The sequence below is a fragment of the Acipenser ruthenus genome, chromosome 20 (assembly GCF_902713425.1).
Source record: "Acipenser ruthenus chromosome 20, fAciRut3.2 maternal haplotype, whole genome shotgun sequence".
Lineage (NCBI taxonomy): Eukaryota > Metazoa > Chordata > Actinopteri > Acipenseriformes > Acipenseridae > Acipenser > Acipenser ruthenus.
The window spans coordinates 19,142,665-19,214,753 of NC_081208.1; the positions used below are offsets into that span (position 1 = coordinate 19,142,665).

The following is a 72,089-nucleotide window of genomic DNA, read 5'->3' on the forward strand; positions in this document are numbered from 1 at the left end:
TATAAAAGTTTCATCACAATTTAATATGTGGTTATCCAGATATATGGACAAATTTATACAGTGTTGCATGACCACCTCCATTACATCACCATGGCAGAGGGTAAATAAAGGGCACTGGTCATATAAGCAGGGGGGCACACACACACACTGCACTCATTAACTGCTTGGCAGCCCTCACACAATACAAGCTCAATTATTATGTTCTGTAAGCAACATCCGTACTTACCTGTGACGTAGTAATTTTTTTTTTTTATGATCGTCATTTGAAAGCCCATGTAATTGCAAATGCAGAAAAAAATATTTACATTTCGTAATTACTTAAAGATCCAGGCATAAAATGATGACTAAATAAAAGCATTTTTGGATTAAGGTGTGGTATTAGTCATACACCTCAATACTGTATGTGAAACACCTGGGTGATGCAACTGTAGCATGTAAATACTGCATGTAAATACTGGTTTTAGACAAAATATGAAATATGCATTATTCTAATTATTAGAATTTGAGCTTTCAAGCTCGAATGAATGCAGCATGAATTGTAAATACAGGGTTCAAAGTGAAGTTTGAGGTACTGCCATAATATTTTCCACCTGCATGACCATATGAGTGAAATGATCTTCAGCCTTTCAATGCTTCTCCCCTGTCATCAACCAACCATGAAGACCTAGGAAGTGTAACAGACATTACCTAACAGTATAGAGAATTAAACAGTACTTCACATTGACTTCAAACCAGTACATATTACATTAAGGGCTAGTTTCCCACACCCTGATTAGCACATTAAAAAACATTAAGTAGTCCAAGATTAAGGCCGTAAAACCAATTGCAGCACAATGCCCATCTTTGCGGCAGTTCAATAATGGACTGGAATGCCGCTGTGTCAGCCAAAGCAAACCACAGATAAATGAAGCTGCTCAATGCTTATAGTTTATGGATTTTCTAAACATTTATTAGTAGTAAACTAAACAGAGTTTACACTTTTAAAAAAGTGGCAGGATGTTGCCTTCATACAGATACTGATATTCTCAAGGTCTTTGGCAAGTTTCATCACAAGTGTTTTTTTTTTACGGGAACCACACCTATTTTTTTTTTCTTAAGTGTATAATTACATGTTAGGAAATACAAATAGAGGCCTGCACGTGCAGGGTTTTATTGTATAGCTGGTCTGAGACACAGAAACCAATAGACCTTTCAACCCACTTCCGTTTTTCATTTCCCCATTGGCATGTCGACAACACTTTCTCTCAATCAAATTTTAGGTCAGAATTAAAATACTGTACTAGTTACTCATGCACTTTATAATTATATCTAATAATTATAGTAGGTGCTCCCTTAAGCTAATTACAACTTCCTAACAATATTAATAGAAATGTATAATAAAAACAATCTATTTTGCATTTTTAATTTGCCTCCAAGAACTCTCTAGTATTAGATGTTAGCCAAAAAGGTTGGGCTTACTGATTTGTTTCCAGGAAACAAAGTAAAATCAAATGATGACTTTCAGCCTAGAGTATCTGCATGTTTGAAACTATTGTTCCTTCCTCAATACATTCCAGGTGTGACAGGATATGCATGGTAGAGTCCTTTTGTACCACCCACACATTTATACGGTCAAAAAATGTCCTTACCAAGTTTCATCCTAATTGGGGAATCTGACTTTGGCATCTAGAGAACATCTAGAAAACTTAGTGTGGCATAAGACTGTACTTACAGCACAGACACACTGTTACAAAATTAACAGTATTTAAGTCCTTATTATATTATTATATCACCTACATCCTGGCTACTCCTAAATGCAGTTGTAAAAACTACTGAAGACAATTCATTGAAAGGTTGTATGAGCATGGATGTGTTTGTTAAGCTAGTTGAAAACTAAAGGGTGCCTAATTTAACCCAGATTCTATTAGAAATAGTATAAAGGGGCAGGTGCAAGTTTAAATCTTAGCTTCAATATACTTTCTCTTCTCTGGATAAAATGCTTTTACCCATTCTGTTGGGTTGACATTTTCATAATAGAATGGGCAAACGTTTTGTATTACTCTATGGAATTAACTAATTTTGCTTCATAAAGTCGAATGGCACCTGCTGAATAATGTTACGTTAACATATTAAATTACATACAGCTTTGTAATTTTCCATATACTTAAACTGACAAATAGAAAAATGTGACATTTCGAAATCTAACATGAAATATTGTACTATTATGGCTTGGCTTTTGCAATATTATTTTGTAGTTTCTTTGATTGCATAATGTTAAATAAAACATCAAAATTTATATATATACAGTGCCTTGCAAAAGTATTCAGCCCCCTGACCAATTCTCTCATATTACTGAATTACAAATGGTACATTGAAATTTCGTTCTGTTTGATATTTTATTTTAAAACACTGAAACTCAAAATCAATTATTGTAAGGTGACATTGGTTTTATGTTGGGAAATATTTTTAAGAAAAATAAAAAACTGAAATATCTTGCTTGTGTAAGTATTCAACCCCCACACATTAATATTTGGTAGAGCCACCTTTCGCTGCAATAACAGCTTTGGCATCAACTGGTCAGGGGTCTGAATACTTTTGCAAGGCAATATATATATAATATATATATATATATATATTTTTTTATTGTCTAATTCTAGGTGATGTAAAACTTTTGGCCATAGCTGTAGAAACACCTTAATCAGGCTATTAAATATCAATAAAAAACTAATTTGAGAAACAGCACATCAGTTTTGGTGTCACAGACAATAATAACAAAATGATAGATCCGTCCAGGGAACACAGAAAGAAATGAACATCTCTTTATCAAAATAGTTTATTTTTTGCCAGGAAACCAAGATGCAGTCCTTCTCCTATTAGGCCGACATCCCAAGAACAACCAGGTACACTATCTGTATTAACTAAAAATACGGGACAATTAAAATAAAAGAATGATTATTTTATTTAGGAAGAAGAAATAAACTTTTGCCAGATTAAAAACAAAGTATGGCAAGTACTTCACATCACAGTCATTTCTTTCTATAATTGTACATTGTAAGAAACTGAAGTATACAATGTTGAAAACACTAACTGCACAGAATAACTAGAATACAGATCATTGGTTAAGAAAGTCCCTACATTTTGAATGAGGGCTGATATTCTGGTCTCTTGAAATATTACATACCAAACTGTTACTGGTCGTGAAAGTTGTTCACCAACTTTTTTTTTTTTTTCCCGGTGCAGTATGAGCAGGGGTCTAATAGTCAGTCCACAGCAAAGCATCTCTTCTGAAGTTTTCCGCTCCACCTCTGCTTTGATGTTTTGTTGTCTTTTTTTTTTTTTTTTTTTTTTACAATTTTTTTAATATAAAATCTTGATGCCTATCTCTGCACTGTTTTGTTGACTATACTTTCCCAGGGATTTTTGCTCGTTTGCGTGCAATGGCATCTTCCACAGCTTTCAGTTGCTTCAGGAGTTCCTCGCGCCGTGACAGTGTGCTGGCTTTGCTTGATTTGGCAGAAGGAGCCGATCCGGCCGTCTGGGGCTTGCCTGACACACTTGGGGTTTTGCTTGAAGCTTTAGGTTGAGGAGATAGGGGACGTTTCCTGAAAAACAAAATGTTATTTCTCATATGAAAACCTAGCATGTAAAATCGGATGAAAACAGTGATTAGTTGTACTAAAAAGAAAAGAAAAATAAAAGAAGTTAATGAGAATTTGAAACATTGAAAGTTTCATTTCTAATTTTACTACTTAAATTGGAAATTAAACTTTTCTTTTTTAATGCAATATATATATATATATATATACACACACACGCACACACACACACACACGTATAACCACGCATAGGCACGTAATATTAAATAATATCGCCGTTAACAGAGAAGGATAGAGAAACATGTTGGATCACACTGAAGGGGAACATTGATCGATTTTGCCAGAAAATGCCACGACAAAGGTCCCAAGTTGCAAATATATCAACAAAAGAGAGAGTAAAAGATGTTCTTTGCATTGCTTTGTACACTGTGAGGGTGGCACCCGATGTGATCCAGAGCGCTCTACCGCCAGGGGAAATTAACATTGACTTGTTTTGGTCATCGACAGCTGACCGTCTTCCTAATTTGAAAACATTCGCTTTGCGATATGCAGGAACACATACATCTGATGCTCAGCGCAGCAACTCGCTGTATAATCTTAACCTGTCCAATTGGAGGCGTTTTCTTTCGGAAGACAAACTGAAAGAGCTGGTGTTCCTTTATTTCAATCTTGGAATTTAGAATTCTGCTGTTTTCTATTTATTTTTTATTTATTTTTTTAAACTTAATCTAGAATTTTGATATCCAGTATGAGAGGAGAACCCAATACAACTGCACAATACTTTTGTTACTTTGCACATACTTGTACAGAGATACTGCTTCATTTAGATTTTTTCTGTGCATAATTCCCATGGGGTGTAATTATATTTATTTATTTATTTCTTAGCAGACACCCTTATCCAGGGCGATTATATATATATATATATATATTAATAAAAGCTTAGTTTACCAATTAGAAAACTGATTACGTGGTAGCAGTTTTTTCTCTGATAATTGTTTTTTTTTTATTATTAACAAGTGCTAGCAATTTAAGCAGTCAAGCCCATATTAAATCTACACTGAATCAGTTACAGTAAACAGGTTGTCCAACAGCTAGTAAATCACTTAAAAGACCTACAGACTACAGAGCAGGTTTTGTGGTGGCGTATACACTGACCTCTCCATTTGCGCTGGCGGTGGTCGCTGGTTCTGCCCTCTTGGACGCTCTAGTCTGGGTGAAAGTGGCCGTCCAGGCAATCTTCTGTCACGACCTGTTTATAAAGAACAGCAAAAAAACTTTCGAAAATGTTTGCTTTAACCATGTATCAGTCAATAGTTTTCCAGCATGTGGTGTCATTCTTATAGTACCCAAATAGAACACAAATGCCTTAATTCTCATTGGTCAACACTTATGTTCTGATATAAAACTATTAGAAAACAGGACCAGTTTTATTGCAAGTCAAGTAAAGGTAAGTTTCAGTTACTGCCTTCCTCAGAGTTGAAGACAGCAAAATATAATTTTCAATAGATAGACAAATGCAGTAAGCTCTCAGTGCCTTAATCTACATTTCATTTTGCGCTGGACAAATCTGTCACTTTAGGCTTGAAAGGGGTTAAATAAAAAATTCACAATATTTGTGTGGAATCGTGAACTATGGTCGGAACTCCTTCAAAACCTTTTTAAATACATACTGTCTCAAAATAAAATAACAATATTGCTGTCCTGTATCAGTAGCCAAAAGTCTCTGCCAAGGTATGATGTAACATCATGAGAAAAACAAATTGTATTTCCCCCTTCCTTAAAAAAAAAAAATACAATCTCTCTTAATTGTGTCACCTTTTAAAATGAGGAAAGCATGCATAGCATTATTATTGAATAGTAAATTAGTAGCCTGAAGAAACAACCCCTAGCAAAAACATGGAAGTGCCTAACCCTAAAACTGTCATACCTGCCCAACAATATTTACATTGCTTAACATTGGAATTTAAACACATTACCATATTTAAGGTGATATAGGTAATCAGCTAAAGATTATTACTGTACACTGGGTATTAATGCTAGACTGTCTTATCTCAAAGATAATTTTATAGTTTAATAGTTTATTCTACTGAAAGACTATTCAACATTCGATTACTAAATGATACCTCCACCTCCAGCGATCATTTCTCCAAACTAAAATTACCATAAAATGGTTTGGGTTTTTTACTACTACTAACAAATCTATGTATTGAAGACACTGGTTAGCGTGTAGCAAAAAATGGACAGTAGCTTATACATTAATTCTACACTAATTCACAATTTTATGTCCAGATGTTTTCTTTAACCCTTTGTGGTCCTATGTCAGACCTGGTCCGACATTGCAATTTCCCCTTTCCGGTCCAATGTCGGACCCTGTCCGACATCATCAAAAAGATGTAAAAAACAGGTCTCTAGTCGTTTTTTCTCCGGAAAAAGCCGAGAAAACCATTCAATGGCCGAGTGAGACTGATAGGAGCCGAGAAAAAAAAAAAAAGGGGCGTATCTCATCAATACAGATAGCCCCGGCACCACATAGATAACACGGACATAAACAAACAAGATAACTGCTTCTGCATCCAGCGCTCAAGAGAATATCACAGACATTTGCAGTGCTTTTATTAGATGTTATATTAATAAAATAATGACTTGGATCACATTCTTGAGGAGTTTGGTGATAAAATGAGTGATCAGGAGATGATTTATCGGTATGCACTACTATGAAGAGGTATGTGAAAAATACAGCGAACAAGGGGTGGGGCGGGGCTGGAGATGCAGTACTGAGTGTCCTGTTGATATGCAGTGCCTTTTAAACCTGTTTTACTGTGAAAAAAAAAATACTTTTAAAACAGCGCGTCTAAAATAAACTGCGCGTGTGAAAATAAATTGGACCTGACGCGCCTGAGACGCGCTGAATAAATGGACCGCTAAGGGTTAACCCGTGTGTTCCATCCACCCTACCTCTCTCAGGTGACATGGCTATGCGTTTGCTCAGTGGAGGCGATGGCCTCTCTTTATCTGATGGTTGGTATCTCTTCCTGTTTCCCCTCTCAGCTTGCTGGACAGAAGGAAATTGGACAGATTAAAAACACAGCTTAATATTTTACAGGAATCAGCCAGTTTGGGACAGTACACTGTGGGTAGGAAAGAAATGTATAATGTTTAGGCTTCATTTTCTTATTTTATATTGGGGTCATGAAAGCAGCTGAAGGGCAATATTTGCAGAATTAAAGACTATTGCGTTAAGAAAATAAAGATTGAGTTAACATAACAATGTAGTTAAAGAGAAAATTAAAACAGGTAGATGCCAGTTAAAAATGCTCCCAAAAATGTGAAAGTAGCCTGTCCTCAAAGGAGGACAGTGGCACTCAATGGGTGAATAAACACATGTGCAGCTAAGCCAGCTAGTTACCTTGTTGAGCAGCGTTAGTTTGATATCCTTGTGCGAGCCGTACCCGGACTGCGCTTGTGACTGCGGTGGAGGCGGCTGGTGCTGGGGGTGGTGGTGATGGTGTGAAGGGTACTGGGAGATTTTACTGCTCCCTGATTTCTGACCAGAGGAGGGTTTGGAGGGCTCTGCAGGGGACTCCTGTTTCCTCCTCTCCTCTTTGACTGGGTCTTCCTTTTTAGGCTTTCCTAGGAGATCATTAAAGACAGAAATGGTTTACAGTAAAGCTTTCAATGGGGGGGGGGGGGGGGGGGTGATATATATATAGTTTTGTATCACTGCATTTAAGAAGCTGCTTTTAGCATGCAAATTAAACTTTTTTTTTTTTTTTCTAAAACACAAACTTTCTCCTTTTACTTTTAAATATTTAAAAGATGTTTTTTTTTAAATTTTTTAACACTCTTTAATATCATATAACTAATTACAGGAAAAAAAATCCCAGGACTAAAATAAACTGTGCACATCATGATACAACATATTAAAGAAAGGAGAGGAACACTCTTCCTTTGCATCTGGTAAATGAACAAACAACATACACAAACCCCCACCCCCCCACCGGATACACTAAATACCCGGGGGTCACCTTTCTCCTTTTTGGGCTGCGCTGGGGTTGGTGATCGCGAGCTGGCAGAGGACACTGGGCTGGCCAGGTCTGCATACATGTCTTCAGAGTCTGCACTGTGTATAGAACTGCTGCTTGAAGAGGCGCTGGATACAGACGACACGCTGCTCACACTCAGACCCCTGTGATTCATGAGCAACAGGATAGATATCAGAGCGCATACAAATCACTGCAGACTGAAAATCGACAACAAGAAAGCAAAACTGATCGATGAACTTCTGACTGGATCTCAAGGATTTGTTAAGTTTTAATAATGACTGGTCATTCTAGATTTGAAGAAAACAAAGCTTACCTGGATTTTCTGTGTAGTCAGTAATTGAAAAGGGGTGGTTGGGGTGGGGGTGGGGGGGTAGAGAGAAATAATTACATTATGAGCAAAGACATCCTTAAAATGTAATTCTTGAGCATATTTGCTGACAGAATTGGCTGTCATAGAAGACTATCTGACCAATTTATATATTCATATCAAAAGTCTATCTTAATTCCTACATGTCATTTGCTGCTGCTTAGCCAGTGAATATCCTTTTAACAACCAATCACAAATATGACCACTTTCCTTATATAATTGTTAATTACCAATAAGAACACAAAAGCTTACAATTTAATTTAAACCCTTTTTAAAAGCAGTGATGTAAGAATGTATTCATATATATGGAGGGAAAACAAATATTCAAAATCAAAACTGAAACAAAGAAACATGACGATTTTCCCCTTGTGAAGGCTGAAAGCTGTTACCTCAACAAACATTCCAGCTAATGACTTCATCAGGGGCTGAAATGTTTGTTTACTTAGCATGGGAGTTGATTTGATCAACCTATACTCCACCGGAGTAAACCACAGACGGGTTTTAGAATATTTTACAGCACTGAGGAATCGCCTACATTGCATCAACCACCTATGTGTGGTTATCCCAGGATTACTCCAGAGCTGTAAAATGCTAAAACAAAACAAACAAACAAAAAAATATATATATATATATATATAAACAGTGGTGGGGGTTGCTCCAAATAACTTCTTAGTTTCTAGAAGCTTTAATGTTGATCTGAATGCTCACAAACCTGGATTTCCTGGATCCGGAGGGGGAGTTGGAGTGGGAGACTGAGGAGGAGCGAGACCTGGACAGGGAGGGGGAACGGGAGTGGGAGCTGGAGCCGGAGAAGCTACTGGCACTGCCGCTGATACTGCCACTCTCTGTTCGCCTGTACAGGAGAGAGTTCCAATCAAACAAACAACTAGGAATCACCGAAAGGGCCATTTTGAATACTAAATACTGTAAAACCTTTAAGGTCATCTCAGTAAAAACAAACAAACAAACAAACAAAGGCACCTCCCAATTAAGGCCACTTTTTAACAATTCGATCAAAACATCAATATCAAAAGTCATCTTTAATAATGAGGCTGCCCTTTATTAATCATTACCACCACCAGTCCTAAATGTGTCAAGCCACTGTTACATTACTTCTAATAATGCTGAAACTTGGATGGGACTTATTTGCACCTAAGTAAAATTCTTTAAGAAATATTTCAATATACCTTCAGTAGTAAGACCACCCCTTATTAAGAACACGTGTTGGTCCCTTTGACCTTTAGAGGTTTCACCTTAAGTATACCGGAATCGGTTATCATATCCACTTCAAAATTAGGCCAGATAAGCAAGTATATATTAATATTTAATGGTGTGTTTAGGCTTTACTGTATTAAGTGGAGAATAGAAATGTTATTGCTGTTCATTTAAAATGAACAGAATAAATAAAATAAAAATTGCAAGCATAATGTAGATAAAGAAAGCTATGCTAATGCAAAAAAACAATGATTGTGAAAACACAGAAAAAAAGAATGAAGTCTTCTATCAAGTCCCCCTTTAATGGTTTTGTATTCATTTACTCTGGATTTCCCCATATTAAAAAGCATACTCACATAACAAGGTCCTTTTAAGAACCATTTTGTAAACACTGAACCACAAAATATAAAAAAAAAAAACAAAAAAAAAACACACACATGTAAATCTTTTTACAGGTAGGATATTACAAAGTCAGGGATTCCACCTTTTCAGGTGGGACTCCAGCCACAAGCATCTAAATTAAACAACAGCACAAACATGTGTTTGAAGGGGCAGGATTGGTATTTGGAAAGAGTGCTGTTGAGGTTAGCCTTATTTGTAAATATACAAATGAAGCATTACCTTAGATGCCATCACAACCACACCATCCTACAAATTCAAATCCTGCCCAATGAATTCAGATGATTCAATACGGAAATGGTTTACAAAACAATATGCTCACTGTTACACTACCAGCGACACAGCTACCTAGATGCAACCACTGCACATAGAAAAACAAATAAATAATCTCATACAAACTCCCACCCAAAAAAACAAAAACACAACTGTGATCAATATTGACATTACAGTCATTTTTTGTAACAAATGTAATAGGCTCAGGGTGTCAGAGTTCAGGGTGAGTTCTCAGTTTCTTATTTTATACTGAGGCATCATAAAAGCATCTGAAGGGTTATATTTGCATAAGCAAAATTACAGTTAGATATCATAACCATATAGTTAAAGAAAAAAAAAATCAACAGGTAGATGCCAGTTAATGAGATACATTTTCTATCTTATCAAAAATATAAGTAACCGTGGTCACATAATGGAAACTAATTCCAACTATGTACTATGTTTCATCACAACTAAACAAAATATACAAATCTGGTGGAAAAGTCTTGTAGGGAAACCTACAGATGCACTACTGCCCATTATTTTATATGATTATTTATATTAAGTTGCTAGGTACTCAAACACTAAAATATTTGAGATTTGCTTATGACAGAATGTCAGGCTGGAGGGAAGCTATGGAGAGAAATCCTAGTTCAACATTAATTAGAATAAACATATATTCTATATATAAACTCTGTAGAAAGTAACACATTCAATTACTTTGCTTCCAAAAGATTTAACTGTATTTTAGTCCTCACAGCCTGAAAACCATATGTACTTAAATATATCCTTAAAAACAATTACAGGGTTTATAGAAGAGGTCAGCATGGGTACCCGTCGGGTTTTAAATTACCCGATACTACCCGGATATTTTTACTGCCTGGTTTTCGATTTATTAATTTGAGAATTTAAAGCAAATGTAGAAAATATGACAATACAGTTGTAAACGCAGGTCTTTGGCCGCTGTAATAAAGACAACGTTAAAACAAGCTTTTGCATTCAGCCTTTTCTTAACTGACAGGATATCAATGTTTTACAGAAAACAATAACACACAGCGGCAAGTACACATCAATAATAATAACTGCGGCGACTATTCTTCTCAGGAACTAAATCGGAAACAAAACATAACATTCTGTTGGCTTATGTCAGTGATAACTCTGTGATCCATTAATAATAACCGTGTGGCTTCCAATACGGAATGCTTGATCTACAGTTATTGCGCAGATATAGTTTCTTACTAAAAAGATAAAATAATTAAATAATCAAATTAATACAATCAAAATAAAATAATGTGGTGTTGTTCGACTGCATTAGTTTTGTAACTGAACATAATAGCCATGTTAACAACAACAGCGGAATATGGCCAATATATGTTGCAAAGAATCCCACAGCATGATGCACTATTTAAAAAAGTTTTTATTATTATTATTATTATTTTGATGTTTCCAGTACTGGAAAAGGTTACACAGATCTAAGTCTACAGATCTGAAGGGACTAAATGTATGTGTACTATATAGTATTTAAATATGTATCACGCACTTAAAACACTAATGTGTGATTTTTCTTTTTTTTAAATCATTACCCGAAAAAGATGCGGGTACCCAGTTCTGGATTATTTACATGTGCCGACCTCTAGTTTAAAGTTATACGACAGCTGTCTAAGACAGAATGTTTTTTTAATCTGTGTAAAGTTTGTTATCTATGTGTAAAATTGGAATACACAGTTAAAATGTATAACACTGGTAAGTGTGAAAGCATATTTTCAAAAGAGGAATACCACCATTTTTGGTATAAAATCTAAGAAAAAAAAGTTGTTTCTTGTTTCTAATATACTGAACTTTAAAATATGAATTAGCCTCTATACTTGCTTCAGAGAAAATTCACTGACCAGCCCTTTATGTGATCACATGCACTGTTTTGTAACAAATGGCACAGGGGTTGTATTGTAATTATTTGAAAGAGGATTTACAGATTGCTAGATTAACAACGGCTCTTGTACTCAACTGAGCATCCCCACTTAGCCTGGATACTGGAGGCTTTGCAGTAATTGCACACAGGTGCTACTCCACTGAAGTCTTACCGCCTGGGTGGGTTATGCTGTTGGCGTGCCTTCCTCTTGCCTTCCCTGGTATCAGCTGGCTTCCCTGCCTCAGGGACTGGTTTTGCACCTTTTCCAGGAGGCCCTGGGAGCGGAGGGGTGGGTGGCTTCTTCACAGGCTTCTCACTGCAGGAAGAACTACAGTCTTTAGCAACATCACTGAGACTGAATTAGGTGCAATCAATTTACAGTTATGCACCAGTACCTGTGAAAATTACATTTTGCTCCCCTTGTAGCTATATATAAAAAAAGAAGGTTTGCTCTATCCTGATTTATATAAAAAAAACAAAAAAAAACCCAGAAAAAAGCCACTACATTCTGCTGCTATAGTATCTAGGCTAGGGCTTCTGCTGTCTGGTTGGTTTATTCTACATTATGAAACAAAACCATATTAACATCTGAAAGCTTGAAAAGTTTTTGGTATTAAAACGAAAAGGTTATCTTTAGCCATTGCTTACATGATGATATTCCAATTCAAATCATATTAAATATTTACAGCTATTAAATCTATTGGAGGTTGAGGTAGTTGACACTTGTCTACCAAAGTTCAGTATGTAGCTGTGTTTAGTCAGTTCTTAATATTGAGTGTTGTTGGTGTGTTGAGTGTGTGAACTTTAAAACACCCTACCCCTTGACAGAGGGCACCGATGGATCAGCTTTAGTCTTTGCAGCATTCCTCTGAGCTGAAGGAGTCGGTGAAGGAGAAAGAGAGGAAAATGACCTTGATCTACAAGTAAGGAGAAAAAACAAACCCTCAAATTATCCTCAGCAGCATTTCTTGCTTCTGCCTTAGACCTCATCTCTTTCTCAATTTTAAAACGCACAACTTTAAACACAAGATAAATTTCAACACTGACCCCACCAGGTCAACCACGACCACATCAATGGGTTACAAAGTGCATTTTCCATGTTACCACAACACTAGTACTTTAGTTAAAACACTGTTACATCCACAACCATGGCTATACATACAAAGGTATTCCTATCAGTATCATTATAAAGTAGAGCACCATGACCTACTTTAATAGCATGTGTATACAAAATGCATGTACCCACATATGGACTTCATCTTCCATATAGCCCCAGTTTCTGATCCTCTCAAGAATAATAAAAAAAAAATAACACTACTGATGGTTCTCTAAAAATCTATATTCAGGGTGTCCCCTAAGTGAGGCATCATTGGCAATATCTTATATTATGACGATAAAGATTTTCTCTGTCAGTCACCGCACTGAGTATTTGCACCACGCATCAAAATGATCCGAATTTGTTCCACTTTGCTTAAATACACCTGCTTTAAGTAGAGAGACTGTCATGATTAACAATGATGTCTGACTTACGTGTACATTTAAAAACACATACATATGCCTCCCCTATATTCCTGTTGGCTAATTCCCAGTGAAAAACATTTCAGGTAACAAATCGACAGGCTGTCACAGTAAAGGTAATGGTGTTGCTCACCTGGACCGGCTCCCTGAGAAGGAGCTGTGCCGGGAGGAGTGGCTCGAATAGGAGCTGTAGGAGGAGTGGGAGGAGCGAGATCTGGAGCGAGAGGAGCCAGAGCCTGAGTACGAAGATGATCGGGATGACGACCTGAAAACAAGGTGAACTGTTAAGAACAGGATAAATCACAACAAACTAGGCTATTCTATCAACGATGGAAGCAAGGATCTACAAAACAAAAAACCCAACAGGTCTCAGCATTAACAGTGCAGTGGTTACCAATATCTGTATGGACAGGTTTGAGTCTAGAAGCAACAGAGGAAAACATGAAGGTCTGAAATAAGTTAAAAAGGGAGAGAAATTTCGTCTGTGTTGTATAAAAAATGATTATGGAAAGCAGTAAAAAAAAATCAACTTATCCTTTGAAATAAAAATCATGTGTTTTCTCAAATGTATTAATTAATGGTGGAATACAAATACATAAATCAACACATAATATGAGTTATATATATATATATATATATATATATATATATATATATATATATATATATATATATATATATATATATATCCCAAAACAAAGAAAGTACACTTTGTTTCTTACTGCAGTATACAATTGCATTCCAAGATTTGTGTGTACAATTAACCCAGGTACCTTGAGGAGTTGGACAGAGAAACTGAAGACCCAGAGGGTCTGTGTCTCCGACGTCCCCTGATCGGAGAACCGCTCATACCAAGCCTCTTTTTCGGGGATTTCGACCGCTGCCAAGGGTCCTGCCACTCGTCCGGTCGCTTGATCATTGGAAGCCCCATGTCTTTCTTGGGCGGCGGCTCCATCTGTCTGCTGGGAAAGAGAAAAAACTGTTAACGCTGTGGACATCATGAGGGCATTTCACATAGGCAACCTTAAAAAGCACATCTTTCCTCAAGCATTGATTATGTACTAGAGGTCATATTATATTGTTTACACAAGACAAAGTCATTTGGCCCAAGACTTTTTGTAGCACACCATATCTATTAGAACAGAATCACATATGTTTTTTTTTTTGTTTTGTTTAATGTAACTTGTGTTTCAGATGTTACTGCTTCATTGCTTCAATGGCAATGGAACTGTGTACAAAAAAATGCTTCCTACTCGCTTTTCTGAACTTACTCACCTTCCATTTTTCCCTTCTAATCCCAATCTCTGTATTAAGTTTGAAGTAGAGACTTGTGTTACCTTTATCTATATCATTTAGGATTTTATAAACTTCCACTAAATCCCTACTTTTCTAGGTCAAAATATTTAATTATTTTACCCTGTTCTCCTAGCTTCTGGGAATATCACACCATGCCAGTGTTATCATAAGTTTGAGATACATCTCACTGTATTCCTGTTACAGTAGGATTGACTTCCTTTGGCTTTTTAACGTAACTGAGAGTGGTCTTCCTGGGACACAAAGGTTTCTGTTGTATTTTTTTGTTTTTCACAGAGAAAGAAAATGCTTACAATATCCCCCAAACGAAATAGGAGATTTGTAAGGATGTTATACAATGACTCCCACTCCTAAAAGTCACATGCTAAAAATCCTCATTGTAATACCTTGCTGTGGTTTTAGCGAACAGTAATTTCAGTAATCGTACCCTCTGTGCTACTTCATTTGAAAGAAACGTGTATCATTGAAAAAACAATAACACCCAGTATTATACAAGGTAAAGGAAAGCTTGAATTGTAAGCTTCGCTTTCAGGAAGGATATTTACCCTGGAGAGTGAATTTGCCACACCTTCAACACCCACCTTCCAGTAATTAAACTGCTATGCAGGGGTGTCTTAATACTTAAAACACGCAGTCTTATGCCAAACAATAATATACTATGTTACCTTTTAAAACTGTGCGAATGGTGGAAAAGTGTAACAAATGTAATATTTCCGGTTAATTTAATCTATAGCCTCAATGCAGGAAGACCATGAAGCAATTCATGCTTCGACTTATCAAGGAACTCTCCATCTCATAATATATTTGCAGATAGTTAGTAGCATTTTTTGTTAAATCCTCAATTTTGCATAATTTGCACTTTTTTTTGCATCATGTGTGTTCAAAAAATACACTTCCAGAGATTTAAATAAAAAGTAGACCAAATTAGAAACTTTTTCTAAAATGCCTTCCGTAAATATTATGGGAAAAATATGAATTTTAATAGATTTGAAAATCAGGAACCATTGTAGTACCTGGTTCTCAAAGCATCTGATGTCATTAATGTCAACTGAATCTGAAACTTCCACACCACACCACATGACACAAAGATCTATTTATAGTGTGCATCAACAGAACAATAAAGAAATCGGTTTATACTGAACTACTCCTGTCTGTAGAATTACTGTTACTATTTTTAGTAACAATTTAGCAACTATTTTTAGCACTGAAATCTGATCCCTCTTATTAAGAGCTGAGGGATTAGTCACCAACTGCCCCCACCCTCGTAAAAACTTCCCTTAAAATAAGTATAGTGCTACAGGAGACAAGTACTGTATCAGTATCTCGAAATATGTCCTAGTTCATTGTTTAACTATTCATTGTTTCAAGTAATGAAGGAAAAACATTGCATATTTTTTTCTCTAGTACAGTATGAGGTCATGTCCTATTTGTGACCTTATATACTTTATTAATAGCTATTAGCTGTGCAAAATCCACCAAAACAACAAGAAACTACACAATGTTTTTCATCAGCAATAGCCTCATGAATGCTGTGCTAAAACAAACTAATTAAAGCATTAAACAAAGTATGCTCATGTCTTGACAAACCGGGTGTGACTATACATTTAGTCTTAATTCTGAAAGATAAAAAAAAGAAAAAACATTGTGGTGAAACATTTGACACCAAAAACAATACAAGTAGAAGTTAGCCATACTTGTTTATGGGCAGAGCTGCAAGCAATACAACTGGATTTATTAATGCTAATTCTTAATTTTACATGAACATTCAAAGAGATGCATGCTTACAGTACATGCATATGAATGACAGGAAGCAGGGGTCCTAATTCTAATTTAATGGCACTAAAAGAAAATGTCATAATGAAAGAGATAGAGATTTGAAACCAGGCTGGGATTACATTAATTGGGGAAATAAACATTTTTGTCTTTTAACAGTAATTCCCTAGAAATCTGCACCTAACCAGTCTTATCTCTCAATGGGGGAGTTTCCATGTGTGGTTATTTACACGTGAAGTTGCAATGCACGTGCACGCTTGGGAGAACAGCTCGAGAGGATCAGGTTTGTGGCCGAAAACTGCAACTGTAATGTATAGGGCCATTTTTCATTTGGCTCGAGCACAATGTCTCGAGCAAAATTAGAACACACATGGAAACTCCACCATTGTAATCTTAGGGTTATTGGTTTTCTGCGATTGCGGAATTAGGCATTTTGGGAATGGAATTTTGCAGTGCTGTATTTCCTCTTCGCAACTCTGGTTTTCTGCGTTTACCCAGCCATGTTGAGTTAATTCATCATGTGACTCTGCTGAAACTCAACATGGCGACTGTCAATTTGACCGTTTTGGGTATTAAAATTTAAATTACTCTGCATTCCGGAATGCTTTGCGCATGCCCTTTCGTGACTTTTAAATATATGTATTAGATATACTGACTACGGGCGAGTCAGAATATTCTACATTAACAGTCGATAGAGGTTCGAATACTCATATTGTGAAATGTAATCACTGCAGCACAAGTTTGTCTTCTCACAGATCAACGACTTCAATGCTTTATCATCTCAAATATAAGCACCCTTCTGTTACTTTCGAAGAAAGCACAGTATGCGAGAAACAAACAAGTATTTTTTGCTGCATTTCGTAGCAGTCGACGCTGTGATGCATCATGTGCTGAAAAAACAACAGTCTTGATTGCAAAAATGATAGCTAAAGATATGCTTCCTATCAGTTTTGTGGATGGTGACAGGTTTCAAGAACTCGTGCAATTTGTGGAGCCAGAGTATATAGTTCCGGTACGTAAAAAACCATCATGGCTAACTCGAGAAATTACATTCAGAAGGTACTGCTGCTGTTAGTAATAATTTGGCAATTGCAGAAAAAGCTGCCATTACAACCGATTCGTGGACCACATTGAATGCAGAGTCTTATATTACTATCACACGCCATTTTATTAGAGAGTGGAAGATGGAAAGCTTTGTTTTGCAATCTCGTGCTATGGAAGAAAGGCACTCAGCAGAAAATCTAGCAGATGTTGGGGCCTGGAATATAAAAGGCAAATCACTGCCTGCATTCACGACAATGCTGCTAATATTGTTTTAGCAAACAATTCCCTTCTTGAGCGGAAATCCAATCCATGCTTTGCACATACCCTCCAACTGGCTAGTAATATGACGGCTTTAAAGATCGCAGCGTAAGTCAGGTGGTTGGGACGGCAAGCCGACTTTTATCACAATTCCACCATAGTACGGCTGCAACTAAAGCTTTAAAATTGAAACAGCTACAGCAAAATCTACCAGAGCACTGTCTTATGCAGTACTGTCGTACGCATTCAGTAACAAAGGTGGGCAATTGCAGCAGTGTTATCTGACAGAAGTTTTACCAAGCTGGCAGAAGCCCGAACGTTGGATCTGACGAATGATAGTTGGGCAATTATCGAAGAATTGCTTCCGGTATTACGTTGCCTGAAAAGTGCTACAACTGCTCTGTGTGGTGAATCGGAGGTATCAATATCTACCATGTACCCAGTTTGTGCCACCCTGCTGTCAAAACATCTTAAACCGGTGTCTCATCAAAGTGACAGAATAATTTAGACGACTTATCGAATCTGCCAGTTTAAATACAGCAGGGAAGACAACATTTATCGCATCATTATTGGACCCTAGACACAAACACCTCAAGTTTGTTGATTTTCCCATTCAAACGGCCGCAAGGGAGAAATTGGACCAACTTGTTTTAAGTCTGCCAGATAACATCGAGGGAGGGGGATCACAGACATCTGTGGAAGAATCCAACACTGGTATATTAAAATAAATAAATAAATACATTTGTAGAGTCTACAAGCAGGTTGCTATGGCTACGCTTTTTGGGGATGATTATTACACAGAGAAAGCACTGGTGCAAACTGAACTCGAAAACTACATCCTTGAGCCATGTATTTCACTTGATCAAGACCCACTTGCATGGTGGAGACTAAATGAAAATCTCTACAGAAAATTAGCACGGTTAGCAAAAGCCTATCTTTGCATCCCAGCTACATCGGTACCAGCAGAGAGTTTTCTCAGCAGTGGGACTTATTGTTAACAGATTGTGTTCTTGTCTTTCCCCTGAACATGTGGACATGCCGATTTTTTTTAAACAAGAATTTGTAAAGTGAACATTCAAGCCAAAATCAGACTTTTTTTTTTGTTACCAGGCTTTATTCTGAAATCAGCAAGCAACGTACGTCTCAGTTTTAATTTTATTTTTATAATATAAATATTATTAGACATTTTTGCTTTGTTAGTAAGTACTTTGCTAGTTTATGTTGTGTGTTTTGGCACACGAGTTGCTGTGACGCAGTGGATAGAAAATAAATTACAGTTTTGAAGATCCATTAAAAAAAGGTTTTGAGGGCTCCCGAGTGGCGCATCCAGTAAAAGCACTCGCAAGAGTGCAGGATGCGCTCTATAGCCTGGACGTCGCCGGTTCGAGTCCAGGCTATTCCACAGCCGACTGTGGACGGGAGCTCCCAGGGGGCAGCGCTCAATTGGCTGAGCGTCGTCCGGGGGGAGGGAGGGTTAGGTCGGCCAGGGTGTCCTCGGCTCACCGCACACCAGCGACCCCTGTAGTCTGGCCGGGCGCCTGCGGGCTTTGCCTGTAAGCTGCCCAGAGCTGCGTTGTCCTCCGTGTAAAGAAGCGGGCGGCTGAAGGCACACGCTTCGGAGGACAGCGCGTGTTCATCTTCGCCCCTCCCGAGTCAGCGCAGGGGTGGTAGCGGTGAGCTGAGCCTAAAAATAATTGGGCATTTCAAATTGGGGAGAAAATAATAAAAACTAATTGGCAACGACTAAATTTTAAAAAAAAAAGGTTTTGTTTCATAAAGTAAAAAAAAAACTTGTGTAGTTAACTTCTTGTTTATGGTCTAAGTTATTGTCTGTTAACCTTTTTGCAAGCAATTATTGGTCATGTATTTATATTATGCATTTCTATAGGCATGGATACTGCCAATAGGGAGTACGCTTGTTATATGTAATTATTTATTTATTTTAATTAGAGGTCGATTATTCGAACATTCGACATTTGTGGCACTGGTGTATTCGAATGTCTTATTATTCGAAATTCCCACACCTAATACTGATGGCACATATTCGCAAGAAATTGATAATTATGAGCATGTTTACCTTGAAGCGCTAAACCCGGTCATTTTAACTGGTTATACAATACATATTTATTTATCAAATACAGCCTATAACCCTGCCTGTCCTTTTCAATACAATCAGTCCCGTAATCAAGTGGCGTCTACCTGTCTATATTTTTTGAGTCTTGAAAAACATGCCACTCTGAGTCATAGGTACCCCCACTGTTTACAGCATTGCAGGTTCGTTCTCAGCTCTATGCACAAAACAGTGGCGATTGGAATCGATGGCAAAAAAAAGCCTGAGTGGAATACTATAATGCCACAAAAGTTTGGTGTGGATGTGCTGGACCAGATGGCACGACAGTATTCAGTCAAAGGCAGATCTCATCGGTGTCCTGTGGCTGTATTTTATAACATTTTGGACCTGGCAGCCATCAATACAAAATAGTTACTAGTGAAATGTTTATTTTATTTATGTTTTATTTAAGTTTTTCTTGTTTTGTACTGCTCCTTTTGAAAAAAAAATATAAATAATATATATATATATATATATATATATATATTTTTTTTTTTTCCATTTAAATATGGTGTTTTTGCTATGAAAATGTTTGATTTGATGTTCATAAATAAAACTTTTGAGTTTTATACGATCATTTGTCTTTCATTATCATATTACAGCTGTTTAAAAAGCTACCGGTTAAAAAGACCGGTTTGGCGCTTCTAGTGTTAAAACAAATTAAATCGCTTTACTGTGTGAAGGATGTAGTCACAATCTCGGAACTTCCAGGCTAGAAACTTTCAATGAAACAGTGCTGTACAGCACAGACCGGCAATAAGGCAATACAAACTTCCTACCCTGGCTTGGCTGACGAAGGCGTTGTATAAATAGTAATATAGAAAGGAATGCACTAAAGATATGTTGTCAGCAACAGGAAGAAGAGCTGAAATACAAGTTTGCTTTTCAATGTGACTCATTTAATTTATGAAGAAAAACCACACACATTTGCTTTAAACCATGTTCAAAAAATAAACCTGATATCTACCCCCCCCCCCCCCTTTTACAAAGGCACTGGCAAATAAAATGGAGTTTCAGTGACATACATAGCCAGAAACAATGGTTTTCCCATACATGTATACAAGTACGTCTGTAAAATACATCCCCTGTCACGCCTGTAAATTCAGAACTGGAGCCATCGGTTTGATAAGAAGTTTTTGACCATGGCATACATCAATATCTATTACAGAATAGTACAGAATACGAATTAGCAATGAAATGTTTAATCACATTTTGATAAGCAATTCTCCAGATATATCCAAAAATGTATCTATCTACCCAGAATTCAATATTCAATAAATTAGCATTACAATTACGCTAAGTTATTACCAAGTTTCATGACAATTGGAGAAGTGGGTCTCTGGATACAGCCAAAAATGTAAGTGTAGCATACAGATGTATGGATGTACAAACAGGATAAGGGTGTCAGCTAAGAAAGAAATAATAATAATAATAATAATAATAATAATAATAATAATAATAATAATAATAAATAAATACACTCCACCTCCGCGTATTCCCATCGCAAGGGATATACGACTTTTTTGGGGAAAAAAAAAAAAAAAGTAACTGCAGGAATTTAGTTAATGTTTAAACCAAACTTTGGAAAACACCTCAGAAATTCTGCCAATTCTCAGAAAACCTGGTTCTTCTAAAGTCAATCAACTAATAAATTAATTAAACTTTTCCCGTGGCTTGTTATCGGCAAACAAAATTATGTTACTTCCCTTAAATTTAACTTTTCCTGCACTTCAAACTGGCATGGTTTAAGGTTTCCGCATCCTGTCTGCCTGTATTCTTTTTTTGCATTATGATTGAGCATCTCCATTCTGGACAAAGTTGTTACTGGCTGAAGTACTGTAACAACTGAAATCCAATACAGACCAAACATATTACTATCACACATGGAGTTTATTGTTAAAAAACAGGGATATGCATCTGCTCAAACATGAGTCATTCAATATCAACTCAACCAGAGCCGTTGCCCGACCGTCTCAGATTTTGCCAGAAAAATTCACCTGGGGGTTTTCGGGCCCGCTGAGTTCAGAAACGCTAATCATTATTTATTTATTTTAATTTCCCCAGCGAGCTGTGACCTGGCAAAGGTCAACCTAAAGTGAAAACGTGACCCTGACCAGAAAGAAATCACCCTGGGCTCAACTTAGACACTACCATCATGTGTAGCACCTCGTTTAACTCGTAACGAATAGGGCTTGAGAGAAAAACATACCAGGAGCACCTAATTCACTTTTTGCAAGTTGCCAGACGAGGTGTAAGCGACGACTTCTTTCTGGTCAGGGTCACTTTTTCAATTTACGTTGACCTTTGCCAGGTCACAGCTAAATGATTAGAATTTCTGAATACAGCGGGCCCAAAAACCCCCAGGTGAATTTTTCTAGCAAAATCTGAGGACAGTCTGGCAACAAAATGCCCCTTTTCTGGTTCAGGTGCCGTGGAATGACCCGCATACATATATTTCATATTTAAACTCATTCCTAAGACTCCATCAACCTTACACACACCTATCCAGATATGACGTTTGGTGTTTCATTTTTCAATATCAGTAACATGATTGATTTACAAAAGTACAACAACTAAAAGATAAGGAAACTGTTAACAACCTTGTCTGACAGCCCAATGGAATAATGACACCTAACATGCATTATTCCTATTGTTTCCTATTTTTCCTATTTTTGTTTCAACAACGTATTTAAAAAAAATAAAACCATTATAATATTATAATAAGAAACATTAATATTTACCTTTGGCATGCAAGAATGGTATGCAAACACCACAACCTCACCTGTCACTTTTTTTTTTTTTTTACAGCCTGTACTAAATAAAATGATGACGACACCCAAGCGCCAGTACTTCCTATATTGCACCAGCTCAGAAACAATACTTGAGGTGCTGACGTACTTTAAAACAGATAACCTATCAACAAGTATATTTGCTTGTTGTATAAGGCAAAACAATACTATTTGGTCTAGAAACAGGTACCAGCAGAAATGTTCCTTTCACAAATCTATTCATTAATAGCAAATTAAACAGACATGTCAATGTTCAGCTGGAACAAATTAATTGGTGTCCAAAGGTACAGACATCATTAAATGCAAAATGCTCTAATTCAGGTTGATATGATCATTATTATTATTATTTCTTGGCAGACGCCCTTATCCAGGGCGACTTACAATTGTTACAAGATATCACATTATTTTTACATACAATTACCCATTTATACAGTTGGGTTTTTACTGGAGCAATCTAGTTAAAGTACCTTGCTCAAGGGTACAGCAGCAGTGTCCCCCACCTGGGATTGAGCCAATGACCCTCCGGTCAAGAGTCCAGAGCCCTAACCACTACTCCACACTGCTGCCCACTTAGGAAACGTGGATATGCATGTACAATATATAAACATGCTTCAACACTTCTACTAAGCAGTGTAAAAATTGTTGTGTAAAATATTTGTGTTGGCTACGCTCTATTGGCAGTGTTCACAGGTGTTAATTTTTTTTTGTCCAAACCATATGTGTGTCTTTATCTATAATCTACAGATAGCTCTCTCTCTCTCTCTATATATATATATATATATATATTGAAGAAAAGTAATTGATAAACTGAAAACTCACTATTTTAATAACTAGCTACAACATTCCAGCTTCCCCCTTCTTCATATAGCATGGTAGAATTAAACTAGTGAGTTGTCAGTTTATCAATTACTTTTGTTCTTCATGAAGCACTATAGTTCAGGTGATTGATGAGTATCCTGACTAGGGGTAGGGATTGTACTGCCCACTTTTCCTCACTCAGACCCCTTACTTGCTAAATATCCTGGTATCTCTGAACAGAAAATCATGAGAAGGTTCAAAAAAGAAAAAGAAATACCATGTACATCTTAACCTATGTATATATATATATATATATGTATATATATATATATATATTACCTTTAAAGAAAAAAATATGCCACATAACAGACAAGAGGAAGCAGGGCGAGGTCCAAAAGGTTTTATAGAACTACTGCTCTATTGGACGTTCCCCTTTGTTATTCAGTTCACAGAAAAGGTTATATTTCAGGAGTATGGAATTTGTTTCAGTTTTATACTTCTGTTGATTTTTTTTTTTCACTTGAACTTTAGAAATACTAACAAAGAACATGAAGACAACCGAAAATGATTTCTAGTCAAACCGCTTGTCACTTAATTTAAATTTCTTAAACTATTTCAGAATGTAGCACTATTTAAAGTTTGATATTTATGAATAAAGACTGACTGAACTGCATGCTCCCCATTTCTGTGCTTGCACTGAAGACCTCAGACTGCTAATCTCCTTGCAGTCCCTAGGTTTCTGCTTAAATCTGCTGGATCCAGGTCTTTCAACTGAAATGGCCCTTGCCGGAATCAGGGTTTTCAAAATAAGTCGCAGACTGCCGGAATCCACTGCCTAACACTATATTTGCGCCGGCTACTTGATTAAAACATATTAAGATTATTTTCGGGTATTACCATTCAGTCAATTTTTTGTCACCTTACAATCTTGTAAGGTGATACATAGTACATAATAGCTAAACATATGTGCCCCCAAAAAAGTGTATTCCCTTTGTTGTGATATTGTAAAAATATGTACCCAAGTGCTGGGGGTTCATGTATAGAGGCTGTACTCCTTTAAGAAGACAGGCATGATGGGATATCAGCTGAGCCCCTTGTCAGCTGATAGACAAATGCTTCAGTGCAGAGAGGTGCTGTATTAACAGCAGCAGAATACGGTAACGCCAGTTTCATGCAACAGTTGCAGACCACTAGTCAAGCACATGCTTAAACCATCCAAAATTGCGTAAAAATGCACCATTTTAATCCCTTTTTTCAAAAATGTCCCAGTGGGAGGGGGGACACCTTAACACTAACTGAAAACCCTGCAGAATATTAGGGATGCAGATGCAGGGAATGTTTTTAACCCTTTGCAGTCCATTTATTAAGTGCGTGTCAGGCGCGTCAGGTCCAATTTATTTTCACACGTGCAGTTAATTTTAGACGCGCTGTTTAAAAGTATTTTTTTTCCCACAGTCAAACGGGTTTAAAAGGCCCTGCATATCAACAAAGCACTCACTAGGCATCTCCAGCCCCGCCCCACCCTTTTGTGCGCTATAGCTTTCACATATACCAAGAAATAAATAATAATAATAATAATAATAGTCGTACATAACGATCAATCATCTCCTGATCACTCGTTTTATCACCAAACGCCTCAATAATGCGATCCAAGTCATTATTTTATTACTATAACATCTCAAAAAAGCTCTGCAAATGTCTGTGATATTCTCTGAGCGCTGATGCAGTATCAGCCAGCTTGTTTCCTTATGGCCGCCGTTATCTGATGCCAGGGGCAAGTATGACTATTCATGAAATACTCCCTTTTTTTTTCGGCTTGTCTCGGCTCCTGTCGCTCCCACTCGGCCATTGAATGGTTTTCTCGGCTTTTTCCGGAGAAAAAACGACTAGAAACACGTTTTTTGCGTCTTTTTGGACCGGATAGGAATAATTGCAATGTCGCACCAGGTCCGACATAGGACCGCAAAGGGTTAAACATAGGCTTCTTTTTTACAACCTGGCTTTTGATCATTAGTTAGTACTAGACCAGGGGTGGCCAAAGTTAGCCCTTCCAGTCTTGGTCTTTGCTCTAACGCTGTTCTAAATAGTTTAATTAAACCAATTAAACCTCTGTCCAGACCCTAAAGTAGTTAATTATCTGATTTTAGCTGTTAAACTTGGAGTGGAATGGCCCTCCAGGGCCATGGTTGGACACCCCTGCACTAGACCCTTATGTTTATTTTGTCAAAGCAGTCTGTGATTGCATGTATGGGCTTGAAAATGTGGTGCAGTGTGGGACTTAACAGCAAGACCATTTGGAAAAATCTGAAACTGTTTGCAGAAAGTCTAAAATCAGCTGAAAATCTATTAAAATTATTGTGGGAATGCTTACCTTGGTGGGGGTGGTGATCTGGGCTTTGGTTTCTCCTTCTCCTTCTCCTTCTCCTTCTTCTCCTCCTTGTCCTTCTTCTCCTCCTTGTCCTTGTCTTTCTCCTTCTCCTTTTCCTTCTCCTTTTCCTTCTCTCCTTCTCTCTTCCTTTCCCGTGGTCGCTCCTTCTCATCCCTCTTGAGGCGATCCCTCTCCCACTCCTCTTTCCTGCGCTGCCTCTCCTTTTCCCTCTCTCGTTCCTTCTCTCTCTCGCGCTCTCTCTGTCGCCGTTCCCTCTCTCGGTCTCTCTCACGCTCCCGATCCCTCTCGCGCTGCCGGTCTCGAAGATCCCGAGTGTCCCGCTCCCTCTCTCTTTCCTAAAGCAAAAAAAAGTCAACCTCCATCATTGAACAGTCGTGGACGCAGAACCCGAAATACACCAGCGTTTTTTTCTTTACTGCTTAGTTATTCACTTCCATCACTTACCCTGTAGGGATAGGGCTCTGTTTCTGTGTACTGAACTCTGAAATTCTCATACTGTCCACCTCTCCATAAGCATTCCATTTCATAGTCATAGTAGGGATCAGCATAAGGATCATTCCTAAAAGGGAAAAGGAGAAATAGAGAATAAGTATTGTTTAAAAGAAAGACAACAAGAAGCTGAGGTTTGAAGAAGTATCTCAAGTCAATCATGAATCATCAAGTTTCCTTGGTGATTCAAAAAGTTTATTCCAAGGCTTTCACCAAACAAGATAATTTACTGTGTTTGTCAGTATGTTAACAGTGTTGGGACAAACATGGGTTTTTCATGTGAGAATTTTCTACCCAAATTTGTATGAATATTTATTCAGTGCCACTCTGTGGAAGCTCATATTACCACAATGGTAAGACAAACAACTCAGCAAGTCTTACCCATAACTGCTTGTATCCCTGTACTCCATATCACTGAGGCAGCATTAAGAAAGAACAAAACAAAACATTAAGACTGCAGAAACTGCAATACTGCTGTAAATTGCAAGGAAATCCCTTTGCAACTAGAAGTGAAATGCAAAATGAAACAAAGCAGTTCAAATTAGACAAGACCAATTCCCAATTCATCTCCTCTGTGTCTCTGCTTTCCTTACCCTGGTTCCCGGATTTCTCTTGTTATTCGGTAACTTCTCTCTCTAAAGAAATCATTCTCTTTGTCAAAATCCCTCTCATCCTCTCCAATGGTGACGTTAAACCTTTTCTCCTCGAAATCGGGCTCCTGCTCTTTTCGTATTGTTGCTTTCTTTAGAACCTGCGAAAGAAATGGTAAACTAATTAAACCTTGTTCAGCCCAGCTTTACTAGGGAATGGAGGGCACTATATCACTGTTTTTATTCTAGCTTGCTCGGCCAATTTTACAAATGCTTTCAAAAGCAGGTCAACTCTGGTTTTGAAGTTTTAATACAATGGCTTTACTTTAGAACCACAAAAATAAACTTCATGAATTTAATGGCAAACATTTTGCCAAGAAGTCTTTTTCAATTGCTACGATTTTCATAATATTTAGGCTATAAACTTTCAACTGTTGACTCCATCGCCATATTAAAATATAGAACTATGTGGAATCAGGGTTGCAAAGGTCACAATATCACACAAGTTCTACATAAAAAAAAAATGCTGAAAAGACGTATGTGAAGTACAAAAAAGTAGATTTCTTTTTCTAGTTGAGCAGTCTGTGCTGGATGCAGTGGTTACCTCTTTAGCGTGTCTGAGCCCCCTTTCCCAAGCACTCTCCGCAGGGGGCTCCACTGGGGGCGGAGGAAGGATTTCTTCAGCTGCTGGTCCTCCCTACAATGCACAGCAAAGGGAAACATGATGCACTGATGTCAAACTTTTTTGTTTTTTTAATTTCAAAAGGCTTGAGAAAGTATACTATCGCCACCTGCTGGTTTACAGTTGAAACTTAATATTTAATTAATTTACTTAATATCCAATTATGTTCTCTACCATTCTCCACTGTTTCTAAAAATTCAAGAAAAATGCCTATTCTGAAAACTCTAGTGTTGCATTGTGCACTGACACCCAATTATCATGCCTTTTTTGTTTCACATCAACTGAAAAGATCTCTCAAATAATCATTATTTCTGTCGCTCAGACAAGTAAAACTTTGGCAACAGGCTCTTGTACTGACATTTACAGCTGGTTGTATTCCTACAGGCTATGGTACCAAAAGTAACATTATGCAGTCCATGATTAGTGCTAGTAAGTAAAATGTTTTTAGTTGCAATCCTATGTATTTTGGGAGTCATATTAACATGCATACCCATGGATTTGCTGGCATGAGTGGGTGAGGTCCTGCAGTAGGGCCCCCATTAGGAGAGAAGGGGTCAGGTTTGGCAATGAGAGAATAATTTCCTTTATCATTTACCCCAGGATGAATAAATCTGCAATTCATCCCCCAGGTGCAATTACCTAAACATTTAAACAGAAAGACAATGATTAGCACGCTATTGCATAGAAATTACATTATAATGGATTTTTATTGCCAGGTCAACTTGATTAAATAAAAGAAAACAAGTGGAATAAAAAAAAGACCTTGTACATAATTATTTTGTCCAATTACTTGGTTCAACCACTTTAAATTAGTAAAATGTATTTATAAAACCAAAAGGGATACAATACTTTTAACATTATGGAACCCAAAAATATTACCCTTTTAAACAGAATACATTTAATAGGCAGAAAGGAAATTACATTTTTTTAAGCAAGCCTTGTTTAAACAGCTATGTAGGCACTTTGAGTTGAGAGCTTAAGAGATTAAAGTCTATTTTGCATTTTCTTTCATTTTAAAAACTAAATCTAAATAGTAATGGTGTGCCCATCAGGGACAACATCTCAAAGAGTGCCATCTGCACCACACAAACTCACAGAAAGTCAGAGGACCTCAATGTGGCAACCACATTGGATCAGAAGTCAAAAAGTCACCAAAACATTTACGATTGCATCCATTCCAATACAACATGCCACAGTGTTAAATTGAGACATGTAGTCAAAACAGTTGTTATTGATGCATTACCTTTCTAAATTTGACTGTAGAATACAATATTTACATATCCCAAACTATTAAATCAGAGAGGCTTTCACAGGTAGCTTCAGAGAATCGTAGAAAACACTTGTTTACCAATTGTGAAACCAATCTCTAAAAAGTTAGGTCTTTATCATCTTGTAACCAGTAAGTCGTATGACCACAATGACACCAGGGTTCTCTCCAGGAATTCTGTAAAGCCGGGCGGCAGAACATTATAGCCGGAAGCACTTAACGGAAAAATAAACTTGCTTTACCTTAAATATATAATACAACAAAGAATTTGAATAATGTGTTGTCTTTCGATGACTATATCTGGTTGCGCTTTTGTATGTTCTACATTTTCTTTTTCATTACTGTTTTTTAATATGGTAAATTAACATGCTTATTTAGGCACTCTACGATTTGACTGGGGAAAGATAAAGTAGGGTTATTGGAGTTCACAATAAAAAATAAATAAAGCAAACAGTAACCTTTTCACTTTCCTTTTAGCTTAATTATTGAAGCTTATTGCTTCATTTAAATTGTTTTCTTTATGTTAAGTTTTCAGGGCATTTTGTTAATGCACTTTTTTTTTTTTTTTTTAAACACAACAGTATTCACACACGTTTGGTCACCATAACTGTTGCATGAAACCAGAGTAATAATCTAGCACCTCAGCACTTAAGCATTTGTATGTCAGCTGACATCTCGCTTTTCTTCTTAAAGGCGTACAGCCTCTATATATGAACCCCCAATATCTCTCACAATCACCTGGGTACATATTGTTACGAAAGCACAACAAAAGGAATACGCTTTTTTTCCTGGGTGCATAAGTATAGCTGTTATGTACTATATATCACCTAACAGTACATTAATCAGACAAAAAATGGACTGAATGATAATACCCGAAAATAATCTTAATATTGTTTTTATAAAGTAGCCGGCGCAAATATAGTATTAAGCTGTGGACTGCACCAATCGCCGGCTTATTTTGACCCCCTGCATTCATTGTTACTATTTTTGAGTTTGAAAAATAATTGGTTATATTTATGTTTAGCAGTCATTTTCAATGTTTTAGCTTCTCAAAGTGCTTAGCACAGAAAACCCACCCCTTAAACTCTCTGATTGATTAAATGTTGTGTCAAGACGTAACACAGCTGTCATGTGGTTCCAAGATTTTTTTTTTCACCCAGCAGCGTGCAGGTAATCTAGTCTGCTAGAAGCGCAATCAGTCCTTATTGTTAAAGGCACAGTAGCATCTGCAAGACGGGCGGATCGGGTTTTTTCAGCCGGGCGGTGACAGCCACTTTGCCGGGCGGTCCACCTGGCTGAAAAGGCCTGGGGAGAACCCTGGACACCCATATCCAAGTGACAGTTCAAGGCTAACTATGATGACCATTACTTTTTGCCAGAGGAGTCTATATTCCCAGAGTCACATTACATTTGGTCAAGATTTCCAACAGTTGTAATGATTAGGTTTTCGCTCATTTAAATTACCATTAATGTCACAATACCTGTACCTTTCATGAAAAACCTGCAGATGCGGCGAGGTCTGATCCACCTGTCAGCTGGATCTTTCACCTCTCCCTCCTCCAGGTCGTCATCCTGGAAACAACACAGTTTATTTAGTTTTTCAGTTCTCTGCACTTCAGCAGCTGTATAGCAATATGCATTGGTTCACAGCGATCAATGATTATTATTTAAAAACATAGCTAGGTACGAACTTTCAGATCTTACATCACAGCTTAAAATATATAACCCTACATCCACATTATGTATGTAAATCCCCAGATTCTGATAGTCATTGTGTAAAGCCTTTACTTTGGATTCTCTAGCTATAGGTACAAATGTAACTGTGACATACATAAAGGTGCCTGCTCTACATTCCTGTCACTGGGGCTGTGAATCCTTATAGGAGTCGGGCCATTTGCCTGGTTAATTTATTTATTTTGGTTAGGCTTAAAGTTAAACCTATATTACGACGTGGAACATAACTGGTAACAACGACTCTCTGCCATTCTGATTTATAATGCAGAAAATACAAACCTATTCTCCTATGAATTATTTAGAAGACATTGATTGTGGAGAACATAAAAAGATGGTAAATGTCATTTGATTGGAATCCACGAAGAATCTTTCAGTTGTTCACAGCAACTCAATGAGAAAATCATTTAAAAGGGTACCTTAAATATTTATGGTCTCCTAAGGACTTGGTGAGACTTAATAAAACCAAGACACATCCATGCTGTTTCAATGGTCAGCTCACCAGAAGATCTATTTTTCGTTAGCTTCAACCTCCAAATACTACAGTATGTGAGCGTAGAATGAATATAAAATGTACGTGCAGGGGCTTGGAGGGGATTTTGCCATGTAATTATACAATTATACTAGGTATCAGTCCCCACTCTGTCAGAGACAACAGCAGTATGGCTTTTTAAAAAAAAAAATTCTCAAAATGCCAGCCAGCAAAAAGAAGACTTGGGGGGAGGGGACAAATACTAACTAGGGATAAGTAGCCATCAATGGCTGTTAAAACATCCTTAATGAGTTTTAATAAGCAAAGTGCCACATGCTGTCTCTACCCCTGCATGCAACATAGCAGACTTAATTACTGAACTGCATGAAAGGAAGACATTTATTGCAGTTAGTTTGCCAGCAAGAACTCAACGTGCTGCAGTATATATTTGTCCTCCTCCGAGCCCTGCGTGAGACTAACGCTGACCTCTTTCCATTGTAATGTTATTGTACTTAAGTGGTTCAGTTAAAGGGCAGCGGTATTTTAATCTATCATAGTTAAGATCATTAAAATAGTTCCCAAACATGTTATAGGAGTATACTCATTAGTAATGTGTCTCAAGACCAACAACTTTACTAATCATCTAGCATTAACAGACTATTCAAGGTATAGATTTCAGAACTCTCAATATACGTAAATATGCTGGTAAGATATTCTAATATTAACTTCTGGGAACAAATTAAAAAACATTAATCTAATGGTAGCAGTAAGGCAATGATCCCTAGAAAACAACTTTGTATCAGCATGCTGAATTCATAATCATGACAGAGTGTGGATTAACAGGGACTACAATCCCTTGTGGTTCCTAAAGACAGCATTAGTAACACTTGGAATAAAGAGATATTCACTTACATCGATTTCACCTTCATCAATTTCCCCATCATCTTCATCTTTCTTTTTATCCCTGAAGGAATCTCTCTGGCCCTTTTCGGGGGGCTTCTGTTGTTCCATTTTTTTGGCTGCCGTCTCTTCCTTCAGACTTTTTTTCGGCTCCTCATCTTCCTCCTCCTCATCCTCTTCCTCTCCCTCCTCTCCAGGTACCACAGTGCTCGGTTCTTCCGGTACCTCCTCATCATAATCTAGTTCGTGCTCATCCAAGTCTCGATTCACAGAGGAGGACTCATCCTTCAAATCTTTCAGATTGTTCACCCTATCTTCTTCCTCATGCTCCTGCTCCTCTACTGTCACCCGCTCCTCATCTCCTTCCTCCTCTCCCTCTTCCCTATTAACAGGTGAAACAACCTTTTCCTGGCCCTGCTCGTTATCAGAGTCCTGAGATTTGGCCTCACTGTGCACCTCTGCCTCGCTGCCTATATCTTCCTCTTCCTCCGATCGATTTATCTCCCCCTCCTGCTCTGAATCCACCATCTCCGGCTCCTCTTCCTCGCGATCAGAGACCTGCTCGCCCTCCTCATCCTCTAGGTCTGAGTCTCTGCCACCCTCCTCATCACAGAGATCATCCTTCAGGAGTTCGCTGTCGGAGATTTGTTGCTCTTCCGCATCTGGGGATTTTGGGTCATGATTTGGACTTTCAGGCACATCCATTGGTAGAGGAGGTTATTCTGCAATAAAAAAGGCAAGTGTGTCACAAACATACAAACCCACCTGCCACGGCTGGAAAATAAAAATTAGATGCACCGGCATAAAAAAGTACCATAACCTACACCCATAGCCATTTGAATGCCTGTATGTGCAAAAAAAACCAAACATATTGTTATAAGGAGGTTACATGGTTCAGATAATGTGAAATTATTATGGTAGGCTCACCTTTGCCTTCAGTGGGCAGTAAGCCACTACACATTACAAAAACCACCCCACAATTTGGCACAGAGATGCCAGGTATTGGATGTACAGGGAGCTTGCCCCTCCAGCACAGACTTGAGGACTGCCTGTGCTATTCTCACTGTGGACAGCCAGAAAGTCTCCATTGTCGTCAATCCAGAAACAAAATAAAAAATATCATAATCGTATAATGATTAAAAAGAAAATCATATTTTAATGAAAATGCAGGATTCCAAACCCTTAATTGTATTTGTTCAAATGACCAAGTAACTAATTAACCCTGGAGAGACCACTTACAAAAATCTTACTACTACAAAGCTACAAAACGTGTGATACAGAGTTAAACCATGGTGTGTGAAAGTTATTTTCTGCAGTATATCTACAGTTCCTGCAGCAGTTACAGTAACATGTTCTGGGGCAGGTGACTCTAATGCTCCTAAACGAACAGACTGTACAACAAAGAACAATGAACTATAGGTTTCATCCTCGATATTGACTGAACTACTGCAATAGATGTATAGATGCGACAAGTCAAATTACTTACTTCTAAGAAAGCATAACAACAAAAATGTCAGGTCAAGTAGCAGTTTTTGCATATCGACTGTACAACTGCGATATGGAACCTCTGTTACCCAAAATACTTATCTACTATTGGCTAACATTTATTTATTTATTTATTTATTGTGTACCTAAAAACATACGTCCACTTTAAAATCTGTGATCGTGTTATGCAGAGCATTTTCTTTATTACTTAGCAACTTTGCTTTATGTTAGGAAGATGTACACAGAGAAGCTGATAGATCACTGTCAAAAGAAGAAAACAATATAATCGTGAATTACTTTGTTATGCATTATAAGGGCAATACATTATATATTTCAATCGTATATGTTAACTACAATGTTGGCAAAATTTAAACAACAAAATTAATTGGTTGTATTGTTTAGACTGCAAGGCGTCTGCGGTGAGGTACATAAACACCCAAGAAATGATACACCGACAGAACTGTCCCTATATTTGTAACATAAAGTTCATGATTACGAAATCAAATTACGTTTAATGATACATAAACCAAGAAAGCCCGTCTTTGAAACATAAAATATAAAACAGGCCCCAAAACTACGGTACGCCGAGAGGAACAACCTAACATCGCTCCATATCGTGGTGCATTTTGCATGTAATCTACGTGCATTTACAACCTGATGAACTTACCTCTCCAAGATGCTACTTTTTAACGAAATTACATACAGCTTTTGCATTCTAATTAGCGTTCTGTAAATATCAGCCATGCTTCCCTCCATCAACAATACAGACCTCCCCCTGTACAAAATTAATTCTAGAGAGCTGTGGACATTCTTTACCGTTTCCAACCTGTACGTCTATTGAGACAGGATTACTGGGCGTTGTTGTTATCCCGTCTCTCGGCTTCAGAGTTTGAAGTAGAAACAATGTAATTATTGAAATAATTTTGTTTTACGGACAGAATCATAACCCCTGCTCTACACTAACAGAGCGGCCATTGCCGTGACGTCATCAAGGCACGACAGAGTCCGCCTTAAGGATTACCAATTTCTGAATAACCACAGAATGAAAAAACAAGGTCGCCTGTGTAAAAAGAAAAAAGTATGAACGGAGTTATGTTTTTTCTTTTTTCTATATATGTTGTGAATAGTAACTAAATCACACATTTTGTGCTGCACGCATTGTACTGTAGGCTGTTTGGCCGACAGCCCCCCCCCCCTAAAAGTTTTAGTTTTTGTATACGTCCTAGTGCAAGGAGTTAAAACGTATAAGTGTCGACCCTGACGGTGTTGGTCACTTATAAAAATTGCTTATGAGCCATATTAAAGTTAAAATATTAATTTATTATCATTGATAAACAAATGTACAGGGGCGGATCCAGACTCATGAAAAGGGGAGGGTGAACAGGTCAAGACTGTCATGGGGGATATTACCTGATAGGAAACACCTCTAAAGTAAACAACATTTTGACATTTATTGTACAGACTATTCTTTATTTTGAATAGTTTATGACGTGGGTGCATTCTAGCTAGCTGTATATATCATTATGGATTGGTTTTCTCATAAATCGTCGAAAAGAGCCGGCATGAATTTTTTTCTTATGAAACTTTCAACAACCTCGTTATTCAATATCCATGTGATAATGCATGTTTATTAGAATTAGTGCTGCCAACCGATCTTTTCCTAGACATTTGCACTGTTTGTGGTACCTCAAAGTAGAGGTCTGCTTGGCCTAAATTTAAAACACGATCCGAACCCGACCCGACCAAACAAAATCTGAACCAGACCGAGCCCCTTAATATTTGCATACCCGACCCGAGCAACGCCACAAATATATATTCCTAACATACGCTATTGAAACTAAGTACCTTCAGTGTAGAGTATTCCTGGTTTCCAGTTAATAAATAAAGATAAGATCACTCTCAATTAATCATGTAATTTACTTCCTTTACTAATAATCCAACACTGCGTGATTTTAAAGAAGACAACAGGCTTCTTCAAAACTTTGTTACCATAATAAGTACCACACACGATGCTCTTGCAAATTCGCATACTGTATCATATCAAATAAACAAATAAATAACGAAATAAACACATAAATAAATAAATGAATAAAAATCGAAATATATTACATAGAATGTTTTTATTATTATTATTTGTTTCGTTTTTTATTTATTTTGTATTTCACCGAGCCCGAACGAGGTCAAAGCACAGAAAAAAATGTTCTGCTTCAGGCTGCACTGGTAACTGGGATTATACAATTATGCAGCAGCTTGTACAAGTTTGTAAATAATTATGTATAGCAGTTTAAGGATGCGAGCAAACTGCTTGGCATTTGGTGCGACATATCGACATTTCTGATCCTCCTGTCTCTCCACATTTCTAGCTCTACTGCGGGAGGTTTCAGCTAAAAATGGGGGATGTTATGTCCTCTGTAGTGATCTCCTTAGAACTTTCCTATAGTGTTCTCATGATCATTTAAAAATGTTAACCCTGCCTTCCCACAGTGATGGCCTACTGCGGTAGCCAATAGTACATGCCTTTAACCGTAAGTCCCGCCTTAAAAGCCTTCACACACCAGACACGACGCGATTTTTACTGGGGCGACACAACACATTCGCTGTAAAAACACCATCCACATCAGAAGCCACCACAGACACAACGCGACCACACATATGCTCCAGAAGTTCACAAGCCACGTTTACAGCATTTCTAGCTGCGAGGTCTGCCTTGAAAACGTGATGCCAAATATTTTACTTAATTACAGCAACACTGGGCATACAGTGTGCGGGTTTGACCCGGACAGTCTGGGTATTGGCATCTGTGTCCGGGTGGCAGGTATTAACAAACCCGGACGCCTCCTCGTTGCAACTGTGCGGTATACTGGACATTTTTGTTTGAGTTTTGCATTGAACAGATCAGCAGTACGGCAACCAGATCTGTATGTGCAGATAGCTGGACACCTAGGCTTTCTATAGTATTGGTGCGCTGTTTGTCGGAAGACGATTGCATTACATCAATCGAAAGAAGGCAGACAGGGCGATTTGCAGCGAAGCGCGTTTTAGCGTTTTAGAATGCTTTACATGAGACGCATAAAGTACGGAATTTATTTGCTAAATTGCATATTGATTTCGGTTTTTTTTGCCCCGATAATGGCTTCTGCGATCTCCCGGCGCTCTTACGACATCCCGACAAATTTAACATGTCAGAAAACTTTAGTCCCCGACAAAGCAATTTGTGAAATGTGTGAGGGGCTACGGGACGATTTCTTGACGAATGCTGCCAGTAGCCAATAGGACAAGCTAGCAGCAATGGCGACGAAGAGAAAGTCTGTGCCCCGAGGTGTGGATCTTCAAAATAGAGGAAAGGATGGTGGAGATGTGGTAGGAACTCCCGTTTGTCTTTGACATAAGTGACATTTCCTATCATGATAGCTCATTGAAGGAACAAAGATCGAGGGAAATTGCTTTGGAACTTCGGGTACCTAAGTAAATAATTGTTATAACTTGTTAACGCCTAAGCAGATACTGTGTGTGGTAGTGTATGCTCTCATGGCAATCGTTTCTACAGTCTCTCGATATCCCTTTCAAACCCCTGCTGTATGCTTGTATTGCTAAATACGAGGAGGAGGGCTGCACGTCTGTGTGTGTGAAATAGAGAGAATTTAGATTACGTTGTGGCATATTTAAACCTTAACAAACTTGTAGTGGCTACTATTAAAGTTATAGAGTCTGTTCAAAAGCGCAACACTCGCTCGTAGTACAAAACATTTATAAAAGTCTTCAAATTATTCATCAGAATTTGGTATTCTGATGAAAATCACTTGACGGCCAATCTCACACGCCAATCTTAATCCAATAAATATTTTGTACTACGAGCGAGTGTTGCGCTTTTTGAACAGATTCGATTTTGTTATTTTGGATGCACCTCGACTCGGTTCAGAGCACAGACGTCAAGGAAATAAATATTGGCATCGCTATAATGTTATAACTGTTATAAACGGTTTTTGTTTGTTTTTATCGCAATATTGAACATTTGTGCAGCAGTCTATGGCCCTGAAGTATAAATTCTCGTGCTGGAATTTGCAGAGTATGAAATTAGCACTATCCACGGTCCTCTTATACACACGTAGTACCTACATATTCAAAATGCATGACTGTATGCTTTCAATTATATACATATGAAGCATTATACTGTAATATGTATTTATATTTATTTTAGGTCAGTGGTAGAAGTCCAAACAAAAGCATCCTCTCTGTGGACACAATAGGGAAAGCTGCCGAAACCTCGTCACACATAGTGGGAGTGGGGCAAAAGACCTCACTTCCAGGCAGAAATGGATTTTAAAGAATCTTGAATTCTTAAAGCCATGCTTGTGTACCGTCATAGTGAAACCAGTTTGGAAGCAAGTAAAATATTTTTTTTAATGAGAATATTTTTCATATCAGAGAAAAATATTAATAGCAAAATCTACATAAGCCAACTGCGCGTCCAAATGGATCTTCTCCGCGTTTTCTTCTTTTTTCTGTGCAAAACAATGCACAGACAACAGCGATCGGCTCCTCGCTTGAGTCCATGATTCTCCCGAATGATGTCTACGATTCTGCAATGAAAATAGGCGCAGTCCGCGACAATATATCTCGTGTAGTGTGTGTAGCTTGCAATCCCCCGATCTACAGTGAGAAATCGTAGCTCAATCGGTACGTGTGCGTGGCGCTGCGTCTCCCGATTGAAAAAATCGTGTATTGTAAACCTGGCTCTAAGGCTCAGAAATCCACTTGATGGTTAAACGCGTGTGACGCATATCTGATTATTTCATTTTGGCCCATTCCAACTCTTGTCAGTTTTTTCAGGGAACACAAAAAATACACGATGTCAAAAATACATAGCTGAAAGGACTGTGTTTTAAGTAGGCTTCCATTTAGATGCACTGTACTGGTTTTGTTGGTACAGTACTCTATTTTCAACAGAATAAGTATTTTAATTCAGCACAATATGATTCTTAAAGTGTTGCCAAAACTTGAGCCGACTGTGGACACGTGGACTGTAATACAGTACTTGAACTTACATTTAAATCCGGTACGTATTGTAGCAGTATGTAAAATTTAACGCGACCCAACAGCAAAATGAAATCAAAATGTTACTCATGCACAGAACTGCCTATAAAAGACAATGCAAAAGATACAAAAAAAGTTTAGATAATTAAAACAATATCCAAAGGCAGTATTCAAAATTGCAGAATATAGTGCTCAATAAGGCCCTGATGTCACAGTTCACTTGCAAACGAAAATGCACAAAAGCAACTAAAGATCACAGATTTAAAAACAAAAAAAATGCATCACAGTATCTAAAACTGTTCAATGATTAACTTGTACATTACCATAGCTGGTCTCGTTTGCTTTGTTTTTGCTGCATTTTCGTCATCTGAAATTGGAGGAAGTGCTGTGTAAACGGCACAGTTTTGTCATGCGAGAAAAAAGGATAAACAAGTACATTGTAACATTGAAGAGATGGGCTTTGTATCAGAAAATTGTCGACGGTCGGAAATCACGTGTGAAGGGTACCTGCATTAATTTGTTACATATATATATATATATATATATATATATATATATATATATATATATAGATAGATAGATAGATAGATAGATAGATAGATAGATAGATAGATAGATAGATATTTATTTTTTAATATTGTTTTGATTGATTGATTTATTTCAATCAATCAAAACAATATTAACATTACAAAACAAATAGCACAAATGTCCATACAAAACCCTCCATTACAACAATTACAAACACATTTTTTAATTATCATCTTCCACCAAACACACCACCTCCCCAATTGCCCAAATTGCCTGAAACTTTTCTAGCTGGTGCACCAATTTATAAAAAGTAAAATCAACTTTAATTCTTGAGATTACCAACACTTTAAAAATAGGTATTACCGCATCAGTTAAAACTCCATTCATTTTATTCTTCCTACTTTTCAAAATTGCCATTTTTGCCTGGCCCAGTAGAAAATTTGCCAATTGACAAAGATTTTTATTTCCTTTAGCATTCTTCACCCCAAAAATAAAAGTAGTTTGAGTAAAACTCAGACCCAATTCACGAAACAAATCATTCAATAACTCAAACAAAGGCTTTAACCGACCACAAAATAAATAACAATGAAAAACTGTTTCCCTTATCGAGCAAAACTGACATGTATCTCCTCCCCCCGGCTGAATGATGGAGAGAAATGAGTTGGTGGCCACAATGGTATGCAATATTCTCCACTGTAGATCCCCCACTCTCTTAGGAACTGGTGATCTATACAGATTCCTCCATGCAGGGGTGATGGAGTCCTCTACCTGTAGCCTCTTTCGCCAATGTGTATCAGGCAGGTTTTTTAAATTTTGAAAATGCAACACTTTCACACACATCCGATACATTTCTTTTTTTTGTATCCCCCCGAACTGAACCTTATATCCTTCTCCAAACTTTAGGATGTGCCCTGGGGTATCAGTGGTCTGCCCTACTGCAGGTTCAACTTGCAGGTCCAACTCTGGCGGTTCTGTCTCCAGCTGGCTTTTTCCTAAGAATAACTGACTCATCTGCTGTAACATCTCTGCAGGCAAAACAGCTTTCAGCTGCACTAAAAACCCCTCCATCACACGCACTGATCTCACACCCAGCTCACTTGCTAGTGATTCTGCAGTTTTCCAGGCTCGTTTATCAATATTAATTAAATCACCGACCACTACTCCTCTGGAAATTAAAAGTAAAACAAAACTCTTTGATTCTAAAAGATTGCATTTTAACGCTGAATTATAAATTAGAGGCTCTTCAAGCAACCAATACAACCCTACAGACTTCAAATCTCTGTTAGTTCTAAAAACCTTCCAAGCATTCAGCATCCCCCGAGACCGAGAGATTTAACTTTCCACCATCTAATAAGAACAGATGCCTATCAAAATTCAACCTCCCTACTAAACGAAGGAAAGCAAAAGCCACTGTTCTCCAGGGTAGTGATTCTTGACAGTACAGCAGCCTCTGAAGCGACTGGAGTCTAAAAGCTGTTATTCTGCTTCTTATGTCCATCAGTCCCTGTCCTCCTTCTTCTACAGGCAAGTATAGCACCCCCTGCTTTATCCATTGCAGCCCATCCCAAAAGAAGCTCAACAATAATAGATAGATAGATAGTTGGGCTTTATTTGATTCTTAATACAAGGACGGTAAAACGCGACTGACATGTATTTGGGTTCTGTCACTAATACTATCTTGACATCCTTGCAATGCAGTTTTAAATGTATGCATTTCAGAGATTTTCCACTAGATGGCGCACCTACCTTGGTGCTGTGCGATGGTGTCAACAGTATGCGAGACCATCTTTAGATTTAAATGGGAAATGGGAAAATTGAATAATAAAATTGTATTGACTGTAACTTAGATATCATCCATAGGCAGATCTCTCCAAAAAAACAAAAATCAAACAGACAAAAAATATATAATTTATAAAGCCTAACACGCTATAAATTATGTTATAAAGTTAAATATTGTGTGTATTATACCATCATTTTACAGTTTATGTTTACTGTGTTTCATTTTTCTATTGATCCATTAAAAGAAGTGTTGTATTAATCAAAGTATTTGACTGATGTTTCATTGTTGTTATACAATTTATTATAAAATAGTGTTAACTATTTGGAAGCTTATAGCCGTATGGCTAAAGCTACCTTTTGGGAATGTAAACAAACTGGGAAGTAAACAATGCTGACTTATGCTGAAGTTACGTTCTCAAAAGGCTAACATGCATAAGAAAGAAGACACAAAACAAACATGTTTTAATATAAAACTAAAAAGGACAATGTGGGATATGGCAGCTTTGATTTTATTGTCAACTTTGTTTCCCTCTTGCCTACGCATTTCAAATAAAACAGGATACTTAGCATTTGGGAAGCAGAAACCAATTTGATTCTATTAATCATTCAGTAAATCCAAACAAGGACTTTCAATCTTATGTAAACTGTATGAATGTTAATCTTACAATCGTGGGGTCTGATTTTTCACAGCGGGCAAAATAATATAGGCTACAGTGCACCTTATATTACTGGTTCTTTTGTTGTTACTACTGTTACTTTGTGTCACATTTGCTGCTATATGTCACTTTTCAGCACCCCTTTCATTTACCATAGGAATGGATTGCTTTATGAAATTTCAGAATTGTATTGTTCAAAAAATCTGAACATTTCGGTATATTAACACTTACATCTGAAGAAGGGACTTCTGGGGTTTTACAAAAGCTAGTGTTTGCATATCACAGTAATAATAAACAGTATCAACTCTTTAAATCATTATCACAATTACCTTGATAAACACAGCAATAATAATAATAATAATAATAATAATAATAATAATAATGTTAAAGGATCTCAGACAAAGGTCTTCCTTAATTATCTTAAAAAGAAAGAGACACAGGTGCGTTTCTCCATGTACCACAGAGGAAAAGTCTCTTCATCAGATTCATTAGAACATGAGGAGATGCAGTTGCCAATCAAAGAATGCATTGGCCCCTGATAAATAGGAATGTTTGCTGAAGCTCTAGACTCTATATGCATTAATTCTGTATACAAAGGGGAGCCGAGCGCACCACTATAGGACAAATCTGCAGCGGAAATGGGATCAGCTGATTGAGAAAACCTCTTTATCTGACAGCAGGGCGCTCTGAAGCCTAACCAAGAGAGGCAGGAGATACTGACAGAGGGAGAGAGTGAGGAGAGGTTAGAACTACTACTACACCGAGAGAAGGTGGCTTAACATTGTACTTTATCACACCTAATACTTCGGAGCAGCATTTTATCACAAAGAAAAAAAAAAGTAAAACAGAAGATCTGTATTGGTCTCTGCTGATTCAAAGAAGTACAGGTTTCTCAAAGCTATTCACATTATGGATTTAAGGTAAGATTCTCTTTGTACTTATTTGTAAAATTAGCTGGAAGACAACAATGGTTTTAAGATAAGATTTTTTTCTCAACAAAATGTATTTGTTGATTAGATTTTGTATTGGTACATTGGCTGTAGCAAATTGTCTTACATATTACATGTGTAAATACAATCACAGCCCAATATTTGTTTATATATATATATACTGTATAGAGAGAGAGAGAGAGAGAGAGAGAGAGAGAGAGAGAGAGAGAGAGAGTTCTATTTTGTGCTCCTCAATTGTCTTCTCTTCAAAGTTTTAGCATTTCGTTAAACCTTCTCTTTTAAAATGTGTATTACATATGTATATATAGCTTAGAACATACATACAGTACGTAGAACATACAGTAACAGTTGTAGGTATTCAGTGTAAAATACAAAATGTTGTGTATGTTAATCTTTTTATGTTAATTATATTTGTAACTATAAAAAGCATATTTGAAAATTATTTAAGTTTGTATCATTTTACTGAAAAATGTAAAAGAGGAGACTGAGACTGTACAAAAAAAGGAAAATTAAACATTTAAAAATATATTATAATCCAATCGTTTTTCTTTAGCACTGCATGTACTGTAAATATACTATTAATATATGCATTAGAGTGTATACAGGACATAAAGACACATGTTTAACATGAGCTATACGAAAATAGCCAGAAATATCTTAACTACCACTTTTCTTAAAAAGTGTGTGTGTGTGTGTTTAATTTAATACTTTTTCATTTAGAAGACCTTGTCTCAGCCAATTATTATTGCATTACAGCTGAACAACATGTAATATGTATTGATTTAGTTTAAAGCAATAGGGTTTAAGCCCTACCTTGTTGAGTGTCATGGATGAGTTGTAATTTGATTGAATAACTATCACTGTCTCTAACAGACAGACACATACATAATTGAACAAACTAGCTGAGAGCTACAGGTGTTGACTGGAAACCAACAAAACAGCTTTAGAAACTTGTCATCATCAATCAGGCTGGCAACTGGTGTTTTTTTTTTTTTTTAATACATACCTTACATTTAACTATTTACAACTGCAGATATACAACAGCATGTTGTTATACAAGCTATATTTAAACAATAATACCACACAATAATGAATCCAGACAGTAATTTAATTAACATAATTCTAATCCTGATATATATATATCGAAATAACACAGCAGAACGGTAGAGTTGGGATAAACAAACAACACAAATAGTTCCACTGATAGCACAGCGACAGCAGCCAGTCGTCAACTGAAGTCAGATTCAGAGAGGAAGCAACAAAAAACAGCCTTTTTTAAACATTCAAAGACCTTAAAAAGGAATGTCCATATTTGGAACTCTCTCTGGAACTCTCCCAGCTTTATTGCGTGTAGCTCCCACAGTCGCTCGCTTCAAATCAACTCTCAAGACCCACTTGTTCTCTCTTGGTTTCAATGCTCTCTAAGCCTGATATCTGTTATTAGCTGTTGTCTAAATTGCTCTTTCATGTTTTTCACTGCATCTTATTTGTATAATTCTGCTTGACACACGCATCCACAATGTTTAGAATTCACATTCTAGCCTCTTATTTAATGTATTATGCCTATATTTAATGTATTTGCATTATTTTTTACTGTTGTATTTAATGTACTATGCCCTGTATTTCACTGTATTTAATGTATTATGCATTGTTCCTCACTATCCTGTAAAGCGCTTTGTGATGGTGGTCCACTATGAAAGGCGCTATATAAAATAAATATTGAGTGATTGATTGATTGATTGATTGATTGATTGATTGATTTAAAATATATAGTTGTGTTTAGGCACGGGGATTGCACGATGACTTCACATGCAGATAAAGTGTGTATTAGGATGTGAACACGGGGAGTGCACAAAATAGTTCATGTGCTGGGATTCAAGTGAGTGATTAATTAGCAATTGAATCCCAGCACAGATGTATATATAGATGCACGGATCCCTCACTCAGGGTTGGGTGTTCAGTGTGGAAAGAACGGGAGAGAGGAGAGTAAAAACTACAAACTAAAAAGCAATTGCTACTCGTGCTGAAATAGATCAGCATGATACTTGTTTGTTTAGCGTTTGTCCACTGTTTGTTTGTATGGCTATTTGTTTTTGGCCAACGTGCCATTTTGTTTTGTGTGCAGTGTTTTGTTTTGTTCAACTGTTTTATTTGTTCATTTATAAGAAAAGCGCAAGCAGCGCATTTCACATTCACTCGCAGCGATGTGTGTGTGTTTTTTCCGGGTACGGGTCACCGCTCAAGCCAGCTTGCCACTGATGGTGTCCTGCTTGGGATAAACAACGCCTCCAAGATGCAGGCCAGGAACGGTATTGAGGGTGAATATTTTTTCTGCTTGCCCCAAAGGCAAAAGGTGGAAGCAGGGTTATGGTGCCTTGCCTGTACCAAACCTGGGCACACTACCATGCTCTGCCCTTTCCACGCACCCCTTCAGGCACCTGCCCAGCAGAGGGGCAGAGGGACAGAGGAAGGATGAGGAGGAAGAATGAGGAGGAAAGATGAGGAGTGGTGCACCTACTGCTGTCACTATGGGCATGAGGAGGAAAGCTGCCCAGAGGTTGACAGGGGCACAGACGAGGAAGGAGATGAACCCGAAGTTCTGTTGTGTCCAGCGCCCAAGTGGAATGATGGGCTGGAGGACCTCCTCAGTGGTCTTGAGGAGCAAGGATGGTGCCTTGTATGTGGCGAGTACGGGCACACGGTGGTATGCTGCCCCCTCCAAGAGGAGGAGCTGCCGGCCCAGAGAAGGGGGGAACACAAGGGCCAGCCCCCAGAAGGGGGAGCATGAGTGTTCAGCACCCAGAAGGGGGAGCACGAGTGTTCAGCGCCCAGAAGGGGGGAGCACAAGCATCCACAGCCCAAGAGGGGTACACCTGTGTCCAAGAAGGGGAAGACTGCATCTCCAGAGACCGAGGGAGAGCCGCACCAGTCTCCAGTGACCGAGGGAGAGTCGCACCAGTCTCCAGGGACAGAGGGAGACTACCTGCTGCTCCCGCCTCCACCGCTAGAGGGAGACTACTTGCTGCTCCCGCCTCCACCGCCAGAGGGATACTACCTGCTGCTCCCGCTTCCACCACTAGAGAGAGACTACCTGCCGCTCCCACCTCCACCACCAGAGGAGCTGGAGCTACCTCCACCACCAGAGGGAGAGGAGCTGCAGCTGAATAAGCCTGCACCGCCCAGGGTTGCCTGTCCTGCACCTCCTGGGGGGGCCTGTCCTGCACCGCCTGGGATTGCCTGTCCCGCACCGCCTGGGTATGCCTGTCCCGCACCGCCTGGGGATGCCTGTCCCGCACCATCTGGGGATGCCTGTTCACCATCGTCTGGGGATGCCGGTTCGCCATTGCCTGGGGCTCGTTTGCTGCTGACCCCTGGGGATTTGCTGTGGCCGCTAGCGGAGTATACCCCACCGCTGTCCATCTTCCTGCTGCCAGTGTTGCCACTGACATCATATTCACAGCCATAACTGCCTTTGCTGGAGGGGGCAGCATTGGCGCTGTCAGCACATCTGCTGAATTAGGGCAGCACGATACTTGGTTGTTTAGTGTTCGTCCGCTGTTTGTTTGTTTGTCTATTTATTTTTGGCCAATGTGCCGTTTTGTTTTATGTGCAGTGTTTTGTTTTTGTTCAACTGTTTTATTTGTTCATTTATAATAAACACGCAAGCAGCGCATTTCACATTCACTCGCAGTGCTGTGTGTGTGTTTCAGTTCCTGGTCTGACGTCACTGCTCCAGCCACACATTAACTCCTAGACAAATTGATGCAATTTCCTTTTGCTTGAGCATAGAAAGCTTGGTGCTCAAGAAACCTTTGTTCCAGCTTAAGTGTCTGCACTGCATTCCATGGGCAAAAAAAGACCAGGTTTCCCATGTAAAAAGTGTTTTGATTAGCTGCTTACAAAGAAACATTACTAAATCCACCAACTGCAATGCTTTTTTCATTATTCAACTCAAAGCTTCAAAGTCAAACAACCTTTCTATTTTCTGATATTCAAAAAACAAAATCCACAATCGAGAAGTTTAAAAAAAAAAAAAAATCTTCAAATGGTATTTCCAACCTAAAATCCTTTTGATCTCAACGACCTTTGACAGAAAAATAGGGCTGATGCTAATCGAAAGAAAACCTGTTGCCTCCTATACTGGCCTCCTTCTGAACATATTGCAGCTATGTTCTCATTAAGGGACATCCAAAATTCGGGAGACCTATAGACAGATAAATACGGTATTACACGAGAAGAGGCTTGCTATACTTGGATTATACTTGGACTATTTCCAGGACAACAATGTATATTATGGAAGACTCCTACCATGCCCTCTATGGTAGCAAGGCTGTGCCTGTGGACTCTAATCACTGCATGGCATAGAAAAGGATACCAGCTGGGGCAATCTCAGAATCTAAGACAGATACACACCTAACAGTTCAAATCAATGTTTCATCCATACCTATAAAACAGTCAACAATGCTACATTTAGAAATACTAAAAGAAAGTTTTTACCTTCAATGACAAACGTCTCAACTAAAAGTCAGACATACATACACATTTTAGCTTAATGTTTCCCAGTGAATTTCTAAAATTTCATAGTATTTCTAAAATTAGTGTTTGCTCAACCTTTGACTGCCACGCTAATAGAACATTTACGTTCCTGCTGATTAAAATGGCACTTTTACATTGTTCCACTAAAATATAATAAGATTAAGATATTTCTTTCTCTTCCAAAAGAGATTTCTGCAATAAATAATGGTATTACAAAATATTTAATTTCATAGTCTTAATAAAAATTGAGTGTGTTCATTACAATTTTCACATACTGCTTCAATGGAGTATTCAAAATCCTTGTATATTCCTTAAGTGAATACAGATTCAGTGAAGCATTAATCATTAATGGCTAATCAACGTTTTTTTTTTGTTTATTTTCCAGGGAAAGGGAAAGAAAAGGCTTAACATTGAATGACTCAGAAGTAAACTGGAATTAAAAAGCATTCCATTAGCAACGCAGATAAAGGAAATAATGGAAAACAGCAGTAGGTTTGAAACGCCCACCAATGTCTCGTTGGTTACTGGCACGGACTCTGTGTTCAGGTCCATTGAATACAAAACCATCTCTGTGTTTCTGGTGCTGCTCATCTGTGGGATAGGCATCATTGGCAACATGATGGTGGTCTTGGTGGTACTCACCACTCGTCACATGCGTACCCCCACAAACTGCTACCTCGTGAGTCTGGCCGTGGCTGACCTCATGGTGCTGGTGGCCGCTGGGCTGCCCAACATCTCAGACAGCCTCTCTGGGACCTGGGTATATGGGCATGCTGGCTGCCTGGGGATAACCTACTTCCAGTACCTTGGAATTAATGTATCCTCCTGTTCCATCACAGCCTTCACTGTGGAAAGGTAAGGCTTTCCCCTACTATGAACAGATTTCCTGAAAGTAGGACATGGAAACAGAACTTTCTTTAACCTACTGTAGTAGCCAGATATAACATGAAAATACATGTCTGCTATTGCATGTCTTTCTTTCAAAACTGCATGTTTGAGGTCCTATGTTCAAAACAGGTAAGATTTATGGAATTGTTTTGATAGCTACAATCTTTAGCACAGAGGATGGTGATAACCCATCTGGTACCTCTGGTACATCAGAGTAACTGTAAACATGTCCGGCTGTAACACTAGTGGATGTAAGAAATAGATAATTAGATAATTAACTACCTCAGGTCTGGATGGAGGTTTAATTGGTTCAATCAAACAATTTAGAACAGGGTTGGAACAAAGGCCAGGACTGGAAGGGCCAACCTTGGCCACCCCTGACATTGTGGTATTTCTTACATCCAGGGGGACGGGTTAATGGTTACACTCTGGTGTACCATATGTACTTTGAGGTTAGACATGATTTTCTGAGCTCTATTGAGACTATAGAAGTCTGAAGACATGTAATGGCTGAAACAGAAAATGTTACAAAGTGATATTGCATACCTTAGCTCATACGCCTGCTTCATCTGGTAGCTGAATATTGCAATGGCACTGCTATTTTTGGCATTTCTCTTAAAGTCAGATTCAAAGGAATGAGTTTTAGAATGTGAACTTACATGATTTACTTAAAATAATCAACATCAGGATATAATAAAAAAAAACATTAACAAAATTACATTAAAAAAATCATGAAATGAGAGCACACTGTAGCATCTCTGCTTGCCACCCTCTCTTTTAAAGGTACATCGCTATTTGCCATCCAATGAGAGCGCAGACAGTGTGCACGGTATCGAGAGCCAAGCGCATCATCGCCTTTGTCTGGGTCCTGACCTCAGTCTACTGCATGCTGTGGTTTTTCCTGGTCGACATCAACGTCAACAAAGACAACAAAGTTGAGTGCGGGTACAAAGTGTCTCGGGATCTCTACCTGCCCATCTACCTCATTGACTTTGCCATCTTCTACGTCACCCCCTTGCTTGTGGCCATCGTGCTCTATGGGCTGATCGCACGCATCTTGTTTCTCAACCCCCTCCCGAACCGGGCTGACACCACCACTGAGCGCTGGCAAGGCAAGAGCGGAAAGCAGAAGAACGGATCAGAACCAGGCAGCAGTAAAACCACCAATCGCCCTCAAACCAAGAGAGCGCCCTCTTCAAGAAAGCAGGTGAGATTTTGAACTCTCCCATGGACTAGGGGTGTAACGATACAGTAAGGTCCGAAGTGTATGATGATACACTGGTTAAGATATAGGTTTGAAGGATTGCAAACGTCTATGAATGAGTGTAAGTGAACTGACCAAGGCTGAAAGACAAGGTTTGTTTTTGTGCTACGACAGTCAATATAACACATACACTGATGCTCGCCATCCTATTGCTCTTTTATATACTGTTTTAATGTTAATATACAGTACAAGTTTTTTTTTTTAAAACAGCTACATTTGTATTCTATGCATGACCTTTATTTAATCCATTGTGATTTTCATTCAAAAGAGGGAAAATGTTAATGAAGACAATACAGTTGAATGGTTTAAAAAAAAAAAAAAAGGTGGCTGTTGTGTAGTCACCATTTTGAATTGACTTTGAAGTGAATTCCGAGCCAGTCTCAAGTAAGATTTTTCCAAACAGGTGACGTCAACTGTATGGCTATTGAGAATAAAACACGGTTGGAAAGCAGTATAGTACGGCTGATGTCATGAATGAAAGGAAACAAAATGAGAAATTATTGTTTGGATTATATGAGTTACAGCAAATTCAAATCACACCACAATGTCATGTACCTGGACTAATGGTATGTGTAAGAAGCCTGGTTACTGATTTTCTGCATAATTGAGACCCACACCCTAAAAAAAACAACCCTACAAGATGAAAAATTAATTCAAACAAATCTTACAAAATCCACATTATAAAATCCCCACCTTCTCAGTGTAATTTGGTCTTCTCAATTGATAAGAAGGGAGAAAGTGTGGCTAGTACTAATAAACTGAAGCTTGGGCTGACATGGATGAAGGATAAACCTACAATGTATTCTGTGCTCTAATGTACAATTAGTGCTGGATTGCACCTGGCCTTAAAAACACGCATTTGTTTGGTTGTAGCCTATTCAGTCAATCCAGCACCTCCCTCTGTTTTATATTAAGTGTTGATTCAGGGTTACAGCTACCAACCTCTGCTTTCAGAGTACCACTCACAGCCATTAAAGCTGCAAAAAAAAGATTCAGTCCATCTGGTTTCCCCCGCTTCCCTATAGGTCTTATCTAAGCTGAACTGTGAATATATATATATATATGAGGATGAACCTATTTTAATGTACTTAGCCTTTTCATATTTACTTCAAAATATATTAGATTTTATTTTTGTAACATTTTTTTTTTTATATGCAACAACAATCATGTCAGTGACATTCTCCCTCCAGCATGGCTGTAAGTTCAAAATTAGAGCCATCAGTAACATGGCAATAGATCATTATGGTCTTTATCCACTGTATGTAAAAATGTATGTTTGACATGTAGAGGCATCTCTCATATCCTCCCAGATTCTGAAACTCCAGATGACGTTTCATCATCACTGAACAAGCAGTTCTCTCTATGCCTCCAAATTCTGATACTTCTGATAATTTGTGCTTGCTTTTCAAGTGTGTCATAAACTGGAATAGCAATTCTCCAGATATAAAATAAATGTAACTGTAAGTGTGACATATAAACAGACCCCCATCTTATGATACACAAAATAACTTCAACTAAAGAAGGTTTTCTGCGGGTTTTATCACAGTTGGACAAGATGTTCTCCAGATCTATATGTACAAATTGTGACCATTTACCTTGAGATTATGACAACAATAATGTGCACTTAGTCCTGTCTCCATTATATGCACCCCCAGGGAAAAAAAGGGAGCCATGAGAGGGATAATGCTGCCATCTAGAGTGTGAAGAGGGAAGTGACACTTTTGTATGAAACACAAATCAATTATGTTACATATCAGCTTCTGTATATGTAAAGGTAGTCAAAGTGGGCTTCACTGGATGTCTCACTTAATCAAAAGATATATACCGGACATAAAACTCTGATTCCAACCTCTTCCTGATTTGCTACATTCTTCTTTAGGATTTGTTCTCTAAATCTTATCTGTCGATGCATACCCGGCATTAGACAATAATAACCTTTTTGAAAATGCATGCCAGGAAGAGTGCTGTTGCTCCTAGTGAAAGGGTAGGAACCATTTCACATTTCCAAAGGAAGCATCTGTTCTCACGCTGATAACACAATGAACCTCACAGCCTCAAATGGCTCCTGTCACTAAGCTAGAGCTGGTACCTGCCATACAGCTAGAAACAAAAGCATTTGCCCTTCTAAAGGCAGGGAGTAATCATCACTGCATTATGAAAGCTATTGTCAAGAAGGTGACTGAAATAATGATAGCATATCAGTTTACTCACCTCTTCTGTCCTCCATCTGAAAAGAAGGATGATTCATGGAAAAATAAAATATACACTGCTGTGCAAAAGTCTTAGACATGTTGCATTTTCCTACTCTGATGCATTATGAGCATGAACAAGTTACCCAAAGCCTCCACTAGTGTTTTCTACTATTATAACAACCTTACTTGAGTGAAATAGCTCGCATCACTTGATTTTCAAGGTGTGGTATCCGAAGCATAATCAACAAGTACAGATAAACATCATATGTAATTGACAAACCCAGGACTGGAAGACCCAAAAAGTTGTCTAACAAGGATGAGCAATACTTGAAGATAATACCCTTAAGGAATAGAAAGAAAACAAGCATTGATTTGACAACAGAACTGGCAGAAGGCACAGATGTCGTTGTCCATCCATCAACAGTCCAAAGCACCTTTGACCATTGTTCCATAGTCCAATTTCTGTGTTCTTGTCCATATTTTAGTCTTTTAGTCTTGTTTCTCTTTCTTAACAGAGGTATTCTCCCTGCAACACATCCTTTAAGTCCTGATTTCAAGAGTGACCTTCATACTGTTGATTTGATGGACAACGACACCTGTGCCTTCTGCCAGTTCTGTTGTCAATTCAACGCTTGTCTTCTTTCTATTCCTTAAGGATATTATCTTCAAGTATTGCTCATCCTTACCTCTTCCACCTGCAATAGAAGTTAAGATGGCACTTTGTTATGATAAAAATACAGCACCAGGCATTAGTATCTAGGACACAAAGTGAAGGCTTATGGGTTGTGTGCATCCATCTTTCCAATTCAAGAGGAGCTGCTTGTCAGTAGTTCAACTGTGAAGCTTTTTGAGATATGGGTGCCATATTAATGCAAGTTCACTACTTTACACATTAAACACAAAGTGGTCTATCAGAACTATCACATGTATAGTGAGCTAAAAGCAAAAAGATCTTAATAGCATGCCAGCAACCAGTCCATTAAAAGACATATAACCTCTTATTTCACTCCAAGCTCTATTGTGTGCTTGTTCTTTGTATTCAATACAACATGTTTGTAATGAATCCAGTAGCGACTGCGTAACATAAAAGCATACTCAGCTGAGCTTTGCAGGACTGATACAAAACATGAAAGAGACAACACTCTCTAAAAACAGTAAGAGCTTGTCCGAATGTACATATCAACATACAGAACTAGAAAGGAAAGGGGTCAGCTGTAGTAAGGAAATGGGCCTTGCATGCCTTATACAGTTTTTTTTTAAAAAATAATTTGTTCATTAATAATAAGCAGCCAATCCAGCCCTTAGTCCTGTTTCTTGTGTGGGGCTGTGAGGTCTGCAATGAGCAATAGAGGCCTTTGGGTGAGTTTGCTATCCTTCCGCTGCACACCGCCCATGTAGCTACCCTAACTCATTTGAAGCTACTGTACGGTAATCTATTACTTTTTACAAGGCAGTACAGAGTAGGCAGTATGGAGCACGTCCCTTCTGACAGATGAGCTGGGTGTGTTCTTCAGAGCTGGTGTTTTGTAAGTCTTTAAAATACCCTAATCTAAGTAAATATATAGATCAATGCTTACTCCATCTTAAAATATATCAGATATTGTGTATGTCAACATTTTGTAAATAGAGTTTGTTTAAATTATATGCAGTATGCTTATGTAATGAGCAGTGTTGTATGATGCACTGCTGTTATGGATTCTGTCCCTTGTAGGTGAGATGAGATGAGGTTAAAAACCCTATAACCACGAATGCAGACGAGCCTGGCTGTTTTGCATAGTGGTTAAGATGCTCGCTTGTGGTGTGCAAGGTTGGCGGTTCACCCCTGTTACCATTGGGAATAGAAAGCATTTGTGTTGCAGTATATAACAATGATTTTTTTTTCCCGGTCTCATGATATAGAAATAGCTACTTGAGTGGAATAAATCAATTACCTAATCAAATATTGGACTCTTAATGAAAATAAAACTGAAAACTTATTATTATACATATATAACATTTGCATGAGAAAACGTTGCTATTAAAAATCAAGATGACATATGATTATTTATTAGATTCTGGCACTTGTCAGCACAAAATAAATACAAATGTAAGAGCTTTAGTCATGTTAACTTATCAATTACAAAACCAATAATTGTTGCATCTCTACTGTAATAAAAACTTTCTTTTTTCAATGCATCATATGATCATGTTCAACACAAATTTAATTTATATGTGTGTATTCAAATGATTTGGTTATTGCTTTTTGTGGAAGATGGGTTTTCAATGCCAGTGGAAAAACAATAATAACATAGACGCTCATAACAACTGTCAGAGACAGAAGTGATAAACGTAATTAAAATGTACTGGAAATAAGTGTTGGAATGAGCCCCAAAGGGCTTTCATTTTGTGAATTGTATTCTTTTTATTAATGAATGTACCATTCTGCAGTGCAACAATGGAGAATGTAATTACATTTATCACAAACAGCCGACACAGAAAAAGGAAGTTAGATGACAGAGATACTGAACAGGAATTATGTTGCCGTGAGACATCATTTGCAAAGGCGGGAGGAGGATTTAATTCTGTAATTACTTTTCTCACAAAAAGTGGTTGATACAGGGGACAAGCAGATAGAGATGTATAACCCCATTTTAAACTCGTAAGTAGAGGGCATATTTTCTTTTCAGCACATAGTGCAGTGAATTGTGATAATTTAAGAACAAACAATGTCATCCTTCAAAAAGTTATAAGCAAGAATACAGGACTGGGAACCACGCAACGCAGGGCAATATTAGTTTTTTTGTTGCAAGAAGCAAAATCAATGAGGATTAAGTGCTCTAGAGTGAATTGTTATCCTGTTCACATTTTGGTTTCAAACTGCGTATGTTTGTTTGGTGCTGTGACAAGCCCCTGGGCAGAGAATACAAATGTTAAAGAGGTAGATTCAAATGTCATTTTATTTGTTTTAATTTTTTTTACTTTTTTTTAATTATGTTGTGCGGTTCTGGGTTCTGTTGATCCAGCATTGAGTTACTATCATTTTTTTCCATATCCGCCTTTACCTGACAGGAAAATTGTCTGGAAAATTCCAACGGTCCACAACAGACTTCCTCCTTCCATTAAAATCATGTGACGAAGTAACCTTTCAACTTGGCTGGTCACAGCTGCTCACCCTGTCCCATGGTTTGAATGAAATGAGGAAGTCTCAGTCCTAGGAAGCTCATGGCAAGTTTAATGCCAGGTAAAGATAGATATTGAGAAAAAAACTATAATAACTTAATATTGGAGAACACAGGACCACTGTCAATAATTGCAAACATCATCAAAAGACAAGGGATGAGGTGGAACGAATGTATAAAATGACTTTCGAAGCTACAGCTATGGCCAAAAGGTTTGCTAATCTTGAATGTTAGGATTGATACATAATAATAATTTAAAAAAAAAAACTATATGAATATAATTTAGATCTTTTATTTACAAAACAAAAAAGGCATGTCCACTAATACCTTAATCTACGTTTGTTATGAAGGCATTCATTTAGGATTAAATGTCAACTTTACTTTCTGATACCACAAAATGCCATGTCAGGGGTGTTTACATAATCTGTCGCACAAAAGTGTGCTGCATAAGGCAGGGGTTTTAAAATGACATGATGTGCTCTCTTGATGTTTTTCTTCTTATTGTTCATTCTGAATCAGGTCACTAAAATGCTGGCTGTTGTGGTCATCCTCTTTGCCTTGCTGTGGATGCCCTATCGAACCCTGGTCCTCGTCAACTCCTTCATTGAGAAGCCCTATCTGAACGCCTGGTTCCTCTTGTTCTGCCGGATGTGCATCTACGCCAACAGCGCCATCAATCCTGTCGTGTACAACCTCATGTCCCAGAAATTCAGGTCGGCTTTCAAGAAGCTGTGCAAGTGTGGGGAGGAGGAGACACAGAGACGCACCATGTACTTGACGCCGGTGAACTACAGTATGGTGAGGGACACAGTGACCAGGAGCCCTGAGGTGAACGGGAAGAAAACAGATAAAAAACAGGAGGCAGAAGGAAAAGGGGGTCCTTCCCAGAAGCTGCAGGCCTCTGTCATTGTAGACGAGGAGATTTACTTCAGTGTGGTTTAATATTTCTCTCTTTTTTATGCAGCAAAACAGCCTGGGTGTCCATTAGCAACACACAGTGCTGCCTACTTAACCATTGATATTAGTTTGAATAAAATGAAACTGGCCAATCTTAGACAGGCAGGCAAGTGTTTGTTTTAAAAGCAAGCAGCTTCATATTTATTTAGCAGTGTTCCCTTTGTGCTGCCTCTTTCTCTTTTATGATGTGTGTAATCATTCTCAGTAGTACTTATTGCAATTACTCAAATACTGTGGTTTATTTTTTGATAAGTGAGTTCAGGAGCTGCTCTTCAGTTGCCTGTCATAGTTAAATGTGATACTGGCACTTACTAATATGAAGCCACTTTTAACCAGAACTGATGAGCTGCTTCTGAACAAATAGTCAAAGCATCTGAATAGGCTTACCGAATTAAAAAACACAATATTTGAATAATAGCCACACAAGAAACACTCAGAACTATTATGTAAAATGTAAAATAACTTTATAAAAAGAAAAATACAAAAATTAAATTTGAAATTACTGAGCCAGCTATTGTAAATAACCATTGACAACATTCAGTCAGCTTTTAATGAAATTGAAAGAAGTTACTTACCACTCTCTTCAATGAAGACCAGTGGTATTTTTGTAGGGTGTGTCAGAATTAAGTTTGACAGCTTTTGATATTTTTTTCCCTAATCCCTTGCTCAGCTGATCTTGAAATTTGCAGACACCCCCTCAACCGACAGCTTGGTACCCCTTGGTAACCCTATGTCCAAATTTCCTAGCAACAACACAGATGCAGCCCTAATTCCGACTGTCTTGTGTTACATGAACCATACACCGTCTCTTTCCATTTAATTGACGGTGTCCAATGAATGTGTTACAGGAACATGCAGCTGATGGAGTTTACATTTACCAAAATAAATCATATCTTTGTCATAGGTTTTTCTATTCAGTAATATGACAACGATAACTTGTGAGAACTGTACACATTACCTGGGATAATGGCTCCTCTTCTAGCTTGGGTGAACCTGAAGATGAAACTGATAACATTACCATATACAGACGGGGGCTGTAAACACTTGATCAGAAGCCTGCCAGCATCATCAAAATAATGTAAAGAATTAGATTTTGTTGTAACGATGCAGAACGTAAGTGTTCCGAAAACTTTTATGAGGGAAGCCCTCATGTCTTTTTATATATATATTGTGACAAAGTGGGGGTGCCTTGCCACAATTCGGGACCTTTCCACTGTCTTCTTGTGTGTAAAAGAAACATTTACTGGACCACAGATGTAATTTAAACAGGACAGAGCCTGTATATTTATTCATAAAAAAACCAAACAAAACAAACAAAGGCCTAACTCCTCAAAGAAGTACTAACTAAACAGAGTACTGTCCCTGACTGACCATTGGGCAGCTAGGCTGCTTACCGATACGAAACTACAACACACAGTTGTTACAGAGAAACACAGTACACACAGTAGTTACTTTATATGACTGTTGGAAGCAGAGCACACAGCTTACTGCTTCCTCCGACTCGGCAGCCCTGAATTAACAAACTGTGAGGCTTAAATGCCCCACAGTAACAAGTGTGGGCAGCAGGCTCTAATTTACAAATGCAATATCCAACATGCATAACGACTGACATTGTGAAAGAACGAGATGAAGAAATGACAGAAATACTGTTGCGTATTTTTACAGATTGTATTAAGCAAAAGAATGTGCCAAACAACTGGAACAACGCATCGGTGATACTTTTACATAAGAAAGGAGATAAAGAAGACCTCAAGAACTACAGACCTATTAGCTTACTTCCTATAATCTACAACATTTTTACAAAGATACTCACCAACAGACTTCAAGATAAATTTGACTCAATCAAATGAGCAAGCAGGATTCAGGAATGGATTTAGCACAGTGGATCATCTTCAAGTTGTACGGCTGAACTACCACTTTGCCTGGGATTCATCGACTCTGGAAAAGCCTTTGACTCTGTTTACACAAGATCTGTATTAAGATCTCTGAAAAAACAAGGAATTGAGAACACGTACAGAGACTTGATCAGCACCATATACAAGAATGCAATATCCACAGTAAGACTCTGTAAAAACAACGACAAAATCAAGATTGAAAAAGGAGTTTGTCAAAGAGATACCATTTTCCCAAAGCTCTTCACGGCCACCCTAGAAGACATTTTCAAAACACTGGAATGGGAAAATAAGGGGCTGAAGATCAATGGAGCCTACTTGAATCACCTACGATTTGCTGATGACATCCTCATATTTACAACGTGCCCAGAAGAATTACAAACAAGAATACAAGAACTACACAATGCTAGCATTAAAGCAGGTTTGAAAATGAACCTGAAGAATACTCACATCATGTTCAATAAATATACCACTCCACATGCAATTGAAGTCAGTGGGATCAAGCTTGAAGAAGTCAATAACTATGTATACATAGGACAGTTAGCTTTGACAACGGAGAACCAAATCAACAGAAGAGCAAAAATGGTCTGGAGTGCCTTTGGATGACTGAGCATGGTTCTGAAAGGGAAACTACCCTTATGCCTCAAGAGGAAAGTCTTCGACCAATGCATGCTGCCAGTGCTAACTTACGGATGCGAAACCTGGACCTTCAATGCAAAAATGATAAAAAAATTACAAACAACTCAACGGAGTATGGAAAGATGCATGCTGGGAATAACAAGAAGAGTCAAGAAAAGGAAGAAACAGATAAAAGCGCAAACAAAAGTATGCAATGTTATTATAGAGCGAAAAAACTGAAATGGCAGTGGGCCAGACATGTAGCAAGAAGAATAGACCATCGCTGGACCAAGGAGATACTAGACTGGATCCCAAGAGATATAAAGCGGCCAAGAAGAAGACCTCCAGGAAGATGGCAAGATGAAATTAGGAAACACGCTGGAGCAACGTGGATGAGGGATGCAGCAGACAGGCTTTTGTGGAAGAATCTTGGAGAGGCTTTCATCCAGCAGTGGATTGAAAAAGGCTGAAGATGATGCTGATAGAAACATGATTTTGATATTTTATTTAAAATAATCAAAACTACAAAGTTATATCACTAAAGTGAATAGGAAGCCATAATAGTAGTACTCATTTCAAAATTTTCAAATCTTTCAATTTTTGTCACTATATAGAAAACTACAATGTGGTATGCAATTCAATATGTTAACGTAACATTATTCAGCAGGTTTCATTTGACTTTATGAAGCAAAATTTGTTATTTCTATTGGATGATGTCAGAGCTGTATATATCTTGCCTACCTCCCCAACTTCATAAATCTTTGGTTACAGCAAACCAGTCATTTAACAGCACAGCAGTGGTTCTGAATATACCAGCAATGTTAATCGCGCTGGTACCCCCCCCCCCCCCCCCCCCCCCACCTCCACTAGTGACGATATATTGTCAGTCGTCAATAAAAAATTATAATACAAACACAATGGATAAAGGTTAAATAGACCACTGTTTAGATTGAATTTTAACTTCAGGTTAAGAACTTGATTTAGGAGGTTGATTTGATTAAGGTATAACCTTGATTTGATTGAGGTAGACAATATTTACCATATTTAGGGGTAATCTCGAGATAACTACGGATAAGTGGTTGACACAATCTGGGGTGTTTCTCTAGTGCTGTAAAATGCTCTAAACCTCTTCTGTGGTTTATCCCAGGGGGGTATAGTTTGATTAAATCAATCCTAAACTGTACAAGTTTTCATTTTATTAATTGTCATGGTTTATGCAAAACTTCCCTGTGTTTGATATGGTTTAATATGTTTTGTACAGTGTTTAATAGATATTAGACATGTGCACTGATGTATATCCTCTATTGGTAGCTAGATAACTTTAGCAGTCATTGTGTTGTATTGAAGGATGAACAAACATGAGTCAGACCAGGGCTAACTTGATAGGAATTATTGGAGCATCATCGTATATACTGTAGACAAACACTAGCTTAAGAAGTGGATTTCTACAGGGGGGTGGGGGTGGAAAATAAATTATTTTGTTATGACAAGAAAACGGGAAATGGCTTTAGACATACAAAACGCATCTTCAGAATCTTATTCCATCAGCTTTTGTTTCAAACCAAAAAACACACAAACATACAAGAAAAATCCAACAGGAAATGGCCTTCTAAACATACTGTTCCAAGCAGTCTGTCTGCTTATACAATAGAAGATAATCACAAGTACTGTACAATCACAGGTTTGAAATGAAACTCGTTGGCACATTGTTAGTTTTAAAGTGGTTGTAGCAACAAAATAACTGCATAAATCTTATTGTTGTACACTTCCATTCGCTAAGTTCGCAAATGTGCAGATAGAGCAAATATGTATTTTTTATTTTAAAACTGTTATCTGGTACTACTCTAGGTTAAAGAAAGTTCTTAGTTTGCTTGCCTTATTTTCAGGAAGTCTTTTACGATAGATTTATTTACATGTATATTTCATACGTATATAGCAAGTGGTGCACAACAGGTCAGATTCATGTAATAAGTTTGTTAGCTACAATCACTTTATACAGCAACACATAAGCACTTGAAACTCATTCCAAAGCTCACAGGAAAACCACTTTACACAATGACCTTGAAAATACTACTGCTACACATAATGTACATATAGCTTGAGGAATGTGTCTTTTTACAGTTACTGTGTATTGTGTATTATGTAATGCAGCATGTGTTATGTGTATGGAATAGCCTTATATGTGACAAAGGTAGTGCTGCCCATTGTACAAGTTTTATTAGGACGTATCGTTTTTTTCAGACTTTTCTTAATAAAGTTTCCCATAGTAAAAGCATAGCAAAGTGTACTAAAGCAGAGTGAAATCATAGGTAAGCATTGTAATGTTAAAGTATATACAGTAAACTATGGTAAATGCATAGTATAACTATGGGAAAACATGGTTAACCTGCAGTTTTGTGAGCAAGAACAACTATTTTTGGTCAAGTGACTGTATTAGCCAATGTGATTGCCATTGTAATCTAAGGACTTATTACATTATTATATTGGATAACACCTCGTCATGTGGCCGGTTATAAGTTGCGACTGACTCGCAGCACAAACCCTGTAAGAGAATTGTTAACAACGTTCTTAAGAAGCTAGCAAAAGGTAAAGGGAAGGTTATTTGGCTACTTGTGATTAAACATGTCAACCTGCAAATGCAGTCTATTTCTGGAACTATTGAACACCAACATGCTTGAAACGAACTTTGTTTGACCTCTCTATGTGCAGTACTTCCGATAACACTTTTGGAGGTTGACCCTATTTTCTCATGATTGTATCTCAGTGACTAATTGACCTAGAGGCTTGTCGGTTTCCTATTAACCTTGTTAGTAATGATTTTTACAGAAAACTGCTTCACCTAACCAGACATTTAACATGGATTACCTTATTACGAGTTATTTGTATAATTAAGATGCATATTTATTTTCACCAAATGTTGCTGAATGTAAATGCAATTAGTACAATGTTGAAATCAAATTTCCCTGTGGCATGATAAGAAATGTTATTTAAAATATATTTTTAAAATAAAATAAATTACATTAAAAGCATGCATCTAAAGAGGTGCAAAAGAACCAAACAAGCATACATAGTTTATATATTTATAAACAGTAAAAACATGATTTCAAACCATTTCAGTAAGGACTAGGGGTGTGCACATAATCGTAATTTCCTTTAAGAAGTTTCCAGTTGTTCGATATTAATTACATGGAATAAAACGTGTTAATTACTCAACACAAAACAAAGCGTTGTCTTGGTTGCCCTTGTTTATTACCAATCAATAACAAAGCTGCTTCAATATAGAACCTGTCTTGATCAAACCAACTAAAACCACTTGTATGTATTTTCCATTTCTTTTATCCTTTTGATAAAAAATCATTTTGATTCCACTTTGCTTATTTCCTTAGAAACGCATAGCTCTGCAGTGAATAGTGGGATTATAGTCCTGGGGAAGATGTAAGCTCTGATTAAACTCAGAGAAGAAACACGTTGTACACAGCGGTAGATCATTCAGTTAGCGTGATCACTTGTTAAGGCAGGGTAAGGATAGTTCACGTGCATGTGACGAATCAGTTGCATTTGCTAGTTTCGCTATGTAGTTCATTGTCGGTCTACCAATAAAAAATATCAAGGTCCTGCATCAAAGGCCCATTTGCTTCCAATCATCTTTTCAACCACTCAAGGCAGGAGTTAGTTGCCATTGATTGTTTGGTTACATTTAATGAGCGCCAACAAAAACTTTTTAAAGAGAATTACTCTGAAAATACGATTACACTATGTAACACAATTTTTGTTCCTGGGTAGTAAGTGTTATTTCCTAATTGCTTATGCCTCAAAAGTATAGAAAATGGCTATTATTCCCCACAAACTTTGCTTTTGTGACCAGGACAGTGATATTTTGAAATTTACCTATTTCCAATAAGAAAACGGGCGAATTTGTGTCTTTTCGTTCACATAAAGTCAGAAAAAAACAACATATGAATCCAAATTAACATGTATTTATACTAAAGTAATACAAAAATGACTACAAAAGATTTAGAAGTGAGTAGTTTTTCGAGATTTACGATTATACTGTAAATCACTTTCACAAATCAGCCCCCAAATGTAGTCTCCCATCATGTTCTCGTTATACTGTCGTTGGTAGCGGCGTTCAAAGTCCAGTATATCCTGGTGGAAGTGCTCGCCTTGCTCCTCCGAGTACGCTCCCATGTTCTCCTTGAATTTATCAAGATGAGCATCAAGGATATGGACTTTGAGGGACATCCTACAGCCCATTGTGCCGTAGTTCTTCACCAGAGTCTCAACCAGCTCCACATAGTTTTTGGCCTTGTGATTGCCCAGGAAGCCCCGAACCACTGCGACAAAGCTGTTCCAAGCCACTTTCTCCTTACTAGTGAGCTTCTTGGGGAATTCATTGCACTCCAGGATCTTCTTTATCTGTGGTCCGACGAAGACACTGGCTTTGACCTTTGCCTCAGACAGCTTAGGGAAGAAGTCTTGAAGGTACTTGAAGGCTGCCGACTCCTTATCTAGAGCTCTGACAAAGTGTTTCATAAGGCCCAATTTGATGTGCAGTGGTGGCATCAGCACCTTCCGGGGGTCCACCAGTGGCTCCCACTTGACGTTGTTCCTCCCCACAGAGAACTCGGTCCGCTGTGGCCAGTCCCGCCTGTGGTAGTGCGCCCTGGTGTCCCTGCTGTCCCAAAGGCAAAGATAGTAGGGAAACTTGGTAAAACCGCCTTGGAGACCCATCAGGAATGCCACCATTTTGAAGTCTCCTATGACCTTGATGCCATCTCAGAAAATTGCAGATATGTATCCATTTAGGCAGCTGGAACTAAACTGAACTGGTGGGCTTAAGGCCCCTGTATTTATACTACTATTTATATTACTGGAAAGTTCTAGAAGTTACTCCAAGTTTACTCAGCAATGAATCTATCTGGAATGTTCTGGAAAATAGGTAAATTTCAAAATATCACTGTCCTGGTCACAAAAGCAAAGTTTGTGGGGAATAATAGCCATTTTCTATACTTTTGAGGCATAAGCAATTAGGAAATAACACTTACTACCCAGGAACCAAAAAAAATAATAATAATTGTTACACGGTGTTATCTGCACACCCCTAATAAAAACCTCCCAAATAAGGTCACTTGTTTTACAGTCCTGATTCGCTCAACCTCAATATTAAGGCCAGCCCTGTATTCAGCATTAAAGGCACCACCTGCACTAAACCAGTAACTTAGAACAATATTTAAAAAAAAAAACTAACATACATAAAATCAAGAAGAATGGTTAAATTATTCGTCAGTGTAAATACATTGGCTAACTTTTTTTTAATAATAATTGTTTTTACTGTTAAGAAATGCTATGCCCTTCAGCAGTAAGGCCAAACTGTATTGTTCCGTTAACTGCCCTTTATAGAGAGGGTTCATTATTCTGGTACAATTATAAAGACAAGTGTATTGGTATGTACTGCAGACCAAACATTGCTACAGATCTAATGTTTTACTATTTTGTAAAACGGTCTCTGAAAGATTAATTTTCTATTCATCTTTATTTTTATATCCAAGCACTTACATCCATTTGCTGTAGATTAACCAGGATAATATAATTGCCAGAATGTTACTCTGCGTAAAGTCTATGTTTTGAAAAGTATAAGCAGTGTTTTGTTGCAGGCCTGTAAATGTAAATGTGAGTTATGTATGCATGTATTGTGTTTGCTCTTTAAAGTGATTTTGGACAAAAAATAAATAAATGCAGCCAAAAAAAAAGGTTTTTTGTTTTAATCTTAGGTGAGTGTTCCCAGTGTTGAATGTACATGATGTCTCAACACATCAAAACTAGGAGGCTGTATGGTCGAGTGGTTAAAGAAAAGGGCTTGTAATCAAGAGGTCCCCAGTTCAAATCCCACCTCAGCCACTGACTTATTGTGTGACCCTGAGCAAGTCACTTAACCTCCTTGTGCTCTGTCTTTCAGGTGAGATGTAATTGTAAGTGACTCTGCAGCTGACTCTCTGTAAGTTGCCTTGGATAAAGGTGTCTGCTAAGTAAACAAATAATAATAATAATAATAATTACAGAAGAGTAATTATGGGTAATACCAGAAATAATCTGAATGGTATCAAACATTGAAGCCTTGATCATAACAGGTATTTATCCATTTGCTGTACATCCAGAACATTTTGAAAATAAAAACTGAAAAAGAGAATAAACACAGAAAAACAAAAGCCCAAATTAGTCAAATGAACCACTGGCACTGATATATGGTTGGACATTTTGTTTTTGTTCTGTACTTACCTATATTAACATAAGCTCCCAAAATATTATGAGATATTTGGTTGTAAAAGGAAACCTGCACTTGGGATATGGATCTTGGGTGAATAACATTGTATCTGTATTACAAACAGAGCTGTCAAGACCCTACATGCTAAATCTCTATACACAAAATACTCCAGTGTATCGTTTTGTTCACTTTTGCTAAATTTAAATGATATTGCCTATTTGAAGGCAATAATGTGGCTTAAATTGTTTAAATTCTGTTTAAACTGGCATGCCTTTACTGTCATATAATGACCTGAACTTCAGCATCTTGATTGGCTAAGGCCATGTCCAATGTTATATTTGTTTTACAAAATTTTAGTTTCTGGGTTTGTATCTAAATCCCAGTCTTGGGGACCCTGTCTGTTTCAGTATTTATACTATCAATTCATATGGTACACAACAGGTATAAACATGTGATCTCTGTTCCTTTCTACTGAAACAAGGCAGCAAGAGAACTATGCACTTCATTCAATACAGAAAACAGTCAAGCTGTCACAATGGTCAAAACGGGGTATTTAGGGCTGTTGGAGGCCGTACTGTAATTATACAGCAGGTCTTCAATATCTCTTATGGATTTGTACCTGTTCACAGACATCAAAAAGCAACACTAAAGCAATCAGGATTCTGGGATTGCTGTGATAATACAGCAGTGATTCGGTATGAAGTTATTTTGGGGTTTGCAACTGTAATTTTGTGCTTGGGACTGACCTAGCACAGATGACTGCTTTAATAATGCTACCACACAGTTTACAGTTGATTTCATGTTCACAGAGTTTTCTATTTGTATGCTTTTGAGCAGTAAAGTTTGCTCACATAATTAAAATAATGGCCAGACTTTGCCCTATTCTTTCATACAGGATGACGTCTCAAAGGTCACTTATTTCATGCTGGAAAAATACAATCCAACTCAATTATTTTCCCATATCTGTACCTAGCCATTTCCTGATCTGAAATCAGTTCACTATAGGTCTCCAGTATCATTATTACTATTTGTTTCTACCTTACTTCATTCAATCTATAAATTACTCAAGGCTAACCTTGGATGCAAGACTCTGATGCTGTATTTAAGACAATGAAATTAAAGCAGACATATTTTTTAAAAACAAGCTCACCTCAATTGTCAATAATGGGTCAGTTTGTTTGTGGTAGGGTAGCGGTGCGGTCAAAGGATGGCTAGCGGCAGGAACGGCAGACACAGAGGCAGAAGACTGCAGTTCAGTGCTTCTAGTGCACTTCTGTTGAATGAAAAACAAACAAAACAAACAGTTACAGAAAACTAAACAAACCGAAAACAAAGTTCACTCAAGCTAAGGTTATCCCGGTGCAGGCCTGCTGCTCTCAGTCCTCTCTGTGAACTAAACAAGCCCTAGAACTAACACGCTGATTCCACTTTGATACCATGTGGCCAGGCTGAATTGACCATCAGATAATCAATTAATACCCAGCCAAATTCTGTACATTGGGCTTTTAACCTCATCCCTGCCAAACATATTCAAAACAAACAAAACTTAATTCAAACAAAACACGCACACACACGTTTGCATTCCTATATTTGTGGGGACTTCTCATTGACTCACTATATTTTTATTTATCTCTACCTGACTTATTGTCTGGAGTATCCAAAGTGCTGGGACTAACAGCCTTCCTTGTTCTATTTAAATCATGTGACAGTGTGATGTTTCACTCTGCTAGCCCCACATTCTCTATATACTGTATATAGACAAAGGCAGTGGATGGGGCTGAATGGAATGAGGAAGATTTGAATGGAATGAGGAAAACTATTAGTCCCAGCACTTAACATTCTTCAGACAAACTCAAAGCAGATTTAGAAACAAACAACAATTAAAACTCAAATACGAAGGCTAAAATATAAGGTATAAGACCTTGCCAATATCAGTGAGCCATCTTGCTAATACATGGGAAGGCAGTGTAATGGGGTAAGCAGGGCAGGTTTGTAAAGCTTTTAATGATACTGAAGCTTTCATGAACAACACACCAATTCTAACACAAAATGGAAAACATAACACCTTTCTGTCATTGAATAGCCTCCTTTAATCCCGAGAAGTGAAGTAAACCCATTGCTACAGCTGGCAGGTTTGTAACATATCAGATTAAACAGAATGACTATACCGCAACACAGCGACTTTTCAATCAGATACCAATTCCCTTACGGAATTAAAAAGCGTTGATGGTTTTTATCGAATTTACTTTTTAACCTGAATATAGTGCTTCAAACTCCCTTACTCTTAAAAAGCGAATTACCTCACCTAACATTTGAGCAAAAGCAGAAAAAGATTAAGATCACAGTGTAATTCAAATGGCGATCCATTGGGGTTTGGTTTCTGTAGAACAGTTTTACGTATAGCTTTTTGCTTCAGCAGTCACTTATCACTACCTTTCACAAATAATTTATTGCACTGTGTACCAAATATTATTTAGTTTGATCCTCGAATCTACAGCACAGATACAGCTGTGGGGTGAACCACTTGCTTATGCTGGTGGGTGACAAAGAATCAACAATGCAAATATGCACTAGTATTCATCTAAATGGAGGTCTGTCATGTGTATCTTCAAATTAATTATGTATTCATATTTCTAATTTCCATCATTACATCTGTATTGTTAAAGAGTGAATTGGTGTAAATATTACATATATAGACCTGACTAACCCCACTGTTAGAAAACAGTTTTGTCTTTTAGAGAAAATGCCATCAAATCTAATTAAATCAGCTTGGTTTAATCAAATTGAGACCAGGGTCTGCATGATATAATCACTTAATCATTGAGCCTGTGTGTCACTCTTATTGATCCCAACCTACTTTCCTTAAGATGTGGGACCAGGTTTATCGAGATTTTGCTCCAGTTTGCAATACTAATGTTTTTAGGGACTGTGTTTTTGGAGAGTTTTTAAAGAATCTCTTGTGTTAAACAGTGCTTTAAACCCTCTTAAAACAGCTGAAAAAGGTTCTGTGAACTATAAACTTGAATCCATTGATCAAAATTGGCTTAAAAAAAGATCAGGGTTATCAGTACTGAGACTGGGAAGATATGGCTAGTTATAACTTATAAAGACACCATACTAGCTGATGAATGTCTTGAGTACCATTCAGATACTTTGGCTCTATTGCTCAAAGCTGTTTGCTTGCCTCTCATTTATTGTTGCCCCAGAACCAATTAATGAAGGACACTTTATCATTTTATCATAACAGGCAGAAATTATATATCGATCATCGTGTAAACAAAAAACATACATAACCTACATATGCTCAAGAAAACAGTCCATTTATCAACACTGCAATCATTTCAATGACACAACCATTACTTCAGTGCAAAGAAAAATTATTGAATGCCATGCCTGGTAGCTGCAAGGAGCTTGTAGAAAGTTCAGTTGTGAGCTGAATGGAGAAGCATTCTCCTCTGGCGCACTATTTTGCCCTGTGAATACAGAGCACAATACAACCTTATTGAAGAAAACTATGTGCATTACCATGTATTATAAAAGTCCCTTACACACAGAAAGACTTCTCATTTTTTTTAAGAAGGGATTGCCCCTGAATCCTGACAGAGATTTATATCTCCATAATCTGACAGAGTATAAAAAATATGAAATCAACACCCAAGCTGCAGGAATAAAAAGCAATAATAGCAGAGATAAGAAACCAACACATGTGACACGAGCATCAGAAGGACTGGATACGTTACACAATTACAGCCCACATTGATTGCATTGTGCATGTTTAGCCACACAGAGAATAAAATACTTTTTATTTTTTGTTTTTTAGATATAAAATTGATATTATAGTTGAAATAGGCTAGACCATATGTCTTATTTTGAACCTGACAGTCTGTGTTGCAATGGATAGTGACCTGGTTCAGGATCTTCAAGGGGACTTCAAGGCCAAGGTAAATGGTACTTTATCTTCTAAAACAAAATCCCTCTCCTCTTGAGCCCATGCGCACCCACCACCTATTCAAGAGCGATTCTTTGGAAAGACACGTCAGAGATAGCTGATTAACTCAGTGACATTCTTCACCAGAATGAAGTGTTGCCCTTGGCTTGATGTATTCAACAGTGGCCCCAGAGGGACAATGTTGAAAGTTGCCTTTGATTAGTTGATTAAAGCTTATCAGAATAAGAACCATTGCCCTTGGTAAATAAGAGGTATTGACTATATTATAGGTCTAGCAGGCAGTGTGGTGTGATACATTGCTGTTACAGAAGCTCTCAGGCTCTTCCTTCAGCCGCTTCCCAAGTTAGATCAAATCAAATTGGAAAATGTCAATACCATTCAACGAAAAGCTTTCAGAAATGCTGGTGCATGATAAATCACTCTGAGATTTTCAAAGTGAAAGTGTATTCATCAGAAAGTAAATATCAGTCCTGGCCATTATAAGCTTTACATTTTGACCTTCATAAGCAACGAGAGCTCCTATCTTAGACGCAGCAGCAAACTAAAGGTTAATAAAGTTAATATTTGATGACATGGTTCGAAACTGGTGGGATTTATTGACCCAATCTGCTATTAATCATTCAACATTGACTCCACGGGGTCATTTTCATGGGAGTTTCAGTGAGCGTTGTTACTGCATCCTGACACAGGCTTTTATACAATATCATCCCCAGCTACCATAACCTTCTATGTAGTGTCAGGGTCAACCAACGCAGTGCCTTTAGTCATAAAGAAAATGGTGATGAATCACCACATGGTCAGATTGATATGCAAATTATTCCTGCTGTTTTAGAAATTAACTGTGTTTTTTGTAGTAGGCAATGTCACAGGGTCATTTGGAAAATGAAAGAAAGCTTTGCTGATTCACAAGCAGGCTGAAAACTGTCCTGAAACCATCCTTAATAGTTAATTTTCATTATAAAAGACTCACACATGAGTAACGTGTGAACAGAATGTACTGATAGCTCCTTGAAGATATCTGCACAGCTGCATTTCCGACAGGTCTCTGAATTCCACTTCAAGATTACATGGATATTAAAAGCATGTGAGCCACCGGAAAAGCAGTGACTGATTAGTGAGAACTTACTTATGGGAGAAAATAAGTCCAACTCCCAGTTCCTTAACCAGTCATTGCCTTTTCTATAACTTTGTTCACTAAAAACACCATTACAAAATCCATTACAAAATCAAAGACATTTTTACCATTACACGTTTTATACAGGAAAATGTGAGACCTATTGAAGGTAATACTTATAGGAAAATATTTTATTAGACCCATGCGCTTTAAAACCACTGTCTATGTCTTGAAAATATTGCATGTGTCAGTAACATGTTTAAATTGATGTGTTGACTGTTTTTCTTTCCCTGGATCTCAAAGAACGTCCCAACTTTCTTTTTTTCTTTATTCCTGTTTCCAAGGCTTCGGATGGGAAAGGGCAAAGAAAAACAATACATCTACTGGTACGATATATATTGAAAATGTAATTAGAATGCTCTGCAGCTGGATTTATCATGTTGTATATCACTGTCCTAACACTGTGACCATTAGTATATTGAACAGAATTTGGTTTCAAATCCTCATACAGTTAAAAAAATATTTTCTCCTATACAGAGATGTATTGCTTTCCAATCCTCTTCTGTAATCTTCTGATTTCTTATTGTTATTAACCATATGTTTGCAATTTTTATAGTGGTTCTGACTGCAGTTACTCATATACTTTATTTTTTATTTTTTGATAAGTCTATATTAAGTTAGTTTCATGTATTGTCAGGAGCTGCTTGTCAGTACTACTTGCCTGCCATAAGGTGCCTTGCCATTACAGTCCAACTAAACTAATCCCTGCTCCCTGGGATTGGAGAATGAAAACCCAGATGAAGACCAAGTTCTTTGTTTATTGCCAATAAACCTGACAGGTTGGTTACCCAAAGTAGCGTGGACTGTCCTGCTGTGGATATAGCGTGTCAGCAGCTCCCTTTTATAGCGAGACCTCCGCTGGGACACGGCCACCTGCTGGTCAGGGAACCACAGCTGACCGATCCCCAGCTGCCTTTCCCTCCAAACAAAACTGTGTTAATTGTGTACCACAAAGTAACATTATTACAGTAATATGGATAATGCTGTCTGACGGCCACCAAATCATGAGGCTTGAAGTTGTTTTTTACTCCATATATATATATATATATATATATATATATATATATATATATATATATATATATATATATATATATATATATATACACTAGATAGACAGATAGATACGGATTTCAGTAGCCATTGGTTTTGAGTATATGCACAAAGGTGGCAGAGTTCCTGGAATCGTTTTCAAATGAATCCATAACCTCCTTAAACCATACAGTACCTTTCAAGTTTCAACCGTAAAACTAAAAGAAACTAACTCAAGTAGACACATGTTTTGGCGTTCACTGAAGAAGGTACACTGAAAATGTTTGTCTACTTAATTTACAGTTTCTTATAGTTTCATCATATAATTCTGATGGAGTGGTATGGATGATTTCCCTTCAGTTTCAGTTTATGGTACCAATTTGATCTAGTAGTGGACCTGATGTTGAATATTTAATCTCTGGAGCATGGATGTTCTGAGGAGTGAGAAGCACAAGAACATGCTTTCTTTGTTTTTTGTCTCTCTTCATTGCCATGGTGATCAAGTTGAAATTGAGGAAGCGCATTTTCCCCATTGTTTTTTAATAATAATAGTCTTTGATGTTTTTAAATAATAAACTCCAAAACATTAATTTAAAAGAAGGGCCCTCGATGTATTGTGGCAGTGCTTGTGTTCTGTGAATGAAATGTACAGTGCCCATGTTTAGGAAAAAAGTAATTAGCCAGCACTTCCCACAACACTGAATCATACATTTGCTTTACTTCTAAATTAAGCAGACATACAGAGTGGAGATGCGGTAGGTTATTGAGAGGTCAATATTATTATTGAAGAAGTTTGAATGGTTTCTATTCTTGTTTAGATTCACTTTGTATGATTTTCTGCTTCAATCATCACATCTTGGTGACTTTTTGAAACTCAGAACCTTTGGGGGGTTGAAGAGATGAATTGAGCAATGTGCAATTAAATCAAGGTTAAAATATTGGCATCGAATCAGTAATGGAATGGCAGGAACAGCTTGAGAGATAGTTCTGAAGGTTTTTTCAACAAGTTAAATGAGCTATTTTAGTTTCATTAATCAATAAGCAAATCTATTGTATAACTTGTGTTCCCTGAAACACCTATAACTGCACTTCTCTGCTGTGTCTCCTTCAATTCAACAAAATAACACAGGATTTCTCAAACCTGAATTTACCAGCGTGAGACTTCCCAAGAGTGCCACAAGGAATTGTGAACATCTTACATTTGAAGATAATGGGAAATGAACTAGAAGATTGGTCATCACTAAGCTATGTAATTCAATCAATCTTAATGCAAAATTGTAAATGTGGCATGACACTCTGTTACAAACATCTGTCTCTGCTTCATATCAATTAGTTATCCATTAAAATCCATTGCTTGCTGTCCAGATGGTTTTAAGTTTTGCCTGATAGCAGACAGGAAAGAAATATTCTTCTGTGCTCATTTATACTGCTTTCTTCACAAGGTCAACACTTGCTACTGTTTATCATTACACCAGAGGGCACCTAACTCCCAAAGTAACACATCTTACCCCCAGAGGTAGTTTCTGTATCGAATTAAATAGTAAGAAGCGTCAAAGATCATTAACATTTATTGCTGCATATTTCCTTAACAAATTGATGATGTTTGCAGGTATTCTCAATGGTTCTGCGTTCCGTTTTTTTTCCTGCTTTAATCTGCAGAAATGCTGTGGATTTACTGTATATATCCAGAGACTTGACATGTTGTCGAATGATTTGAATGGAATGAACTTGTTCAATCCTGACACTTTAGGACTCTCTAGACGATCTCAAGCAGATTTAGATAAAAATCATAATAACTCAATATTGTAGCAGCGGAACCCTGAACCACTCAAAATGATTGAAAACACCATA

General features: G+C 37.7%; 2 protein-coding genes across 8 annotated transcripts; one reads left to right on the forward strand and one right to left on the reverse strand.

Annotated features, from left to right (window-relative positions):
• Positions 1–2,920: 2,920 nt before the first annotated feature.
• On the reverse strand, positions 2,921–34,376 carry zc3h18 (zinc finger CCCH-type containing 18). 7 transcript variants are annotated; one of them, XM_058993600.1, is made up of 20 exons: positions 34,186–34,373; positions 31,897–32,606; positions 30,269–30,353; positions 28,005–28,153; positions 27,437–27,529; positions 26,836–26,993; positions 26,624–26,656; positions 26,198–26,312; positions 25,736–26,088; positions 14,052–14,237; positions 13,412–13,543; positions 12,579–12,677; positions 11,933–12,076; positions 8,698–8,838; positions 7,932–7,940; positions 7,601–7,761; positions 6,982–7,205; positions 6,531–6,627; positions 4,731–4,824; positions 2,921–3,581 (listed from the first exon to the last, which is right to left on the reverse strand). In XM_058993600.1, exons 2-20 carry the CDS (start codon positions 32,587–32,589, stop codon positions 3,380–3,382), a joined length of 3,168 nt encoding a protein of 1,055 aa, XP_058849583.1. In that variant the 5' UTR covers positions 32,590–32,606; positions 34,186–34,373; the 3' UTR covers positions 2,921–3,379. The 7 variants fall into 7 exon arrangements, with proteins under 7 accessions (XP_058849583.1, XP_033899089.3, XP_058849582.1 ...); XM_034043198.3 differs by having other exon boundaries at positions 14,052–14,240; XM_058993599.1 differs by lacking the exon at positions 34,186–34,373 and adding an exon at positions 34,037–34,173 and having other exon boundaries at positions 14,052–14,240.
• A 7,628-nt stretch (positions 34,377–42,004) lies between these two features.
• trhr2 (thyrotropin releasing hormone receptor 2) lies at positions 42,005–56,828 on the forward strand. Its single transcript, XM_034042520.3, has 4 exons — positions 42,005–42,286; positions 47,238–47,707; positions 48,524–48,947; positions 54,874–56,828. The coding sequence occupies exons 2-4, from the start codon at positions 47,328–47,330 to the stop codon at positions 55,294–55,296; spliced, it is 1,227 nt and encodes a 408-aa protein (XP_033898411.2). The 5' UTR covers positions 42,005–42,286; positions 47,238–47,327; the 3' UTR covers positions 55,297–56,828.
• The last annotated feature ends 15,261 nt before the right edge of the window (positions 56,829–72,089 follow it).

What these genes read in the sequence shown, in the direction of transcription:
- trhr2 (XM_034042520.3), top strand. Translation starts at nt 47,328, where the DNA reads ATGGAAAACAGCAGTAGGTTTGAAACGCCCACCAATGTCTCGTTGGTT. An exon ending in ACAGCCTTCACTGTGGAAAG is followed by an intron (nt 47,708 to 48,523) that starts GTAAGGCTTTCC and finishes TCTCTTTTAAAG; the next exon opens with GTACATCGCTATTTGCCATC. An exon ending in CGCCCTCTTCAAGAAAGCAG is followed by an intron (nt 48,948 to 54,873) that starts GTGAGATTTTGA and finishes ATTCTGAATCAG; the next exon opens with GTCACTAAAATGCTGGCTGT.
- zc3h18 (XM_034043198.3), bottom strand. Translation starts at nt 32,589, where the DNA reads ATGGATGTGCCTGAAAGTCCAAATCATGACCCAAAATCCCCAGATGCG. An exon ending in TCATGCCAGCAAATCCATGG is followed by an intron (nt 27,530 to 28,004) that starts GTATGCATGTTA and finishes TGTGCATTGTAG; the next exon opens with GGAGGACCAGCAGCTGAAGA. An exon ending in TCGGTGCCCTCTGTCAAGGG is followed by an intron (nt 12,077 to 12,578) that starts GTAGGGTGTTTT and finishes TTCTTCCTGCAG; the next exon opens with TGAGAAGCCTGTGAAGAAGC.